The sequence below is a fragment of the Capsicum annuum genome, chromosome 6, assembly GCF_002878395.1.
Source record: "Capsicum annuum cultivar UCD-10X-F1 chromosome 6, UCD10Xv1.1, whole genome shotgun sequence".
NCBI classification, from domain to species: Eukaryota; Viridiplantae; Streptophyta; class Magnoliopsida; order Solanales; family Solanaceae; genus Capsicum; species Capsicum annuum.
The window spans coordinates 204,822,404-204,884,631 of NC_061116.1; the positions used below are offsets into that span (position 1 = coordinate 204,822,404).

At 32.0% G+C, this 62,228-nt stretch overlaps 4 protein-coding genes and 2 non-coding genes across 8 annotated transcripts; 1 reads left to right on the forward strand and 5 right to left on the reverse strand.

The window, feature by feature from the left end:
* Nucleotides 1–1,175: 1,175 nt before the first annotated feature.
* LOC107852684 (SNF1-related protein kinase regulatory subunit gamma-like PV42a) lies at nt 1,176–5,443 on the reverse strand. Its single transcript, XM_016697720.2, has 3 exons — nt 3,739–5,443; nt 2,327–2,681; nt 1,176–1,596 (listed from the first exon to the last, which is right to left on the reverse strand). Exons 1-3 carry the CDS (start codon nt 4,161–4,163, stop codon nt 1,258–1,260), a joined length of 1,119 nt encoding a protein of 372 aa, XP_016553206.1. The 5' UTR covers nt 4,164–5,443; the 3' UTR covers nt 1,176–1,257.
* A 999-nt stretch (nt 5,444–6,442) lies between these two features.
* LOC107852690 lies at nt 6,443–10,582 on the reverse strand. 2 transcript variants are annotated; one of them, XM_016697730.2, is made up of 5 exons: nt 10,261–10,582; nt 9,531–9,627; nt 8,979–9,078; nt 7,812–7,900; nt 6,443–6,994 (listed from the first exon to the last, which is right to left on the reverse strand). In XM_016697730.2, the coding sequence occupies exons 1-5, from the start codon at nt 10,418–10,420 to the stop codon at nt 6,766–6,768; spliced, it is 675 nt and encodes a 224-aa protein (XP_016553216.1). In that variant the 5' UTR covers nt 10,421–10,582; the 3' UTR covers nt 6,443–6,765. The 2 variants fall into 2 exon arrangements, with proteins under 2 accessions (XP_016553216.1, XP_047269753.1); XM_047413797.1 differs by having other exon boundaries at nt 9,531–9,615; nt 10,261–10,569.
* Nucleotides 10,583–37,812: 27,230 nt separating this feature from the next.
* LOC107852687 lies at nt 37,813–43,953 on the forward strand. 2 transcript variants are annotated; one of them, XM_016697724.2, is made up of 5 exons: nt 37,813–38,210; nt 40,067–40,193; nt 41,447–41,640; nt 42,300–42,473; nt 43,624–43,953. In XM_016697724.2, the coding sequence occupies exons 1-5, from the start codon at nt 38,016–38,018 to the stop codon at nt 43,708–43,710; spliced, it is 777 nt and encodes a 258-aa protein (XP_016553210.1). In that variant the 5' UTR covers nt 37,813–38,015; the 3' UTR covers nt 43,711–43,953. The 2 variants fall into 2 exon arrangements, with proteins under 2 accessions (XP_016553210.1, XP_016553211.1); XM_016697725.2 differs by having other exon boundaries at nt 37,834–38,210; nt 41,498–41,640.
* A 1,956-nt stretch (nt 43,954–45,909) lies between these two features.
* On the reverse strand, nt 45,910–46,106 carry LOC124899945. The gene has a single exon (XR_007057499.1). It is a non-coding gene; the product is annotated as a U2 spliceosomal RNA (small nuclear RNA).
* A 1,530-nt stretch (nt 46,107–47,636) lies between these two features.
* On the reverse strand, nt 47,637–47,832 carry LOC124899944. The gene has a single exon (XR_007057498.1). It is a non-coding gene; the product is annotated as a U2 spliceosomal RNA (small nuclear RNA).
* Nucleotides 47,833–51,843: 4,011 nt separating this feature from the next.
* LOC107852685 (protein FAR1-RELATED SEQUENCE 8) lies at nt 51,844–56,228 on the reverse strand. Its single transcript, XM_047413798.1, has 2 exons — nt 56,073–56,228; nt 51,844–54,464 (listed from the first exon to the last, which is right to left on the reverse strand). The coding sequence occupies exon 2, from the start codon at nt 54,188–54,190 to the stop codon at nt 51,977–51,979; it is 2,214 nt and encodes a 737-aa protein (XP_047269754.1). The 5' UTR covers nt 54,191–54,464; nt 56,073–56,228; the 3' UTR covers nt 51,844–51,976.
* Between the last annotated feature and the right edge of the window lie 6,000 nt (nt 56,229–62,228).

Sequence of the window (62,228 nt, forward strand, 5' to 3'; positions counted from 1 at the left end):
ACCGATATTAAACAATCAAACCGAACAAACCTAATGCCCACCCCTATTTAAATAAACTACAATAATACACAAACCAAAAAAAAAAAACTGATGCTGGGAATATTATCCTTATTGGAACAAAATAAATTTGATTAATCCTTAATTAAAATCTAACTGATTCAAGGTTCTACAAAATAACGGCAATCCTTAGTTAAACAAAAACAAAATTGAGGTTTACTTTTGGAGTTTTGGAGTTTAGAGTCAAAAAAGCTATCTTTTTAATCAAAAATTTCAAAAAGGAACACTATTTGACGAGAAATAAAAAAAAGACAAAACACCAAAAAATTTCAAAAAGGAACACTATTTGACGAGAAATAAAAAAAAAGGCAAAAAACCAATGATAGAGCGATTTGCAAATTATCTGGTGTCAAATTACTTGGTTACTAAATAGTACTAAAAATTTATCTTTTAGTTTTAAAAACTACACAGAATGTAAGTTCTTTCCAATATATAATTCTCTCCTACGTGTGATATGCAATTTATCATCATTACTTATCATAACAAGAGCAATTCCCTTGAAACGAAAATAGATTCGTAAGAATATCCAAAGCTTATATCATATGATCGGCACTTGGTAGCACGTGAATCCATATAGAGAAAATTGTCATCACCCAGAGACGAAATAATTGTTCTGCATGATAAGAATAATCCCATCTATAACAAGTAGTGTGTACTGTATGATAATTCCTTCCACAAATATGACCGAAAATATTTTTGACTTACCCCTCCTTATTTTACTGGAAGAGGCTCCAGTTCTTTACTTAATTATTTCTTAACAAATTCCAACATGCAACTTCTTCTCTGCTATATTTACTTAATTTTTGACATGCGTGCACATTCCAAATCCTAGTTGGAGAATTATACAGATATGTTTGTTGTTGACTGAAGAGACAATAAAGTTCACTCGTAGGCGTCTGGGTGGGTCTATCGTAGCAAAGATCCTTCTATTAGGCAAACCATTGCGGAGATTTGGACCAATGAACATGTATTTTGTTCCCTTGGCCCAAATATATACATATAATAATGTAATTTCAACCAATATATAGATAGTATAATTTTCTGTTGAGGAAGCTCCCTTGGGCCGTGCTCCTTCCTGTCAACCACGTAAGACGCAACAAAAGTTTTTGAACTAGTCATTCGATAGAACAGATTGCATTTCATTTACACCAAAACGGCAACCACCAACCAAAACAAAAAGGGTGCAAAACAGTGTACACATTACTGCAGAAAGTCAGTAAGATACCAAAGCCTAATGACTCTTATCATATCAGTAAGGGAGACGACGCCTTCCAGCAAGCCTTGTTCATCCACCACCCAAACGCGATGTACATGGTCCGAAACAACTTTCTCCACCACTTCCCCGAGTGACGATTCTGGATAGCAAGTTACCTGTTCCCTCCATGAAGACCTTAGTCCTGTATGCTCGTGTAATGGAGATCCCCACAGCTTTTTCAAGAAATCAAGGACCTCTAGTTTCAGTAGAGGCTGCATTTGGGATACAGGACATCCTCTCAAGTCTGTTGCAGAAAATGTTCCTACAATCTTCCTCTTCTTCCCCTGCAAATACCATAGTATGAGCTGCTTTTTTACGTTAATTATAAGACGGACTACAGGAGGCTAGCAATATGAAATTTAGTTCCCATAAAATGGGGTCGGGGTAAGGTAAGGGTCTGATACATCTTAAAAAATCAAAACCAATACTAGGAATTTCATGGCAAGGGTCTCTCATGCATCTGAAAAATCAAAACGAATACTATACTCGAACTCTTAGTAAAGAGAGTATCAAAAATCTCACACACACTAGTGTCGAAGGTTAGGAAGATGAATAATCCCCGGGGCTCCATCATACTAGTTATATTTTGCTGTTCTGAATCTCTATAAGACCTATGATTCAAAACAAAAAACAAGATTTTAATTAAGTCCCTAGATTTTGAACCGAAATGACACTTTTAAGGAGTTCGAAATTATTAATTATATGCATTTACTGAATTTCTTACCCTGGTTTTGACACATGCCACTGTTCGACCAAACCGACTCTGGCTCTACTCAAATTCTTAATATAAACTAGTCTATAAAATGAGAATTTTAAAGTTGCATCGTTTTTAATAGAAAAAAGTACACATTCTTTCGATGGGACATACTGAAAATGAAATTGAAGTGTACGCACACAAATTGAATCAGCGGTATAGTAACAAATAACTCAAGTATTTTGTTATTGTTAAGTGTGTGTATATAAAATTTAAACGAGCTGAGTATGATCTGTTATGTCTAATAAGTTTTAACTTACATTCACAAGCTGAGTATGATCTTCTGTTATGTCATTAGCTGATTCCACGATCGGTACTGCATTGAGTGCCGCCATTCTCATGCATTTGATGACATCGATAACTTTAGCCTTGTCAGTCACCCCGAAAACAGTGTCAGTGATTGCTTGCAATTGTTTGTCCGCGACCTTGTGCGACATGATAGCTTTAAGCTCCTGCTGGTCATCCAAAAACCTTAGCAGATCCATTTGTGTTAGCATTCGGTAACATGACGCAGATTCTGTGAGCTCAACACCGGCTACATTTTCTGATCGTCCATCGATTGGTACCATGGCTCGGTGTATGCCTTTGCTAAACACCTCCATGCAATCAAGAACGCTTTCAAATATAAACCAAACAGTTAGTATGATATATTCGTGAAATTAGATCCTCCCTCCGTTCCGTTCCAATTTATATGGTAGTTTGATTCGACACGGAGTTCTAAGAAAAAAAGACTCTTGAAACCTATGGCTGAAACTTATGGTCTAAAAACAAGACATACATATTTGTACGACTATAAATCATTTCATTAAAGGTAAAATTGATATTTTAAAGTCAAACTATTACTAGAGGTAGAAATGTGTCCTTTTTGGGATTGACTAAAAAGGAAGGCTTGCCATATAAATGGGGACGGAGGGAGTAATACAGAGACAGCCTTGGATGTCTAAAATGCATGACAATAGCAGCATAGGATGAATTCAAACTTGGTGATCAACAAAATTCAAGTCTTGGTTGCAATCTGCCAAGATATCAAGAGGTATATCGTATATCCCATTATTTATTTTACGGCAAGTTTTAGGTCATCAAACTATAATTGACTGCTAAATTGACAGCACCCCATCCTCAAGGCGCAGCCAAGTGGATGAAAGGGGGTTCTTTGACGAAAAATTGTACCCCTCATTTTAATTTGTTTGTGTACTCTCATTTAGAGTCTAATTGTTTGTGTTACTTCTTTTTAGTCCGTTCAGAAAAGAACGTTACTTTCATATCTTTACACATTCATGATATGTTTGATAGCGACTCTTTAATTTCAACTTATCACATAAGATGAAAGCAACTTTCCACATAATAGCAACTCTTTAATTCATGGCACGACTAAAAGTTCCATACATTCAATGTATTTTTTTAGTTTAAGATCACCATTCTTTACTTTTTTAATGTCGGTGTACGTCAAAATCAAAATTAGATCAAAAAAATTGAAACGAAAGGAGTATCAGATTTTGAATCCACCTGGTTTCTTTTGCGTTTATTCAATTTTTATATTATTAACAGCTTAGTGAAATCTGACTCAGCTACCAACTAACATAACAAGTGTAAAAACGCTGTGAATTGCCAGTGTATCAAAGTTGATCTCTTGAAAAAAAAATTATCACTATCAAAAACGTCCAATACATACCATGTGGTAGGGCTAAGGGTCCACAAACTAAGACTTTCAAGACAATGTCCAATAATCGATGAGACAGGAACCATCATCTTTTTGTTAAGATCAACATCACCATTCCCATTTCCAGCAATATGTGCCAAAATATCGAGCATAGTAACCATCCCTATATAATGTTTCCTTACAGCACCAGTCTGTTTATCAGATTCCAATATCATAGAACCACCAGCACCAATCCAGTGACCAGGTGGCGCTGCTACTGGAACCGCCACAACCTTGTTAGCCATCAAAGTTTTTATAGTGTCTGATAGGGTGGCTGTATATGGAACCTCAACAAGCCTCCTTTTGTCAATTATTAGATCTTTTACTTGCTTGTCTTTCAGCATTTGATGATGACGATGCTGCTGAGGTTTATTGAGACTTCCTGGTACTGCCTGCATAGTCTTTGTATGTCTACTGTTTTTTATTTTTCAGATTTGGATGTGAAAAAACTGAAAGTGCTCTGATACGAGTTGCATAATAAAGAGGAGCGGAATGATCTGGGTTAATTAATACGTGTCAGTATTAGGGAATGGAAGAGTAAAAGAGTGCCATTTGTTATTTTGTTTGCTACGTCACACACTCTCTGTTCCTATCCGTTTATGATAATATAATGGAATAATATTTTATATTTAACCAAAGTAAAAATGATCAAATATCTCTCTAACTTTTACCTCAAATTTCAATCACATATGGGATCCTATAACTTCCTTAAATAATTTAAAATTGAAATATTTTTCTTTCTAAACGCTGAGGTGGCATGGAAGATGTACTACACTCTCTTTGAGAGAGTGAAGAAATTTTATTTTTTTTACACGATTTTTTCTTCTTTCACCTCTTAATTTTCTCTTTTTTAATTTTTAAAATTTTTATCATATTATTACCTTGTTGAATCAATTCAGATTAAAAATTTCGAACTTTTTTTTATCGAATCAATGATGTTCATTGATATGTAAGTAGATTTTTTTTGAGTTAATTTCTGCATTCTTAACGTCAATTAATTAACCCAATTTTAAATTGACATTGAGAATATTGAATCAATTCAGATTGGACAATTCGAATCAATTTCTGGATTAGAATCATTGTTTAGCTCCCTAAAAATTGATTGACATTGAAAATGTTGAATTCATCAAAAAAAAAATAAAGTCATCGAAATTTTAAATTTTGCTGGCATCGTCACTATCCAGCGGTGTTTCATTGCCAGAAATTGTGCACCAAATTCCATCTTCTCATCTGAAACTTCTCCACTGAGCCTTTTAATATTTTCAAATTTCTGAGAGTTATGAGGTGATTCTACAATTAATTACTTTTGATGTTGATGCGCATCGCAGTTGAAGCACCTAAAGGAGAATTTGGTGTCATTCATGATAGGAATGATCCGGTGGTTGAAAAAGTTTCACCGACGATTGTGAAGCTATTTCGGTAGAAAACTGTAGTGAAAGAAGTCAGTTTTTTTTTTTTTTTTCTAGAAAGCAGTAAAGTATATATTTGATATAAGAAAAAAATTGATTTGCGTCTTAATCAGTGAAAATAACAGAAAGAAAAAATTATCTAAAGAAGAAAGGTATTGCATTAAAACAAGGAAAATGAGGAAGAAACTGAAAAGTTTTTGTGTGGCCATTGAAGCTGCTTATTTGTGCAGGGGAAGGAAGGAGAAGGAGGAAAGAATAAAAGAGAAAAGAAAAAATAATTAATTTATTATATTAAAAAATAACATGGCATGATGTGACAGTGTGTGTAGGTTATTACTTAAAATAAAATCTGAGTATGAGTTTTTAGATGGATATATATTTAGTTTTAAATAGTTTAGGAGGTTATAGGATCCCATAAAATATAAATGTGTAATTAGAATTTGGGGTAAAGATTGGAAGAGTCATTTGGCCTTTTTCTCTTTTTTGAAAATGTTCTTTCCCCGATGTTAAAATTGTTGGAGCAAGAGAACTAACATTACATATGAAGTGCGTAATATTTAAATACTCTTCGCCTGTCACCGAAGAAATTTGACTATTTAAATAAAAGTTGCTCCCTCAATTTTAATGGATCAATATTTTAAAATATATTTTTTTTAATAATATTAACATAAAAAAATTATAAATTGTAATATTTTTTATATAATTTTTAATTATTTAAATTTAAAATATTAAATTATATATTTAAAAATATTGATCCAAGTTTATGAAATTGAGTTCGAAAAGCGAACCGATGAAGTATCACTCTCGAAAACGAAATATGATACGAAACTATATTAAAACGGATGGAACAATGAATCCACCAAGTTTTCAACGTGCACCAACTGCTGGTCCTCACTACTATCCCTCTCGTGATCATAGCTTCTTATAAATTAGGCAATCAAATCAATTGAATGTTTAAATTTAATCTACTTAAACGCAGCCAACGTGTCTCCTCTTAATAAATTGTTACCCTGTTGGCTGCTGTGTCTCGTTAGAGAATTTGCATGGTCCATGCCGATGGATAATGACTGATGAAGAGTTGTGCTTATGCAAGTACAGCCAAACATGGGAGTAAAATTAGAGCTCTTTTTGTATTGGACCGAAATATGTTGTGACTAATGCTGGCCTAACTGATGATCAACTTGTTATTCCGAGTAATTGTATATGAAACTTCCATCATGAAAAGTCATTTAAAGAGATACAGAAAAGAACGGACATATGACTGAATGTAAACGGATCACAAACTGTAACAGTCCAATTATATTTCTATATTTGATATTTCGATGAACAAGCTAGCTTCTATCATCTGCAGTGAAGAGATTAGGAGTAACTTGAATAAGCATCCAAAGCTAGCATTAACAACTTCAGATTGACAACCCATTCAATACAGAAATAAGAATATAACTAAAGATCATCATATTCGAAAACATATACAGCAGTACAAGCAGTTAGGCACCATTTCACTTGACCTGACCAGTTTCTCAGCCCTAGTTAGTGATTCAAAGTCCTACAGACGCACCAGTTAGCAAAGTCGAGGCAAATCTAGGTAAGGCTAAAGCTTTCTTGTCGATTTCCAAGACTTTGATTGATATAACCATCCTCTTAAAAAATGGGACAGCTTGAATTTTGGTTTAGGAATTGAATCCTCGTCTTGAAAATCATCAATCTCTTTGCTTTTCTCTTGCTGGTCAATGTTGGCATTATCTTCAATCTTCATTTCGCTTTTCTCTTGCTGGTCAACGTTGGGATTGTCTTCAGTATTCACTTCATGAGCATTTGAACTGGCAGAAAAAGAGTTAGTCTGCCACTTAGATTCTGTTTTGTGAAAGATGAAAAGTGTGTGCATATAAACGTGAAGTGAATACATACTAAAATTCTGTTATGCAACAGATAAGCAAGTGCAAGCATACAAATATGAAGCGATACATGTATTAGTCCAACACATGTACTCCTAGCAATTGAAACATCAGTTATTTGGCGGTTACCTGGTTGCAACTTAGCTCTTTGACTATCGACATCTCTCTCTCTTTAGTTTGGCAGTGAAGACATAATATATCAGCCTCTTTTCATGGATTATTCTTCCCAAAATTAAGGGATTCTCCACCACTGGATTTCATGGTAATAGGATTTTAGGAGACAAATAACAGACAATGATTTACTAGTATAATACTTCCCAGTTATGAGGTCCCAATATTATATCAGGGAAGAAGTATGGATGGCACTTGCGAATTTCGGATTGAGTTAAGAGGGTCACCAACTCACGGTCACATGAACTTACAACAACCAGAATGGTGAGTCAACCTAAATATTCATCACCATGCAACACTGAAGTTACAGGAATATGTAGGCCTTGATTTTAGCTAATCGGTTCTTATGAAAAAACCACACAACCAAAAGAAAGCATCTAGGGAAAAAAAAGAGAAAGCAACCGGTTTCCTATCTTGACTAATAGTTAAAATTTATCTTAAAATGTCTGATGGCGGGGAAATTGGAGAGTCAAAATAACATACATATGAAGTAGTATCAACTATATGTTCAAGTCAGTTAAATTTGCCATATATAGAAGAGAAAGGTCATAAATCTTAAGAATACCCTTACATGGAGCATTGTTTGGACTGGTCATATTGGCAATCATGTTTTTGTTTAGCTGGCCTGTACTCCAGTGTGACATGCTGTGCAAATTGAATCTGCAAACCCCAAGTGAAAAAAGATAAGGCAAAGTAAAAATGTAGTGGGAAATCATTCTTTAAGTTCATAAGAGCATTTTAATTAAAAAGAGCTTGATTATGAAGCATTCAAATCATCAGTGTATTTAACTGTGTGTGTGACTACATGTGTGTAAAACAAAGAGGCAGATGCTGGGTACAGGATTTTTACTTCTTGTTCTAATAAACCATAACTAGCAGCATTTATCAATTCAGTGCACATACATCGAAAGCAGATTTATATTGATCAAGTATTTATGAGGTTACTATGCCTCAAATCCACATACAATCTCACTAGGAAAATAGCCACCACTGCTCTAATACTATATCATTGAATCGTCTTTACTAATTACACTAGAGAACATTTAACTTTCTACCCTAATTAAAATTCATATGGATAATATACAACCAACCTTAGTTAGGTTACATATTCTAACTTAGTTTTGTCGTATGAACCAGCTAGAGATAGAAACAGAATTTTCAAGCCAGATTTGTAGGTTACCCATTAGATTCTTCATGGGGCTGAAGACAAGAAAAATTGTATCCTGATAGATAAATTCTTTGCTTTGGTCCGGAAAAAGTGTATAGTTCTTCAAGCACTGACTGCATTAGAGTCCTACATGGCTATCCCTTACAGAACTCATCACATAGAATAGTTCCTTTTCGTCGTACAGTAAATTCGAATTGCCAAAACAAGGTGTTAGTCTACTAAACCAATAATATATCGTACATGGATTTGTTACCCTGTGAATTCTGATAATGGAAAAAAGAGCTATAAAGAAGTTAGAGACGAGCTCTATTTAGATTCCCAATCAATAACCATACGATAAGCTATCATACATGGATTTATTACCTTTGTGAATCCTGATAATGGAAAAAAGAGGTATTCAGAGGTTAGAAAGGAGCTCTATTTAGATTCCCAATCAATAACAATACGATAAGCTATCATACATGGATTTGTTACCTTGTGAATTCTGATAATGGAAAAAAGAGGTATAAAGAAGTTAGAAACGAGCTCTATTTAGATTCCCAATCAATAACAATACGATAAGCTACTGACCTGATCACCATCTTTGATACCAAAACAGTAAATAAAAGCTTTGTCATACACCAGTTTTTGACTTCCAAAGCACAAACAGAAGTGGCTCCATACTAGTGACCTGCATCCATAGGAAATACAATTTTACTGCCTACCATATTCCCATCAAAACATTAGATCAAAATTTCCCCAAATTCTGCATTCAACCTGATTGCAGTCTCTGAAATTGACACTGGAAACTTCAAATATCAATGATTAGCAAGCAGCTTAAGTGATGAGAACTTCTATTAAATAACCAACTCCAAAACTTTCTTAACTGTTGCAGCGATAAACTGTAAAATTTGAACTCATTCCCGTTTAACATATTATCACAGAACATCTAAGGAGTTCTTATTCATTTTTCTGTTAATACAGTGCAACTAAAGGATGCCTCCATATGGATTCACAATTAGCAAAGTCTTATCACATAAGCATTTTCCTCCTTTTTTATGCATGTGTAACTGAATCAAATTAAAAGCAATAAGCTCGATTAAAAAAGATAAAGAAATTATTAGCTTTCATCCATAATCATACCAGAGAATCTTTCCTTCATCCTCCCGCGAGAAATTGAAAGCTTCCTCAACTGCTTGTTTAAGGTCAGCTACTGTAGCATTCCTTGCTATATGGATAACTATTCAAAATTCCAGTCAAACAAACCAGCATAGCCATAATTATACCTCAACAGAAACTGAACTGCTACTCCAGTACTCATCTAGCTAATTTTACCAGAACTAATTAGCCACCATACCAGGACAAAATGCAATAAAACTAAACTACTACTCCAACATTCATCTAATTTTACCAGAATTAATTTAATTTATCCATAATACCACGACAAAAATGAAACAAAACAAAACTACTACTCCAATATTCATCTAATTTTACCGGAATTAATTAACCATAATACAAAAACCAAACTAATACTCCAATATTCATCTAATTTTACCAGAATTAATTAGCCATAATACCACGACTAAAATGAAACAAAAACTAAAATACTGCTCCAGTATTCATCTGATTTTACCAGGATTAATTTAGCCATAATACCGCGATAAAAATGAAAAAAAAAAAACTAAACTACTACTCAGTATTCATCTAATTTTACCGGGATTAATCTAAACATAATTACACACAACAAAATGAAACAAAAACTAAACTACTATCCCAATATTCATCTAATTTAACCAGAATCAACTTAGCCATAATACCGCGACGAAAATGAAACAAAAACTACACTACTACACCAGTGTTCATTTTATTTTACCGAATGAAGAGCCATCCAATTTGAGTACGGAGAGATTGAGTAGCTGTTGAGGAAGTTTACGGTAACCTAAGCTCCGAACGAGTCCATTGCTTAACGAAGATGGAGTCCAAGCCTTAGAATTCCCATTTTTTAGCTGAAAGCACGCTATGATCTTCCCCATTATCACCTCACTTTCGAAAATGCTTAGCCTTTTTTGGCTCAAAAAAAGGAAACAGAGAGTGCAAGTGGCATTGAAAACTGAAACTGAGAGGCGTTCGGTTTGTTAAAGACTTAAAAGAGATGACCGTTAGCACTTAGCAGGCTCACGTTTTTTAGTGACGAATTTACTTCACACGCCCTGTCTTTTTCCTTATAAGACCGCGAGGGGGTGGGGTGGGGGCTGGGGAGTGAGTTAGTGGCTGAGTCAAGATTTTTACTCAAAGAATGTATAAATGAATATACGAATTAATTAATGGGGTTCGACATTTATTATATGTATCAAAAAAAATAATTTTAATTATGTATATATACATAATACTTCTATTATTTTTCGTAAAAAGGATCGGATGACCGCTATCCAAGTATAGCTCCACCTATGATAGGGACATGATTAAATTGGATGGCTCTTCATTCGGTAAAATGAAATATCAACTTTTATGGAACATTTTTGATGGCTTCGCCTCAATGAAGAAATGGGATGAGTGGGGGTATGAAAAAGATAAAAAAATGATGTGTTGAAGGGTGAGGGGAAGGGGTGAGGGGAACGAGAAAGGGGCAACGAAGAAGATGATGAAGAAGAAGCTTCTTATTTTTACATATATATATATATATATATATATATATATATAAAGAGAATTTATAAAATTTAGAAGGTGAGCCCCACTTTTTTATATTTAGGCCCAGATTTTTAAAGAATTTACCACGTCAGTAATTTGAGGGTAAAAAATTCACTTTAAAGTTATTAAGGAGTATATAATTACCCGATTAGTTTAGGATCTAAAGTAAATTTTGGTCACAAGTTCAGATCTAAAGTAAATTTTGATCACAGGTTCAAGAGTGATTTGATGTATTTTTTCCAAAGAAATTAATGTATTAATTATTCACCACTAATGTTCCTATCAAATTAATTATTGTCTACCGTATTACTAATTATGATTAGTCGATACTTTCACCATTTATTTTTATTTGCCACATATTTGATGATAAATTAAATTATACTAATTTAATATATTAAATATAATTTAAATATTCAAAAACTATACAAAAATCTCTATTCTTCTCACATTACTATACTTAAAATACATATTAAAATATTGATCAAAATTTTATAAATTAACTCTCGAAAATCAAAATATTACGTGAATGAGCCAAGTATGTATTATTGCCTTAGTTTTTATTTGGTAGGCGTTTGGCCATAAAAACTAAAAAATTTTGAAGTTGGAGTTGGAGTTGGAGTTGAAGTTGAAGTTGAAGTTGAAGTTGAAGTTGAAGTTGGTCATGTATTTTTGAAATATGTTTTTCGACTTTTGAAAAATCTTTTTTAAATTTAATTTTATATCCCAAACTTTTAAAACTATCAAAATTGTCCAACTAATTTATCTACTGATTATACTCATGAATGAAAAGAATTTCACATCAATGATAATGAAACGAGTCCTGAGCTTAAAAATAAAAATATACCTACAAATAATGAAAATATACCAATCTTTTAGCTTAAAAATCTTACTAAACTATTTACTAGCAACATTATTGAGAATCAAAGTAGAAGAAATGTCTTTCAAAAATGTGTCCAGACTTGATTTGTTGTTCATCAAAAATATCTTTCTTTCCGGATTTGCTCCAAAACTCATCTAAACTATTTAAGGGCTTTTTGTGTAATATTCAAAAAAATTAGGATTATATGTAATTAAAAAAAAAACTTAGAATTGGAGTTGAAAAAAAAGTGAAAACAACAAAAAGTTGTTTTCACTTTTTTTCAAAAATATTTTGAAATGTTTTTCGAATATCATGGCCAAACACAATGAATTCCATAAAGTGAAAAAATTTTCCCAAAAAAAGTAAATAATTTCTATGGCCAAATGGCCTCTTAGTAGACCAATCGTGATTTGATGCAACAATGATAGTTGAACCCTTGAAAGTGACAAGAAGGAAAAGGTTAGAATTGTCAATTTTTATGTAAAAAATCGGATAACTTGTGATTAAATTTAGGAAATTTTTCAAAAATAACAGTATTTTGCTATAAAATTTACTTTTCATAACCACATTTTATATAATTACCATTTATAGCCGCTTTATTCAGTTTTACAGATAGTATGTATTCATATAAAATATGAATACAATCCCTATTTAGCCGTTGTATTCTATTCACAACTGTTGTATTCACTTTTACTTAGTGATCTGTATTCATAAAAATATAAATACACTACATATTTAGTATCGCAAAAAACACTATCATTTTTTTTCTTTTTCATTTTCTTATATTTTTTCTTTTGTCGTGTTTTCCTCGTTTTTCTTCTTCTTTTTTTATTTTTTTCAATTTTTATTTTTTATTTTTATTAAATTTTCTCTCTTTTATCTCTAACTTTCATTTCTCTTTCTTCTTTAATTTTTTTTCATTTTTTATACTTATTTCCTTTATCCTTTTTTTGTTTTATTTTATGTTTTTTATATTTTCGAAAAATGTGACTACTCAAGCACAAGTCATGGATGATAATGTAAATACCACAATTATTTATCATATTTGTAGTCACATCGTCATTTATATTTTTGTATTCGTTGATACAACTGCATTTGTATTTATACTTTAAAGTTCATGTTTGTATTTGTATTTTGTAATTCACATTATATTTGTATTTTATAGTTACACTTGTATTTGTATTTGTTAGTTCACACCATCATTTATATTTTATATAATTCGCACTTGTATTTTAAAATTATTTGTATGTGTATTTTATAATTGACTGTATATTATATTGGATTATATTTGTATTGTGGTTTTATTATGTTTGCATATTTAGATTATATTTGTATTTGTATTCTATTTTCGTTGATGTCTTTTTATTTCTGAAGAATTATTTTGTATTTGTATTTGTAAGTTTATTGCATATTGTATTTAGCCGCGATTATGTACAATTTATCATTTATATTTATATACAAACAAGTAAATGCATTAATTGTATTTTCTTGATTCCAAAATATATAAATATGTAATGTATCATTAGATATTAATGTACCATTTTGTATTGGCTTAAGTCATCGCCGGAAATCTAAACGTGTCTCAAAATTTACTTACACCCCGCAACTAAGGCTTGTACCTATCAGGCACGTCAAGTTCTAAAATTAGTACCTATTAGGCACAAAATGTTGATTTCGCAAGGAGAGTTAGGTGCGTGAATCGGAGAAAAAAATAATATTTTACTTTTTTTCAATTAAAAAACTTATACTTCAATTATTTTCTTTTAGTATTATTTTATTAATATAAAAAGAAAAAAGAAAACCAAACACCCCCCTCCTATCGTCTTCTTCATAAGAAAGAAAAGCAAACTCAAGTTTTTACCTTTCTTTATTGTAGTGGAATCTTTCCTTTATAGACCTGAATTGTTTTCACAGATTAGCATTTGCCCCATTGATATCTTTGCCCTTAGTCGTCGTCTTCTTTCCTTCAAAGTTCCATAATTTTTTTTTTCTTAAATTCTTAGCAATTTTACTTCTTTTTAGTTTTCCTATGGCGTGGGTTTTTTGTGTTGTTGTTTGATTATCTAATCGACATTATTTGATTTATTGTGAATCGAAGCTTTGTGAGTCGGGTTAGAGCTAGTTGGTGATTGGTCGGAGAAATTTTCTGAGCAATGCATTTTCCGGCAAGACGTCTCGCTGGAAAATCAGAAGTGGGCGTATGCCTTGGAATAATTCTCATGTTCTTGTTGTCACGGGCAGCCTTAACACGATGAGCGTTTGTTTGCGGTATTGGTCGAAGCAAATTGCTTCTTGGAACACATATTTTGTTTAAAATTTTTGAAAACAAAATGAAAAATGAATCTGAAATTGAATTGAGGGTGAAATGAAGAGCTCGTTGCAGCCATGGGAGTAGGGGGGGGGGGAATAAAAATAGGACCCATTTGGCCATGGATATTTTTTTCCTTTTTTTCGAAAAAAAATTTCGGAGTTGAAAATTATGGTGTTTGGCCATGAAAATTTAGAAAATAATTCCGGAATTAAATTCTGAAAAGGGAAAACAACTTTTTGCTGTTTTCCCTTTTTTTCGCTTCCAATTCTAATTTTCATTATTATTACTTATAACCCAATCTTTAAATTTTTACACAAACCCCTCTTATTAACTAAATTTCGTAATTTTTTTAAAAAGATCAAATTCGATAAAATAATTAATTCAAGTGAAAATAATTAAGAATTTTCATCAATAAATTTTAGAATATATAAAATATATTTATATCTATCAATCATATTTATCAAAATATATTTTTTCTCTATTAAGAATTTATCAAAATATATTTTTTTCTCTATTGAAGTAATATTGTTTATAGTACATATTTATAATATGCTCTTTATGCGCTGTTTCTATAACGTCTTTCTGTGTTTTATGTTTAGACTTGAAAATATTATATTTTGGTTATATTTTATATTTTATCTTTGTTATTTAAGAAATTCTTAATTTTTAAAATACATTTTTCTTTTCTCATATAATTTAAGACTCGGCATATTATTTTGACCTTTTTAGACATATCAAAATATATTTTTTCTCTATTCAATCGATTATGGTTAGATAAACTTATTTAGCTCGTATTTGTGATATTTTTATTCAAATTTTAGAAGAATAACAATCATAATAATTAGTTTGTTGTTAATTATTTTATCAATTGAAGACATATAAATTATTTTCTCAACATCATTTGATTGTATGTTAGTAGGTAAATTAGTAGTTGGGTGATTTTGATAATTTTTAAAAGTTGAGGGTATAAAATCATATTTAAAAAAGATTTTTCAAAAGTGTAAAAAAAATTTTCAAAAAGACATGGTCAAACACAACTCCAACTCCAACTTCATCTTCAACTCCAACTCCAACTCCAACTCCGGAAAAAAAATAATTTTTATGTTCAAACGGCTACATAATTTTTCAATGAAACTCCATGTTTTCCGATAAGCATAGTATGAATTTGAAATTACTTTCTTTGAAATTATTAAAGAATTCAAAGAAAGGAAGTGTGCCATAAAAGATTATATTTGAAATTAATTTTTAAAAATTTGAGTTTTGTGGTTAGGAAAAAGAGAATAAGGGCCCGTTTGGCTATGAAAATTTTTTCTTTTTTTCCGAAAATTTTTTCCGGAGTTGAAAATTGTGGTGTTTGGCTATGAAAATTCGGAAAACAATTTCGAAAAATTTTTCTGAAAAGGGAAAACAAGTTTTAGGTGTTTCCAAATTTTTCAACTCCAATTCCAACTTTTATTATTATTATATATAACCCCAATCTTTTAAATTTTTACATAAAACACTCCTTAAGTATATGAATAATATTACTTTTTCAATATTACGTATATAACAATTTTAAAGAATAAAATAATTATAATTTCAAACTTAATGCTATCATAATTAATATATATCTCTTTTTCTCTCTCATCATTATTTTTATCCCTTATTTAAGACATTATTTTACCATATATATGCTAAAAATATAATGTGTGTACATATTTATTATATATATTATATTGTGTACATATTTATTATACTATTCAAATATAAATAGTTTATATCATATATATGCTAAAAATATAAATTGGTTATACATATTTTTCATAAAAAAATATGTACAATTTAACAAATTTATACCTTAAACTGCAAATGCTACCTTTATATACGAAGTATGTTATTTATAAAGTTTATACCATGTATATATCATATGCACACATGTATAAATATACAAAGTATTAAGAAACATGCTAAGCATATTTATGACATAAATATACAAAGTATGTTATATATGAGGTCTATACCATGTATATATCATATACACACATATATAAATATACAAAGTATATAGAAACATACTAAGCATATTTATATATTTATGGTATATGATATAATATACCATAAATATGCAAAACATGTTTTACATAGAAATAATTTATTCTCACACAGTAAAACCTTTCATGTATAGAAAATTAAAGAAATAAATTAGCGGCACCATAAAATTTAATAACAACTCATCATTTCCTATTTTTAAGGAACAAAAAATAAAGGAAATAAATTAAATAAATTCCTAGAAAAATAATTTTTTTTTGAAATATAATATTTGTTACCTAAAAAATAGGAAGCAGTGATCTATTAATACATTTCTGATTTTAGTTGAGCGATTTTGATAGTTTGTAAAAGTTGAGGCATAAAATCATATTTAAAAAACATTTTTCAAAAGTCAAAAAAAAAATTCAAAAAAGACATGGTCAAACACAACTTCAACTCCAACTCCGGAAAATTTTAGTTTTCATGGCCAAACGGCTACTAAGAAAGGCAAAAAATGAAGAAGAAAATGGGAAAGAAGATGAAGAGGGGGCGGGGGCGGGGAGGGGGGTTAATGATAATTTTTTTATGGATAAATTACATAAAACAACACCTTAAGTATCCTATATTACTTAAAATTTTATCCCACTAAATTAATGACAAAAATCTCTTCTAAATCTCTAAACAAGTTTTTTATCTGATACATAACACACAACTCCTATTTTTAAGCCCTAAATCACGTTGGCATAGTTGCAAATTAAGAAAAATTCCGTTTTCCATAGAAAACATGGCTATTAAATCACTAATCATTAGGTAAGTAATAAAAGTTAGTAATAAATTTATCTGCAATTAACTCTCACTGACAAAATTTCAAAAATAAGAAGGAAAAACCGTTGTATCTGTGTTATGGCCATTGACCACCGGAAAAATTTCACAAACAACCTCTATTGACGTACTTCTTCATAAGTCTGTTGTTGATGTTGCAAAGAGAAAATAAAAAGTTGTGAAAAGAGACCCAAAAAAAGTTGTAGTATATGTGTTATGGTCATTGGCCACCGGAAAAATTTCGCAAACAACCTCCGTTAATGTACTTCTTCATAAGTCTGCTGTTGATGTTGCAAAAAGAAAAAAGTTGCGAAAAGAAGCCCATTACCAAAGATATGATTTTTAAGTATCAGATTGATAAATTTCGTCCATATACATTCTTTTTATGTATCATAATGTACAATGAAACAAACGAAACTGCAAATATTATTTCTGATACATAGAAATTTTTTTGACAGAGATATTACATGCATTCTGATATATAAAACTATTCCTGACAACGGTAATCAATGATTTCTGATACATTCAATATATATTTCTTATTTTGATACATAAATATAAATAAATTAAGTTTTAAATTCGTTTTCTGATACATAGATATTTTTTTGACAGAGATATTACATGCATTCTGATACATAAAACTATTTTTGATAGAGGTAATTAATGATTTTTGATACATTCAATATATATTTCTTATTCTGATACATAAATATAAAGAAATTAAGTTTAAAATTCGTTTTCTGACACATAGAAAGATATGTGTATATATATATATATATGATTGGAGAAGAAATTATATATTGGAGAAGATATATATATTAGAGAAGAAATTAGTTTTGGAAAATTATGATTAATGAAGATTGATTTGATTATTCAAATTTCAAAAAGTTGTTGCGGATTTTATGTAATTAAAGGAAAAAAATCTTAAATTGAGTGTGTTAATTCCTCAATTGTAGGTACTTTTACCGTTTTTTCCTTTTTATCTCCAACTAATTGGTTAGTAATGTATCATAAGCTTATTTATCAGGAGGTTAAATATTGTATCATATCCGGGATATCATGTAATTAATATAAAAGTTGGGAGAGCGGGTAATTAGGTAGCAAAATGTTGGGATTTATGTTGTTTAACCCTTTTTTAATTATTTTTTAATAATTATTTGGGCCCTCAATGCCACGTGTCATCATTTAATTGACCTTTTTTGCCATGTCACGGCAAGTGTAATACACACACTTCCCATTTGTTTCTAATTAACAAAATGTGCCTAATAGGAACAATTTTCTATACAGTAGAAGTGTTCAATATGTACAGCCTTAGTTGAGGGGTCTAAGTGAATTTTCGAAACAAGTTTGAGGGTCTGTCGATGATTTAAGCCTTTTGTATTTGTATGTCAAACTTATCATTTGTATTTGTAAATAAACAAATATCACTTGATACAAATTCAATTACAAACAAATGGTTTTATAAAAAAACTGGATTGTATTTATTTGTATCAATAAATACAACTCGTGTCAATAAATACAAAAAAATATTCGTAGAAAGAAAATCAATTGTTCCTTTTCAATAATTAAAAAATACAAATGATAGTTAACTACAGATAAATACAACAATTCTTTACAAATAAAAATAATGTAGTTTTTTCAGATCTGGCCGGAGTTTTAGCCATGTCGTTTTTCCGATATCACTGATAACCACGTCATTTTCCAAATCTATCTGACCATCTGAAATACGACCTCCTACCACTGCCGACGCACAACCTTCAACCACCACAATAGCTCCGATCACCACCCTCCACCTCCTTCTTCTTCGTTTTTTAATCTTTCTCTCTCTGTTCAAACAACTCACAAACCAATCCCTCTTTTCTCCGTTAAAACTCACACTGAAACCAACACCGGAAGATAAAAAACCCATCCAGTGTTGGTGTACCAACCATAGAAGCAATAACTATGAACGCACGTGTCGTTAGTGTACTTTTTTTCAAAAATGCACCAATTAGAAGTATGCAGGCTATAAAAAGTAATTAAGTAAAACTTAAGCACATGACTAGGCTACAAAAGGTAATTAAGAAAAAATGAAGCTATAAGTGATAATTATGGTCCATTATAAGCTAATTTTGGTACTTTTCCCTTAAATTTATCTAATTGTATAGAATATTTTGCATAACAATGCACAAAATTTAAACTCGCTTCAAATCCGATTTCTAACTCCCTCATCTTAGAGTTCTCGTTAGAGAAGAGGTAAGGCACGAAGTGAAGAGTTCAAGGTTAGGCAAGGCAATCTAAGAGGTTAAGGAAGAGTTGGGGGTAATGTTGTGTGTGCCAGTTGAAGTCATTCTCAAAGCTCCTTCGTTTGTGTCCTAGTTGCCGATCAAGTTAATAAAGACTAAAAAAAGACCAATCACTTGCTTATTCGCCAACTTAGATTTCGGTTGCAGATGCGATTGATTATGTCATTATTCTTGCTTTCGGTGGAAGTGAATGACAAAGATCTAGGCATAAGGCATGCACATTCATGGAGAGGCCAAGTGATGGGTTACGGTTCTGCAATAGGTGAAGAGGTTATCATTATGGTTACAGAAAAAGTTATTAGAGCATTTGCGAGATAGTTTGATCAACCTAAGTACTTCTAAATAGGGTAGTTCTCAGCGACATGACAGTGGTTCTATGGTGTTTACTGGTCGTTGACATGGATTTTTCCTGGGAGTTTCTGGTCCTGTATCTTCCCCATATATAATTGCTACTCATTTTAGTTAATTGCTGCTTCTCCAACAGGCCTTTTCAGGGTATACGACCCTTCTGATATAAAAAGAGTTGTAAATAGATTAACTAAAAACACAATTTGGAGTAACTATTAGGATTTGAATTAGACTGTTATTTATTGCTTACGTTGGATAAATAAAATATTTGTGTTGGCTTGTGCATGCTATTTAGTTTTGACCGCTATCATATACTTTGAATATGTAACCATAGGAGAAAAAGAGGTTTTCACTTCGCATTATTGATATCATTACAGATGCACTGGCTTCTTTCTTTTGGCTCCTTTCCTTAGTAAGTAACTATTTGTATTGCCGATACATTGCGGTTAGACGAGCATGCTGTGATTTATTAAAATGTCTAATGTCATAAGATAAGCACCCATGGTGTACAGAAATTTCAAAATGTGTTCGTGTGACAAGTTCTTTCAGATGACCTCATAGATGTGTCCACTTAGCAGTTCATTCACATCTTGCGGCTGCGTATGTTTATCTGAATCTGTGGATCTGTAGAATGGTATAGTATTCAGGTACACGTAACAGAACAAAGCACGCCTACTTACTAGTAGGAGCGCACTGATACCTATTAATAAACATCTCCCTCATTTAATCAAAAAAGACTTATTCTAAAGTTATTAACCATCTATCAAAAAAGACTTATTCTAAAATTACAACACCAGAACCAGAATGACAAAGGAAAAATTTACAACCTACACTAGAAGTTCGCATCAACATCTCGTGCATTAACATCCGGGATAAACCAACTGCCAGCCGGTGAAATAGTCTCTAACTTGATAAAATCAACTTCTTTGTAGTCATAGATGCCCATATCATGGCCTCCGAAATTGTATTCCCATAGGTAATCTTGATCAGCATAGTAAATAGAACCAGACCTCAATTCAGGAAATTCTGTGGTTGAGAGAACAAAGCTTCTATTTTTGCCAACGAAGAATGCACGATTGCCAATGTCATCCAAGTGTTGAAGCTTCACATTATGATTATTTATGAAATTAACCTTAAAAACACCAAAAGTCTCTGTGGTGTGGTAAATGATATCAGAATCTTCAATATTTGGCACAGCCGTCACTGTCTTGTAATAAGGATCTTCAATATCTGGCACACCGAAAGTACAGGAGAGAGTGTTCTTAATACCGTGGCGCATAAGAATAAAAAGCTCTTGATTTTGGTGGTTGTACGCCAAGTGTATGGTTTGGCAGTAAAGTGGTGAAGCCCAATCTAGTGAAGTGAGATAAAAAGGAGGCCAATCACATATATCTCTCAAAATTTGAGACTACCTCTTAATTGGATCGCTATGGAGATCCCAAGCTTCAAGTTCTTTCTTATATCCGCCGCTGAGGGTGTAAAATAGTTCTTTCCACTCTGGTAAACAATTTGATGGTAATGCATAAAGGGGGAATGGAGAGGAATCCAGCAATTGGGATGATCATCATCTCTTTTTTTTCTGCAGAATCAGAGTTTCTGGGTTTGACCGTAAATGGCCACAGCTATGCAATCATCATCCATAGGAGATGACGAGAGAACCACACCCCAGATGAGGGGAATATCAGGGGTGTCGCGGCCTAAACCTGGGATTTTGCTGCTGAAATCTGAAATAATGTGTTCGACTAAACCAGTTTGGCTATTCCGAATGACGCGCTCAACAGAAGGAATTGCTTCAACCAACAGTCAGAAGGTTGATTTTTTCGCCAGAAAGTGGGTTAAATAGAAAAAGTTGACAATCTTTACCCTCAACTGATTGTTCGAGAAAATGACAGTAAAAATCAGGTGGTGGATCACCACTTTCCACTGCCACCTCTTTCACATCTTTCTCCCACAGACTGTATAATCTGCTGACGGTGCTCTTCGGGAGCCAGTATCAACAAAGGAAGCTGCTTGGTTGGTCTTCTACTTTCTGTACTTGCTGATGTGCGAGTAGAAGGAACACTGGTAGCATAAGTCATTGGTAAAGAACAGCGATTGCCTCTGATTGTTTCCACTGGACGACAAGGGCATGCGATCAATGAAGAGCTCGAATTCAAATTCTTTGAGGGATGAAAACCAATAGATAATCTCGTCAAAGACGAATTCTTCTTTAAGGGGTGGAAAAAGCCAGTAGATTTCGCCTCCTTTGAGAGGGAAAGGGAACAACCAATTGATGTAGCCATACACGAATTCTTTAACACAAGAACCGCCGTAGAATGAAGGAATCTATTACTTTACTTATTAATTAATTTTCAATGCTTAAATATTAAAAAAAAATATATTAATTCTCATCATTTTACTATAAATATATTTAATTAATTTTCAACACTTAAATATTAGAAAAAATCATTAATTTTAATGACTTCTAATGAGAAAAGATATTATTATAAATATCTTTAATTAATTTTTAATACTTAAATATTAAGAAAAAATAGTGAAAAAGACGATTTTGTCTAAAATAAAAACTTTTAATGAAGAGCAAAAAGTCCAAATAATATTTCTAAGACCCTTCATACTTTTAATATATTCTAGATATAGATTATAGATTATAAATTATAGATTATAGATATAGATTGATTATAGATTATAAATATAGATTATTATTTATAGCCGATGTATTTATTTCACATTCGTTATATTCGTTTTTACTCAAAATAGTTTGTCTTCATATAAAACGTAAATACATTAATCACATTTTATATTTTATATTTTTTTTTATTTTTAAAAAATATGACTATATCAAATACAAGTCATGAATGATGACGGAAACATCGTAATCGCGCATTATATTTACCATCATTTTTTAATATTTTTTTTTTTCGTTTTTTCGATTCTTTCTTTCATATTTTTTTCTTTTTCGTATTTTTCTTCTTCTTTTCTTTTATATGTTTGTTATTTCTTTTCTTTTATTTCTTTCTTTTCGTTTTTTTTTTCTTTCTATTTGTAGCTTCTATTTCCTTTTTCTTTTTTTGTTATTTTTATTCTTTTTTTTTTGTACCTTTTTTTTATATATATGTTTTGTGTTTTCGAAAAATATGGCTACTCAAATACAAGTCACGAATAATAAGAAAATATCATAATTATTTATCGTATTTGTATTCAAATTATTATATATTTTTGTATTCATTGTTACAATAATATTTGTATTTGTATTTTATAGTTCACGCTTGTTTTTGTATATATATATTATAGTTCACATTTGTATTTATATTTTATAATTTGCACTTATATTTATGTGTTATAGTTCGCATTTGTATTTGTATTTGTATTTTATAATTTGCACTTGTATTTGTGTGTTATAGTTCGCATTTGTATTTGTATTAGTATTTTATAGTTCACACTTGTATTTATATTTGCTAGTTCGCACTGCTATTTATATTTTATACAATTCACACTTGTATTTTAAGGAATTATTTTGTATCTGTATTTTAGAATTAACTGAACATTGTATTTATATTTTTTTGCTTTATTTTATTTATATTTGTGTATTATTTTATCGATGTACTTATATTTTAAAGAGCTATTTTGTATTTATATTGTAAGTTGAACGCATATTGTATTTATTTGTCTTTAAATTTGTAGTTGACAAGTTAATTTGTATGTTTAAACAATTGTAAAGGAATTTTTTTCTTTCTTTCTCTGAACACTTGTATTTATAAAATGATAAATTATACAAATATAAATGTTATATTTACATCAAATGATATATGTTTATACAACTTGAACCATACACATACAAACTAATACTTGCTTATATACAAATACAAATAATAAATTTGAAATACACATACTAATGATACATTTGCATATTTATATATTTAAGACCCAAATAAATATAATTAATACATATACTTTTCTTGTATAAAATACAAATGATAAATTGTGCATCTTCATTGTCAAACTATTCAACTACAAATAATAATTTTACTTAAAGTGTATAATATAATATAAATAAATATAAAATATAAAAAGTATACAAATATAAAATACAACAACAACAAAGTGAGGAAAAAATACTAAAAAGAAAAAAAAAGGAGAAAAAATGTAAAGAAAAAAAAAGAAAAAGAAAAAAAATGGAAAAGAAAAAACGAAAAAAGAAAGAGAAAATGCAACAACAAAAAACGTAAGGAAAAAACTAAAAAAAGGAGAGTAATAGAAAATAGAGAAAAGGAGTAAATAAATGAAAGAAACTATGAATTGTAAGTAGAGATAATTATAAATGAAAGAAACTATGAATTGTAAGTAGAGATAATTATTAGGTAAGAGGGTTTATGAATTGTAACTAATTAAAGCTTAGGCTAAATAGAATGCGAGTTTAAGTTTTTGTGCACCGTTAGTGCATAAAAAATTCTACACTATCAGCTAACTTGACCTGCTATTGCAGGCTACCCAGTTATTTGCATAAAAATTAAAAAGAAAAAAATTAGGTAACCTGCAATAGCAAATCAAGTTTACCTGATAGTGTAGAAAAATTACAAGCCTATGTTTATTAAGCCATGTAGTTATCCCTAAAATAAGTATTTTTGACATGTTTGCTTCAACCGTGAATTTACTATAGCACCCCTGATAAATTATTATAAGTCATTTATGTATTAAAAAATTAATAATATTTAATTAAAAAAATAAAATAGACATTTATGACATATCTGTTTCACCTGCTTCAACTATGATTTTACTAAAAATCACTCCTAATTAATTATTATAAGTCATTTAAGTATTAAAAATAATAATATTTAATAAAAAGGGTAAAATAGATATAAAAATTCTTGATGTTTTAAATTAATTTGACGTCTTATACGAGGTTAAATTAAAAAACAATTTACAAGCATTTTTATAGTAATCTTACTATGTCACTACTAATTAGTTGTTGTAAGTCATTTAAGACATTTATACTTCGTTGTTTAAATTGTGATTTTACTATGTCATCTCTAATTAATTATTATGGTCATCTAAGCATTGTGCCACTTAAATTATAATAGAAAATAAAAAAACCACAAGGGTTGGTGTGATGGTTCATCATCTCATCCATTAAGCAAGAGGTTGGGGGTTCGATTCCCACCTCTGGCGAATGGAGCAAACTCTGTGGCCAGTTTCCTACCTCTTAGTGCGCTGACCGAAGGAACAGAGGATTAGTCTTACGGCTGCCGGCTGTGGGGATACCTTGGGAAACCAAAATAAAAAATAGAAAAATATTCCTACCTCTTAGTGCGCTGACCGAAGGAACGGAGGATTAGTCTTACGGCTGCCGGCTGTGGGGATACCTTGGGAAACCAAAATAAAAAATAGAAAAATATTACAAATCAATAGTTAAAAATAAAATTATTTTAAAAATATAGTTGACTATCAACGACACAAAACTCTAGACAAGGAGAGTCACATATATTCAAATATTACATAAAAATTATTATAAATTACAATAGTTAACAACTTTAAATATCTAAAGATAATTTAATTTGTTATGTATTTCAAAAAACACGTAAAAATACTATAAATTACAATAATTAATAATTTAAAAAATTTAAAAGATATAAAATATTTGGTTGACTCTCAAAATTATATTGGTGTTACTTAAATTGGAATAAAAAAAAGTATTATAAATCACAATAGCTAAAAACTTAAATTATTTTTAAAATATAATTGACTATCAATGCCCCAAAATTTTGGACAAGAAAAGTAACATATATTATTTGAAAATTACATAAAAAATATTATAAATTACAATAGTTAACTGATTAAATTATCTAAATACATTTTAAAAGTATGATTGATTATCTAAATTCTATTTGTGCCACATAAATTGAGACAAAAAATAACATATATTAAATCCGTGCTAGATCCCGGATGAATTTTAGAATGTATATGCAATCTTTTTTTTTTAAACTTTTGTTTAATTATATCAAGATTGAAAAGATAAATTCTAATACAACATATCAAACAGTGTATAAGAAAAAATGTTAGCATAAATAATACCAGTATTATTAATAAAAACATTATTAATGCAAATATTACTAATACATTCTATTCAAAATTATTTTTATACACTCTAACAAATGACTTTATGTTTTAATGAAAGGAACATATACAAAAGCAAAGTTCGATAAAACATATACATAAGTATGTTTTATCGTGTTCTCAAAGTCAAATAACTTAAATTAATATGATAGATGGTAACTTATATTTTTCTTTTTTATATAATTTTCGAAACACTTAAAATTTAAATTTAAAATATTAATTTAATTTAACTTCAAATAACAAGTTGACAAATAAAAAGGAAGGAGAAATGAAAGCAAAGGATAGTTATGTCGGCTTAGTAGGAGAATACAATGCAATTTGTAATACAGTTATTTTCTATTTTAGACAACAAGTGTCAACTCCACTGTAACAACTTTAATCTCACATTTTATACTTAATATAGCAAATCTTAATCATATAATTAAAGATCTAAACTTCAAAATGCATATACTTTTGTTATTAATATGAGTAAAAAGTTATACATAATTATCTTGTGAGATAATTTGGCTCCTCAAAATATACTATCAAGTAGTTAATATATTTTGCGTATTCATGTTTTATAATTCATAATTCGAATTAACATCAATTTAACTTATCGAACATAATCAAAATATCTTAATATTGGATCTGTGTTAACACGGATTATGCTTCTCTAGTTCTACGAGAGGTGAAACCCAAAAAGATGATTTATAATAGGGGTGTCTTAGGGGTAGGTTTGGCTAAACTCGAACATACTAATGGGTTGAATTGAAAATCCCACCGTCCATCCGTATTAGTGGGAAATATTTTATTTTATACGATGATTAAAAAATTATAGATAAAAATATAATTTTACTAATTCACTTCTTTAAAAAAAAATCTTAAATTTTATAAATCAGTGTAAAAACTTTCATAAAGAATAAATTTCAAGGGTAATTATGGAAAAAATTTAATTACTTCCTCCATTTTTTTAATTGCTCTCTTTTTTTTTATAGTTAAACGATACAAACTTTGATCAACATTTTAAGATATATTTATTAATTAATTGTAAAAATAAAAATTATAATTTATAGTACTTTTCATGTAATTTTTGAATATCTAAGTTTAAAAAAGTAAATTAATCTACTCTAATTTAGTGTCTGTTTGTGATTGCTTATTTCCCCCAAAAATTACTTTTTTTGAACGGGGAAACACTTTTTTTTAAAAGAAGAGTGTTTGGTAAACTCACAAAAGTGTTTTTTAAAAAAAGCATAAATAGTTTTTCAGTTTATGAGAAGAAGCAAAAAAATTCTGTTTTTCAAGAAAAAAAAAAGTAGAAGCAGAAAATTATTTTTTTCATGACAAAAATATCCTTCTCTCTCTCTCTCACACACACACACACACATACACACACACACACACACACACACATATATATATATATATCCCTTATTAATTAACATGTCTTATAAGTTTGATTTTAAAATTTTATACTTCATATTTACATTCTTTATTTTATTTTATGATTTATATATTATTATTTTAATTTCACTCATTTTCTTTAAATGAATTTTAAAATATCATTGATGATAATGACCGAAGAATATATAACTTTTTATTTTTTATTATCAGTGATAACAAATGACCAAGGCCGACTAAAGTCGTTGCTTTAAGCCTCGAATTTTTGGACCCCCTAAATTTTCTAATATGTATATATAGCTTCGTTTATATATAAACGGTGTTTCTAATTTGAGAAAATTCCTTAAAATTAAATTATTCTTGAAAATAAAAAGTATTTTTAATAACTTACTTTTAATTAATTAAATGTCTTGAAGAAAAAAATAATTCTTTAATGGTATAGAATTTCATGTACCCCTCTGTATTATTTTACTTGTTTTTCTTTCTAAATATGTTTGTTTCACATTAGTTGTTCATTTTCACAAATCAAGAGTGTTTTATTACTTCTTTTTTCATATTACACTAGGTATTAAATAATCAAAGGAAATAGTAATTGTTAGATTTCGAGTTTCAAGACATCATTAATAGGGTTAGTTTTGTCAAATAAACTCAAATTAATATTTTAATTGGTGTGCCAAGTCAAAAAAGGTCAAGTAAAATGGAACGAATGAAGTATTAAAATAAGATTAATTTTGAAAGACTACACACATTCTTTACTTAATCTCCAAAACACACCTATTTTGGAACAAAATGAAGAGGATAAAACACTATTTATCTCAATTTATATGTTGTTTCGGATTTTCAAAAAGTTAAAGAATTTATGTTTAAGCACATTTGTTAAGGTCAATAAGTTTGAATCTCAAAAAAGAGAAAAATATCATATAAATTGGAAAAGAGGGTGAAACTAGAAAAATAGACTCCAAGTGATATTATAAATAACATGTTATTATTATTTTGTAACAAAATCTTAGGGCCCTCATTGAAGTTTTGCTTTAGGCCCACCATATTTATTGAGCCGCCCCTGCAAATGACAGATGAATCATGTTACAAGATTAAATAGTATTTTGACAGCACTTGTAATTTTTTTATTGAATATTTAATTTTAAATAAATAATTCCTAAAAAGTGACGTATTTGTTACCTGTGGTGTACATATATGAATATGATGATTGCTTATTCTTAGTAAATTTTGACACAGTAAAAATGTATAAAAAATTAACAAATAATAGATAGAATATTATTTTAAATATTTGTTATCATGTAGTATACATATATGTATGTGGTTGCTTAGTTTTTGTCATTAATATTTTTATATGTAGTGATTTAATTTATGAAATAATTTTATATTCATTTTTGTTTGATGTTTTTAAGTAATATTTAAATTGTTTAAGTAGTGTATCATTATTTAATATCTTTTAATGTATTTATGCATATAAATATTGATTAAAAATTTTATAGTGCGTACCTTTTAATCAAATAAAAAGAAAATTCTAATTAAAAATATTATAAGATATTTAAACTATTTTTTCTGTATAAATTAATTTTAGTAGTAAAAGTCTATTGATATATGTTCTTTTTGGTCATTTGTCTCAAAAAAACACTTCTTGAGAAAGATTATCCCAACACAATCTATTTATTAAAAGAATTTAAAAAAAAAATTGTCAAACACATTTTTTTTAAAAAAAACACTTTTCTGAAAAACTATTTTATAAAAGTGTTGTTCAAATAAGCAGTTTTGTAACAACAACTCAAACGGGTTCTTAGTTTTGAAACTTAATCAAATTGACTCACAAAAATTAGGAGGATCAATTAAGTATAAATAACATAAATATCAACCCTTTTTGGAAGTAATTACACGCTCTCCCACTTTTTAAATTACTTTACTCTCTCTCCCTACTAATATACATAACATAGCCGATATATACATAGTATTCTGTGTATATGTTGGAATTTTTGTAATATATTTAGGGAGTTGAATTTTTTGTAATATTGAAAACATAAATTGTGTATTTGTGTAATTTTTAGATCAATTAAAAAAGAATGGAGGAAGTGATGTTTTCTTGATTAAGTAAGGTGACCAGCTAATATAGGACAACTATTAATAAGATGGCCAACTAATATGGATGGGTAAAGTAATTTATAACTTTAAATTTATGAAATATATTATTTTACGAATATAGCTAAGATAAAGTTTTAAGTAGAAAAATTATTTTAACTTTGAGAATTAACCAAGTCATTACCATGATATATTATGATAAAAGAAGTAAATACAAAAGTATCTGGATAGCCATAGATCAACAGAAAGAATTTCTTCTTTGACCAATTGAGTTCAATGTTTAATATGTATAGATATAAAAATTGTGATAATTGCATATTCTTGGGAGTGTAATTAAAGAATGAATAATCGAGATAAAATAATGATACACATTTGTTTGAACTATATGTCTCATATAATTTTTTCTCACAGTACCTTGTTGGGTTCGATATCGAGAGGGCGTCATGCAGAAATTATTAATTGCAAATTATGAGACGAAAAAGAATTGGCCTATATATTATAAAACCTAATATTTAAAAAACACAAAAACTAATGAGAGAAAATCTCCTCCTAATCGAAACTCTTAAACGACTACATTGCGGATGCTACCGTGTTAATGACTTGAGAAGAGAGATCTTCTATTTATAGAGCTACAAAATCTTTCCTCAAAGAAAGATGTTAGCCACATATGAAAAAGTTTTATATTTTCCTTTCAGGAGAAGTAATAATTATGGTATTATTTTATTTTCCTTCTAAGAAAATTAAAACTTAAATTTGGTAAGAAAATCAGGGCAAAAATCCTAACAAATCTCCTTTTTTTGGCTTGATTTTTTTCACTTGATCCGCCTTCTTCACATCACATGCATGAACTTCGTTCTTGATATAATCTTCATAACTGTTGTTTTTCATGGTTAAAAATAAGATTTAAAATATCATGATTAAAAATGGGTTAAAAAGTTAAGATTTTGTTTTTATTTTTAAAGGTGCAACAACAAGAATGTTGAAAATATGGTTGAAATTTGTTCTTCACATGTAGTTGGACAAAAATCTTCATTATCATCCAATTGATTAGAACCGCCTTGGACTTGTCTTCAACCACGTTTTACCAAACCACTGGATCTTTGAACCGTAGGCTCTGATACCACTTGTTGGGTTCGAAATCAAGAGGGCGTCATGCGGAAGCTATTAATTGCAAACTATGAGACGATAAATCAGACGAAAAAGAAAATAATACTAAAAAAAGCATAAAATTATTATATGTTTTGGCCGATTGACCTACATATTATAAAACCTAATATTTAAAAGATACAAAAACTAATGAGAAAAAAAATCTCCTCCTAACCAAAACTCTTAAACGACTACATTGTGGGTGCTACTGTGTTAATGACTTGAGAAGAGAGATTTTCTATTTATAGAGCTACAAAACCTTCCCTCAAAGAAAGAGGTTAGCCAAATATGAAAAAATTTTATATTTTCCTTGTACCTTCCACACTTAAATACTAATTGAGTTTGTGCAATGATACACATGAATTTTTCTTTCAACAAAGTTGTAAGACCTTTTTCTTTTTTGTAACAATTTTTGTAAATCCTTCATAGTTTGAGTAATTTATACAGAAGGTCTATTCTTCATTTCGTCGTTATCTCACATTAACATTCTTGAGTTGCATTGGAGGATTGTTACTTGAATGTATTTTAAACCTAAAAAGGAAAATCACACTTGGTATCATGACTAAGTTGCAATCCAATAAAGACATAAATAAGGGCAAATTAAAAAGGACGCTCTCAAGAAAACTCCTCACTGTCGTTAAGCCCTAAATTTGCCTACCTTTTCCCGGTGGCTATGTCCACCAGTTCGCCCAGTCAACCGTCCACGATGATTTATCCAACCCAAAATCTTACAAATCAACCACCGAAACTCAACTTTGCAATAATCTTACGCCCCAACCAACTTTTTCAAACCTATTCCTTTAAAGCCCCGTTAGTTATTTACATGATGAACCTAGAGTGATATGAGAAGAAGAGAAAGTAGAATAGATAACTATCAATGAAAAATTACAATATGCAATGATCAGAAAAGTTTCATATAGATGGCTGGACATCCGAGGTTTGCGTCGTTTAATCCTAAACAATATGAATTGAATGGAGAATGTAATATTGGTCTGTTGCGAAATAGGAATGTTTTAATCAAAGGATCCTTCTTAGAGGATTAAGTTAACTACTCCCAAAACTTGATTTTTACATACTATATAAGGGATGGATTTATCTTGTGAGAACATTGAAGGTAGACCCAATATTTAACACAGAAGAGGAGAGGATATCTAGTGAGAACATTGCTTGGAGATCTTTTTCATTGCTATATCCCAGTCTTTTTTTGGAAAGAAAACACTATTCTCTTTAGCAACAATAGTGGGGAAGCCTTTACAAGTGGACTTTGCAACAAGAATCAAACAGAGCCAAATTGTACCATAGTAAAGGTGGAAGTAGATCTTTTAAGTGAATTCCTAAAAGGATAAATATAGGTTTGAGGAAACAATTTGGGGAGATTTGTGAGAAGTAGATCTAGATTAAATATGACTATGTACCCAAATATTGTAAGATATGTATACTTCAGGGACACAATAAGCAACAACGTCACATTATTCATTCGAAATTATATCCAAGAAAGACAGATGAGGAGGAACATCAAGCAAAGGAGAAGGAGGTGATGTCTCCCAAATTACAACTCTCAAAAAGTATAAAAAGGTTGTTGAATCATATATAGAACCCAACAAGATTGGAATCGATCCCACAAAAAATAGGCCAAAATTTTATCGAGAGTTTATCTACGTAGCTGGCAATTAAGTAAATAAAATTGAGGTTTTGTAAGAGTAAATTGTAATAGTAACAATTATTGGTGTGATCAATATGAGACGACCACTAGGATTGTGATCTCCATAACTTCATAACTCCACAGGCTATTCATGCAAGAAGACTATCTCTGTCATGACCTAAAAACAAGGGTCATGATGACACTTGTCGCGGCGTACCTTGACAAGTAATACTATCACCCAAACTACTACAAAAAAGGGAAAATAACAGAAATACCCCAGGGTAAGGCTTCTAAAATGAAGCTGAACCATACAAGTATAGTAATACAGAAAGAAAACACATCCAATAAACAAAGTTAAATCCCAAAACCTTGTGGCAACAATATAAGAACGTATCTAGTACAACTCGAATCCAATAAATACATAAGATGTTTCAAATACAATAAAAAACCCTATCTTTTAAACAAAAGTAAAGACATAGACCATAAGAAAGGTGGTAGAAGACATCCGAACGCTAGAAGGTTAACCACTACCTTGAAAACTCCAAGAATGTCCAAATCAACTAACATAGGGCCTAGACCTGTATCTGCACTAGAAGGGCACAATAGGAGTGAATACGATCCACTTTTACTCAGTAGGTGTCATAGGTCGACCGAGCAAAGTAGAAATAAAGCATACAAAATACATACTAAGGACACGTCACTTGCAATAAAAAATATCTCAAAATGGTAACCCACACCGCTTGCACTAACAGTTCTAATATATCACATACATTGCAACAACACATGAAGGTAGAATACACGTATTCATTATATCACATATAAGTAGAATAAATGAGAACATGTGAAAACAAGATCATCAAGTACAAATAAAAGAAAGTAGGACAAACAGATATATGACAAGTCAATATGACAATACATTCACAACATCAATACAATAAAGTAAAATCAATGTATAAGATGATGATGATGATGCACGAGGTCATCCCACAACCTCTGGGATTGTCTCACAATTTCTGTATACACATACGGAGCTAAATATTTTCGACGTAGGACCCATAGGGGGTTTGTCAATCCATATACAATCCACATATCTCATATCTCCTTTCTGACACATCCCTCGAAAAGGGTTTCATAAGATATTACAATATCTCCTCCCCGGCACATCCCTTGGAGAGAGTTTTAAAAGGTATTTCTTAGGTGTTACCGCAGTGATACCAATGCTTCATGAATGAGTATGATATAAGGATGCAATGCTTACAACCAATCATAATGAGTATTTCCACAACCAACCACATGATGTATTTCCACAACCAACCATAATGATATATTTCCACAACCATATGAGCTAATATTCAATCATTATTTTCACCTTCCATGAATTTTCACATGTTTCATATGCCACAAGTATGGATATATCACAATAAACCAATGGTACCACAATAAGCATTTTCAATAACACAATAGACTTATTCACATATAGTCAAGGCTATCAACAACACACACATATCACATAATATCTCAATTCAACAATTGCATCTCATATAGGCACCCAGAAGATATCAACACATAGATATCCAATTTCACGATTAGTTCTCACCCTTAATATGTATTTTGTACCAACATTTACTATCCAACCCAATCTGAAAGAGTTAAACCATAACCTACCTCGAAAGCTGAAACTGATTCGCAACACTTTAATCAAAATTCCCTACTCCTCACGGATGGTCTCAAAATCACGTAAACATAAAAATATAGAATTTACGCGTCAAAACAAAGTCAATGACGGCCATATTGACTACTTTCGATTTCGAGTCAAAATGGACTCCCGAAATGAGTTTTCAAGAAAGAAGGGTAAAACCATAATTTTACCTCAAAAATATGTTCCTCATATTTTTAGGAGTCTACAGTTGAAAAAACAAGCAAAAACGAGGTCCAAAATGAAGAAAAACTATTTTCAAACCTTACCGGGTAAAACTTTCAAAATTTATTTTAAAATCAAGAATTAGAGTTACTTTAAAGATGAAATCAAGGATAAATTGATAATTATAGGTTTAGAAACATCATTCCACTAAAAGGAGTAGAAATTGAGGTTTAATTTGAAAAATACACATTGAGCCTTCGGAGCCAAATCCCAAATTCCCACTTTGAAATTTAGATTAGAACAAGAATTTAATGTTATATATGGAAGAAATTAGTAGAAATAAGTTTATTGGAGTACCCAAGCTTAGAAATGGAGAAAGTTGCTCAAAACCACAAAACTTTAAACTCCAAGTTTAAAATATGGTGAAAATGACGAAACATGGGTATTTATACCCAGGTCCCGCGATTGCAGACATTAGATCGCAATTTTAGTACCTTGATATCTGGAGGTGTCGTAATTGCAGACATGGATTGTGATTGCGGCCCAAGGCTTGTGATCATAGGTGCAACGGATATGGTGCACCACCTGGGGACTTTGGATCATTCTGACTTGTAATGACCCTTCCGGTCATTTCTTTGTATTACCGCTTATTTTTATTGTTAGATCATTTCCATAGCTGCCCAAGTCATTTATGACTTGCTGAAAATAATAGTTCGACTATCGGGTAGTTCGTTTGATTTTTAGAGTCATTTCTTCGTTAGAAGTTTTCACTGGTTTCAAACGGCCACCGGGCAAAAACTTTAGTAAAACAATCTCGTATGCAAATTTCAAATGCGCCACCAGCTCTGGAATATTGATTTTAGTCTAGGTAGACTTTTGACTCGGGTTCCAAGGCACCCGAGCTTATTTCGACCTATTGATAGGAAAGTTGAAAAATTGAAGATTTGGGTATGGGACCCATATTTGATCGAAACAATATCAAATGTAAAATTTGACTTTGCCATTGCATTCGGAACGTTAAAATTAATGTGTTTACATAGTTCATTTGCGTATATCGAATCCTGAATGAATTTCGAGGCATTGGCCGAAACTTGAAAAATCACCAAGTTTCAGCTGATATCTGGTGCACAAGGGGATGTCGCGATCGCACAAGGAGGTATGTCCATCGCTATATATGCTCCTGCAGTAGAGGATCGCGATAGTACACTCTGTTGTACGATAGTCATACCTGATTTCCTGGTATGGTATAAAAGGACCCCTTAGGCCGTGTTTTGGTCATTTTTCATTAATCTTTGAGACTTAGAAGCCCTAAAAGAGTGTGGTAAATCTAAATTAAATCTTGGGGACGACTTGAAAGCTAGATTAACATTTATTACTCGGAAGATACATTAACATTTATTTTCGTGATTATCATCTGATTTAAGGTAAGAATCCTACATTTTCATGCTTGAATTTCTTGAATATTTGCTTAAAACCCCAAATCACTTAGGACTTGGTTTTAGCCCTAAAATTAGCTTGATTTTCACCCATTTGTGAGGTTTATGATTTCATGAGCTTGATATCATGTTGGATTGGCCTCGAAAATATAATTTTCGTAAGTAGGACCCACATAGAGTTTTTGACATAATTTTTGGATCCAAAACACAATGGTGCAATATGGGCATCGATATTCTCGTATTGATGAGTAGAATATGTTTTTGATAGATTTGCATCTTGAAGAGGCTTCTCAAAATGAAAAAGAGCAAAGGTTTAGCGGTTCAGTGAGTTTTCTTAGGCATTGATAAACACTTCATTTTGAAAGTTCATTTGATTATTTATTTGGACTTGTGTTTGAAGTTAATGTAACTTTATTATAGTTCTTGAATGTTGTTCTTGAACTTATTATTGAAATTTGGGTTGAAACATACAGATTCTTGTACCCGCTGGAATAACATCAGTTTTGCTCTATGAGAATCAATTTAACTAATATTTAATGATATATTGAATTATATTAATTAAAAACTATATGAAAATCTCCATCCTTCTCATATTAATATGGAGTTAATAACTCATATGGTCACTCAATTATGAACTTTTATCCCAGAAAGTCACTCAACTTTGATCTCTACTTCAGAGTCACTCAACTATGGACTTTTATCTCAGAAAATCACTCAACTTTGGTCTTTACCTCAAAAATCACTTAACTATCATATTTTTACTCAAAAAGTCACTCAACCTATTTAATTTTTTTTAAAAAGAAGAATTTACTTTTGTGGAATTTCTATTTAAAAACAAAATTCTAAAAAATAAATGTATCCCTTTAATGACCTTTTTATCCGTATACCCCTAAATAAATATTTCTCCCTCCTCTTTCTCATTTTTCTTCTCCTTCTCACTTTTTTCTCCTAAGTTTTTTCATAACTCGAAATTTATAGTATAATCTAGAAATTATGAATTATAATTATACAAATGAAATTACTATTATATTTTAGCCCTCTTTATTTTTATTTTTTTAAAGACAAAATAAAAATAAAATACAAATATAAAATATGATAGTAATTTCATTTCGTACAATTTTAATTGTCAATTCCTAGATTATAATCTGTTGTTTATGAAAAAAATTATGGAAAGAAAGTGAAAAGAAGAAGAAAAATAAAAAAGAGGAGGGAGAGATATTAATTTAGGGGAATAAGGATAAAACGGTCATTAAAGGAATATTTTTTATTTTTCAGAATTTTATTTTAAAATAGAAATTCCACGTAAGTAAATTCTATTTTTAAAAAAAATAATTAAATTAGGTTGAGTTACTTTCTGAGTAAAAATGTGATAGTTGAGTGACTTTTGAAGTAAAAATTAAAGTTGAGTGATTTTCTGAGATAAAAGTCTATAGCTGAGTGGCGTTTAAGATAAAGATCAAAGTTGATTGACTTTTTGAAATAAAAATTCATAGTTGAGTGACCATTTGAATTTTTAGCTCTATTGATATGCTTAAAATACATCTTATAGTATTGATTAAAGTTTTATAATTTAACTCTCGAAAATCAAAACTTTACGTGAGCGAATGAGCTGAGTATATATTATTGCCTTAATCTTTATTAACTTTAGTAGATCAATAGCGATTTGATTCAACACTGGGCTCGTTTGGTTGGAAAAAAGTTATGCCGGAATAACTTATTTTAGAATTAGTTATTTATTCATATATATGGTATAATTTATTACATCATTATGGTGTAAATTATGAGATAAATAATTTTGATGCTAACTAATATCTCACACCAATCTAAAATAAAAATAATCTTTCATTTTATCCCGAAACTATTTATGTCTTAAACCTCAAATCTCCTCGGTTGAATCCTTGAAGGTGACAAGAAGGAAAAGGTTATCACTATGGTTACAGAAGAAGTTAGTAGTGGGGGAAGGGGCATTTGGCAGTTTATGAAGTGTTTGGACGTGACTTGTGAGAACATTTTGAGAAAATTGCTTTAAAGCAAATGTTTTTGAAATTTTTTTTTACCTAAAAGAAGAAACTGCACCTCCTAAAAAGCTCTCTAGAAAAGCATTTGTTTGGTGAAGTCCTTGTGAAAGAAATTCTTTTATGAACTTTATTTTGCACACAAAAACAACTAAAACTCATTATGATCAATGTGTTTGAAATTAGCAGAATTTAAAGCAGTGTGTTTGAATTACACTATTTTCATTATTTCCTTTTATGTTTATTTTCTCTTCCTTTCTCCTCTAGAATAACTTGTTTAAAAAAAAAAATAATAACAGATCCCACAGATGCTGATGTGTAACGTCCCACCATAAATGTATTGAAAGATACTCAAAAGCGCAACAGTAGGCGCGTGTTTGTTATCCTGTCCATCGCAATCAAAGTTTATACTACCTAGTGTCTATAAAGAAAGGGACCAAAAAAGAGAGTATATACTACTACAAAGCAAAGTAGCCAAACAAGAAAAGAAAAAAATACTGTAGTTACAGCACAAGAAAAAAACTTGGAATCTCAATAACACCTAGCTATATCCCCCTTATCTCTTTGCATATATACATACATACATACTATATTATCAAAACCCTAAACTTTATTCTGATTATACAATGTCTGCAATTGTTTGCGGTAAGAGATCATTCTTTGAAGATTTACAATCGCCGTCGCCGACTTCACCGTCGACGCCTGTTTCAAAGAAGCTCCGGTGTTCATCCACCTCACCTAGACGATTCTCGCCGACGGTGGCGGTGGAGGCAGCTGCCGTCGATCAGCTGAGAGCTTTGTTTCCTGATATAGACAGTCAGGTGTGATCCTCTTACTTTATTTAGCGCTGGAATTTTGTTGTTGTAATTTGTAAAAGTTAGGTAATTGGAGAAATTATGTAAAATGTGTTAATAATACTACTTTTTTTGTTGCAAGTAAATTATTACTTTGAAAGTAGATGAATGTAATGCTCGGTATAGAGTGGGATGAATGTAGATGACTTTGAAAAGTGCTTCAATGCAATAGGAAAGAATTATCATTTTAGGTTACATTTTGGTCAGGCTGGAGGGGTTTGGGGGTTGATTTGCTGCTCTTTAAACGAAAGTATCTTGTCATCTCAAGTTAACAGGCAAGGCGCACGGACAAGTCAGATGAAGACGCGTGGAAGAATGATTGTATCACAATTATAGACTGAAGGATATAGTCGAATCCTATGTCTAATGATAGGACTTTAGGAGAACCATACCCCAAAAGCCAGCTATTAAGGCGGAAAAGCCCAAGCTTATATAAGCTTCACAATAGATCCCTATATAACCAGTGTGGGACCTTTTGCAATAAAATCATAACAAACCACCACCCTCCGCATCCGTTGTTCTCGACGGCTCCACTCTCCTCATCCGTCATTCTCGACGGCTCCACTCTGAGCAGCTTCCACTTTACTTGTGTAGGTAGCTCCTTCCAAAGTAGCCCTTTTTGAGTCAGGTGCCCAGATGCCTCAACGCCTCTGCAATAGACATTGCTAGCCCCGGCCAAACGTCACCACAGAGGGTGATGGTGATGGGTGGCTCTAATGTCATTGATACAACTGGAGGAGAACCACACCTCAAAAACTAGCTATTAAGGTGGGAAGCCCAAGTTATATAAGCCCCACAACAAGTCCCCATATAACTCCAATATAACCGATGTGGGACTTTTTGCCATAGGACCACCGAAGGAATGTGATCGGACAAAGATATTACATCTGGAGGGAAGATAGACGAACGTTAGTTGTTACGCTTTTATCATTAAATGTCATTTAATACTCATTCAATGTAAATTAGGGGGGAATGATCCTCGACCATTGAACCCTGAACTCCCACCCATATAAAAGGAGCCTAACCGTGTAGCCTAACCCTCGTGTAGAAAAGCATCCAACTTTGAAATACAATTATTAATTCATAAGCTGTTACACTTACCTTTCTCTCTTTCAAGATTCGAAGTCATTTTGGAGTAATCTTCATCAAGTACATCTTTGGATTCAGACTACCCATGCTATATTTATATTTCTTGCTTATATTATACTTTAGTTTATTGATATACTTTTGTTTGTAATTTCATCATCATGACTCACCGATCAAATCAATCCACACGTCCTTTAAACCACGTTACAAATTCAATTATACCTTTTTAGGGTAAACAAAAACATTCTTTTCATTATGTATCATCTCAAAGTCGTTTGATACCATTTCATTTCTAAACTACTTTCACAACATTTAAGAATTCAAATATATTAGACTATCCAACATTTAAACTCGAGGTGACACTTCTTTGTCAAACTAACTTTCAACTTTTACGCTAATATTCTTCCTCGCTATTACAATATTTATATTAAATTAGCATCTTAAACTCTGTATCCAACCGAATATTGTGGTATCAAAATGAAATGAGGGGTATTTATTAGTCCTTTCACATAACATTCTTTTCCTACAATATCAAGTTCTTTTGAATCATCAAAAACTTTAATTAAATTTCTTGGTGGTCTTTTCCACAATAAGAATCTCAAAAGATGCAATATATTACTACTTAAAAGGCTCAAAGATTCAATTATTTATGCATTCTGTATTTCTGTTAAAAACACTATAACTACTTTTATTTAACAAGTTTCTGGGTACTAAATGTTTTATTGTATACTTTTCAGCTTCTTGAGAAAGCCTTGGAGGAATGTGGCAATGATTTGGATGCTGCTGTTAAGAAACTGCATGAACTTCATCTTAGTCATGGAGAAGGAAAGTCAGTTACAGAGGCTGATGGAGAGATGAATGATGGTTTGTCTAAATGATATATTTCAAAATATTGAGTTTGCTGATTTAGGAGATGCTAGTTTTTTCTCATGTTCATCACTTCATACGTGCCAAAATGATTCCTAATTCTGTGAAGTTGGAGCAGTTACATATCTACGCAAATGTATTGACTATCTCTGATTACATAGTGTTGCGGAATTGCTCTAGGAAAAGTTCGACTACATCCCTTTCATCAGAAAAGGGGAGATAGTTTGATCAACCTAAGTACTTCTAAATAGGGCAGTTCTCAGCGACATGACAGTGGTTCTATGGTGTTTACTGGTCGTTGACATGGATTTTTCCCGGAATTTTCTGGTCCTGTCCCCATAATTGCTACTCATTTTAGTTAATTGCTGCTTCTCCAACAGGCTTTTTCAGGGTATAGGACCTTTCTGATATAAAAAGAGTTGTAAATAGATTAACTAAAAACACAATTTGGAGTAACAATTAGTATTTGAATTAGACTGCTATATATTGCTTACGGTGGATGAATAAAATATTTGTGCTGGCTTGTGCATGATATTTAGTTTTGACCGCTAAAAATATTTGTGCTGGCTTGTGCATGATATTTAGTTTTGACCACTATCATATACTTTGAATATGTAAACATAGGAGGAAAAGAGGTTTACACTTTGCATTTAAACATTTATTCAAATCTGTAATTGATATCATTACAGATGCACTGGGTTCTTTCTTTTGGCTCCTTTTCTTACCTTAGTAATTATCAAGAAGGAAAAGCTTAGTAAGTAACTATATGTATTGCCGATACATTGCAGTTGTACGAGCATGTTGTGATTTATGAAAATGTCTAATGTCATAAGATAAGCGTCCATGGTGCAAAGAAATTTCAAAATGTGTTTGTGTGGCAAGTTCTTTCAGAGGAACTCATAAATGTGTCCACTTAGCAGTTCAGTCGCATCTTGTCAGTGCGTATGTTTATCTGAATCTGTGGACCTGTAGGAATTAGTGTAGAATGGTATTGGACTATTTAGTATTCAGGTACACATAACTCAGGTGAATCCCTTCTTATTTTAAATTTTTAGCCTTCTCTCTGATAATTACAGGTTCTTGTTGATATACAAAAACCATGCCATTTCTCTTATTTATACTGGATCTTCACTGGATTAACTAAATGGTTGTTACAATTTAGAACTTCATTAACTGAAGACCTCGTTAACCAAGTCTAGATTTTCATCAATTGTGGAGGGAAGGAATCTAATTTGCATGCAAATTTGCAGGTAAAAAGAACACTGCTTCTGTCCTAAATAATCTTCCGGTTGATGGTGCAGAATGGGTGGAGTTGTTTGTAAGGGAAATGATGAGTGCTACAAGCACAGATGATGCCAGGACTCGTGCGACACGAGTGTTGGGGAGCTTAGAGAAATCCATTAGTGATGGGGCAAGGGCAGCAGCAGCTCAAAATTTTCGGAAGGTTGGTATTGTATATTAATGTATATTGTACCCCCAAGGGTGTGGTCTAGTGTTTCAATGAAGTTGGGATGAGCACCATAAGGTCTCAGGTTCAATTCCCAGCAATTCCCAGCAGAGACAAACACTAGGTGTTTTCTTCCCATCTGTTCTAGCCTTAGTAGACAGAGTTACTTGGTACCGGGTACCTGATACTGGTGGGAGGTGGCAGGTATCCCGTGGATTTAGTTGAGGTGTGCGCAAGCTGGCCAGAACACCACGGTTATCAAAAAACAAAATAAAATAAAAAAATATTTAAGTATATTGTAGTCCATGGATTTTGCCGGACAACAACTAATTCCCTGCAAGGAGTTGTGGGATGATATTTGACTTTTGAGTTTGTCCATTGTGCCGATGATATTCACATACTTTTCTGGTACACTCACTAGTTTTCTCAGAGCAGTTATGCTAGGAAACTATTTTGGGCATGCCTAGATTGTCGTCTCTTCAATGCATTCTAAGATTTCTTTCCTTTGTTTTATGACAATCTTTGTGCTACTGTTGTGCTTCACAGTAATAGAACAGCAATTTTACTTTTGTTGCAGATTTACCATTTAGACATTCTAGTTTATTGATCTCTGCCTATCATTTTCCGTTGTAATCCGTGCCTGTTTTTTTTTCCAGGAAAATGTGATGCTGAAGGAGCAAATAGAAATGATTTTTCGAGACAATACCATTCTGAAACGTGCAGTGGCCATCCAACATGAACGTCAAAAGGAGTTCAATGATAAGAACCAGGAAGTGCATCAGCTGAAGCAGTTGCTTGTTCAATATCAAGAGCAGTTGAGAACTCTCGAGGTAAAAGATGCAGCTTCATATATTATTTTTCTTGCCTCAACGCACTATAAATGGACTTGTGCTTTATTTACAACAATAACGAGACATCAGAAGTTATGTTTTTTTACTGATATATTTGTACCATTAATGGTAAGTCTTATTCAGATGTCTTGCATCTGAGGACAGTCTTTTAAGGATAATATGGTAAAATTAAAGATTTGAAAAGATACGAAATATTTCATTTTGAGATGGAGAGATGTAATATTGAAAGGTAAAGACACCAACAGAAATGTATAGCACCCGGAGAAACGGTATCATACACTTCACATGGACTAAGAACAAAGATGGAAGCTAATCACGTTGCTCTTAACAGAAAATTTAGTACCGCTATTAGCTACATGAAACAACCATAGAACAGAGAGATCAACTTTCTTGTAACTAATGGTTAAGTGTTAAACCTCTCAACTGAATGTCGTTTTATCCGGGCACTTCTACATTTGAAACATCGAATTTGAAAAAAAATGCTGAACCATTGAACTACAGAATCTGAGTGCGGACTCTCTTTAGAAAATACATTATTGACTCAATGAAAATAAATAGAGCAGTTCTTTGCCTACTTATGGTAGCTCTGATAACATAGCTTTCATGGGGTAGATTTGGAGAAGAAAAGTTGACGAGGGACTAAAAATTGACTAATCGATTGTATTTTGGTGGTCACTGATTTACGTGATTATTCATTTTAGTTCAGCAGATTTTTTATAGTTGACATTTCTTCTTTCCATTGTCTCTTTACGGTGAGTATTTTATGTTTTAACTTTTGTTGAAAAATACAAGTTTTACCATTCAGAGTATTGCTTTGAGATTTCTTTTACTTATTATAGTTATTATTCCTTACTCATTTTTTCAAGGATAATGGATAAATTTATCCTAGATAAACTCCGGGTAATGCATGTTTACATCATTCCAAACTAGTGGCCATATAGTTTCCAATAAATACAACAAATTAAACTGTTTGCATTAGCATTATTGCTGCTCGCAATGCATGTGTATCATCTAGTGTAATACATAGCAACTATCCTCCCCGTCATAAGTAGACTTCTTCAGGTTTTAAGCGAGCGAGATACAAGTTTCTCCGGTCTTAACCTTGCTGATTACATCGGCATCTTTTCAGGTCAACAATTATTCTTTGAAAATGCATTTGCAGCAGGCTCATCAATGCAATTCTATCCCTGGACACTTCCATCCAGACGTCTTCTAATATAGAAATGAGTTCAAACAAGGAAATGGAACCTAGAAAAAGATCAAGCCGGTTGGTGTCATGTCAGTGGTGATAAAGGATGTCCAAGTAAATTTGTATAATATCTGTTCGTCTCTGAATTACAAGGTTGTGTTGAGTTGAGTCCATAGTGTCGATGGTCTGACACATTAGGTCGTAAAAAAAGTTGTTTCGAGTCCTGTAGCAAAGCTGTTTTAATTTTCAGATGGCTTACTTCTTTGTTTTGATCTAGCGCAATAAGTTACACTACTATGTCTGTAATTGTTTAACCAAATTTTGGAGACCGTGACGTGCAAAATATGAGGGGAAGACATACGGGGAAGTGACGGTAAAGTCGAAAGATTGGAAGACACAAAGGCAGTGTAAGAACTGAGACTGTGTGGTGTCTTAAAAGTTTTTAGGTGGGTATAGTCACTATTTGGCAAAATCTTTCCATCCCTTAGCTGACACTAAAACCATGAACTCCACTTGATTCGATATTACAAAACCTGCCGAGGTTTGAATTGCACTCAACTTTCAGTAATCAAAAGTCGGAAATTGGTTTTGTTAAATAGGGTACAGGTTTTACCTCTACGTGTACCAATTAAGTTTTCCCTCTTATTTTAGTTTTCAGGTTAAAATAAAATGTACTTCCAAGATCATAGCCTAGATTCCCTCTGCACTGGAAGTGGGGAATCTTTGTCTTGGTTCATCTGGCCGGCTCTTTGAAGTTTTCAATGAATTGCCTAGACCTCGAAGCATAATTTTGCCACATCTTTTAAGTTCCATTTGCACTACCTTTGAAACGTACCATAGTTGATGGTAAACTACTGCAATGAATAGTTGATTTTGATGGTAAATTACTGCAATGTAGAGCTAATATAACTTCGGCCAAAGGCATCGATAGATACTAAAATTTGTTATCAAAATTCACTTAGGCACCTAAACTAAGGCCTATTCCTATCAGGATCCTAAACCCCCCACATTTTGTTCCAATTGGACATTTTTTGCCTGCATGGCACTGCACGTGTTGTGCAAACGCAGGGGGCGTGTGAATAGTCGTTTTTCTTTGTAAATTCCAACTAAAAAGATGTCAAGTGGCATGGGGCTCCAAAAATCATTAATAAAGCAAAAAACCATTCCCTCTCTCCCCCACCAGCCGATACCCCCTATTCATCTTCTTCCTCTTTTTTTTTTTTTCTTAAACTTAAATCAATGGCGCCCAAAAATCAATAATAAAATAAAAATTTTTGTAAAAAAAAAAACTCAACCATTTCCTCTTCTCTCCCCCTACCCGATAACCCCTCTTCATCTTCTTCCTCTCTTTTTTTTTTTTTCTCTTAAACTTAAATCAATGGAGCCCAAAAATCGTTAATAAAGCAAAAAAAAAATTGTAAAAAAAAAAATCAATCATTCCCTCTCCCCCCTTACCCGATACCCCCTCTTCATCTTCTCCCTTTTTTCTTTATATATTTTCTTAAACTTAAATCAATGGAACATTACTTTAATTTTCTTTTCAAAAATAAATTTCTTAGGTGATCAATTTTCAACTTTAAATTAATTTCCTTTTCAAAAAATAATTTTTTAATTCCACTGAATTGTTAGGAGCTTCTTGAAGTTTTACGTTGTTTATGTGTTTTTTTTCTGGTGTTTGTGTGGTGTATGATTGGATTTGGAAATAAAATTGGTAACTTTGGGAGAATTCTTCTTTCGGAATGAAATTGTTTCGAGGTTGTTGAAGTTTCATGTTAAAGAAACTTGTTCCATTTGCTTGTTCTTGTTCGAGATTTTTATTCCATTTGCTTCTAAGAAAGATGATAACTTTGTTAAAGATAAAGAAAATAGAGAATAAGGATGGCTGAAGATGAAGATAAGAAAGGGGGGGGGGGGGGGGGAAGGGGGTTGGTTTTTTTTTATTTTTTTAAGATATTATAATTTTTTTTATATTATAATTTAATTAGTGATAAAAAAAAATTTAATTATTTTTAAATTTTAATGTGGAGTTTAGAACATTAGTTTAAATATTTTTGACAATTAAATGTCTATGACCTATAACTACTCTCATAGCAAAACAAAGAGAAACGCAAAACTGGGGAAGCCTTAAGCCTACAACTTGAAGGGTAGCTTATTCAAAAGAAACGGGAATAATCTACCTGAAGGTTAGCTTATTCAAAAGAACCGGGAATAATTGGACTAGTTTTGATGGGGTGCGCCAGGCCCATCCTGTAGTGCAACGCATGGGCGACGCTCGAGGGCCTAGGTAGCAAGCTACCTTGATGGACCCTTCCCCCTCAAAAAATTGAGTTAATATCGTGTGGACCAATGGCCCACATATCAGATATTAAACTGATAAGAACAGATACTACACTTGATCTTAGCCAAAAGGCCGAGAAAGGTATGCTTTGGAAAAGGGTTGGGCCTTTGGTTTTGTACCAGTTCTGTGCTGTCCTCGTATTAGCTTTCTTCTGATGTGGGACAGGACACTACACAAAAGAAAAAAAGGAGAGAGAGGAGAGGGATCCTCTCTCAAGTGTAAAACGTAAACAGTTCATAAGTAGCTTGAAACGCCGAACTTACACCTTTACCATAAATCATTTTCATATGTGAGGCATGTAAAAATAAAGTTCATAATATGAAAGTTGCCCCTAGTTAAAAGATTATCTATAACTAAGATCAAGGGAAAAAGGATTCTTGAACGAGTAGTAATCAGCTATTGCATAGTCAAAATAACAACAAAAAGCTTTTATCTGGAGAGTCTGCAAACAATGACCAGAAATAACCATAGATGATTTGTCCATCTAGTGGTGATATAGTTGTATTATATCTGTTGGTCTCTAAATTATGAGGTTATGTTGATTGAACCCACTGGCTTTGATGGTCTGACATATTAGCATGGGACAATGATAGTTGTAGAAACAAGAATTTTTTTGGGTTAAATTCATATAAAGTTGAAATTAAATGTGTGTTCGTTTAGGTGAAATGGGTATTACCAATAAGTAAAGTCAATTTTATTTACATTCAAGTCATTGATGCCCAAACTCACACCATGTGTCGAGATTGATGATGCCCAAACTCACACCATGTGTCGAGGTGACTCGACATCTCAGTCAAAATTAAGGCCAACAAAGATGACTGCTTTAATCAATCGCAAATAACCTTACCGCATAATACTTGACTACTTGTGATAAGCTTTAATGACTTACGTAAACCAACTATCTACCCCTACAACTACAAATTTGGGGTATTAGATAATTTTTTAAGGACATTCAACAAAAAAGATTGGATAAAACATGGCATTGACTTGCATAATTCTTCCAAAGAGTGGTTAACAACGAAATTATACTCACAAAGATTCATCAATAAAATATTGCTTTTGTTTCTCCAATGGCATTGACTTACATAATTCGTCCACAAAGTGGCAAACAACGAATTATACTCACAAAGATTCATCAATAAAATGTTACCTTTTGTTTTACGTATTTTGATTGCAGTTTCAGTATGGCCTAAAAAGAGTTGCTGTCTTGTTTTTCAGACGCGACTCTTTTCCTGTGCAAAATTAATTAATTCATAGCCTCTGCTTGGAGACACTGCTATATTAGCACAACTAGTTACTATGGCTGTAATCGGTGACAGTGAACGTGCAAACGGATATTGTTTCTGTCTCGTAGATACAACCGAACTTCAACTTTAAAGACAGAATTGCAAACGTATTTAAGTGTCCGAACTAAAGTAAAGCCAAGATAGAATTGCAAACGTCTTGAAATGTCCAAACTAAAGTTGAACAAAGCAATTGTAAACGGGGACCAACCCAACATACAATTGCAAACGCATTGAAGCGTCCAAACATAATCTGAAAAACTCGGATAACACCAGGTAAATAGTTTGGGGCTACTCCTATTTCTACCTCAGAAAAAGTTGGACTAGATTTGGTGGGGTGCTCCAGGCCCATCCTGTAGTGCAACGCATGGGCGACGCTCGAGAGCCCAGGTAGCAAGCTACCTTGATGGACCCTCCCCCTCAAAAAATTGAGTTAATATCGTGTGGACCAATGGCCCACATATCAGATATTAAACTGATAAGAACAGATACTACACTTGATCTTAGCCAAAAGGCCGAGAAAGGTATGCTTCTGAAAGGGGTTGGGCCTTTGCTTTTGTATCAGTTCGCTGCTGTCCTCTTATTAGCTTCTTCCGATGTGGTACAAATACACACTACAAAAACAAAAACAAAAAACATCTTTCAAGTGTAAAAAGAAGCAAAATTTATATCTTTTCCATAAGTTCACTTTCATATCTGAGATATATAAAGATGAAGTTCGAAATCTGAAAGTTACTCATAGTTAAAAGCTTAATGTATAATTAAGGTCAATGGGTAAAGGATCTAGAACAACTACAAAAAAGATGTGGCAGAAGTCGAAAAGAATCAAGATAAATCATTTGTGTAGCTTCTTTACATTACAAGTGTACATTCAGTGTGCCTACATTTATTTGCGTACATTCTTTACATACCTATTTTACCTATTTCATAGCTCTTCTTGAAACGCTAGAGTGTTATGATCTTGCAAACTAACTCTATTCAATATCTCCCCCAATGCTTCTAATGTGAACTTGTATTGTTCATGTGATTTTCTTCCCGGCCTCTTCCAACAACTTCACAGCACACTTGTACACTTGCAACCGTAGTCAAAAACATTGCTATGGGGAATATCCTTTCTCCAGAGTGAAAGAATGTACCGAGGTGGGATCTCCTCATATCCATTCCAACTGAGAACACACAATGCATGCCTGCACAGGAAGCCCTCCAGGTTGAATAAACCACAAGTACAAAGAACCTCGGCAACAGCTGTATTAAATGTAACCTCATAATCTCTTGCTTCATTCACATTCTCAACTTCACGTTCCTTAACAATGTATGTTAAGATTGACCCATCAATATCTACTTGTCTTGTGCTTAAACATGAAAACATTCCTTCTATTTCGATTTGAAATTTCTCAAATATGTGACTGGTGTAGATTTCAGATAGCTGCATTTCAAAATAAAACCTTGATTTCAACAGACAACTTGGATTCCTCGATTCTGAGTCAGCCAGTGCTTCTCTTTGTTAGTTTTCCTTCAGACATTGGTTATAGCTGTCAAGGAACTCTTTCAGGGGAATATGATTAGACAAATACTCATCAAGAGGAGAAGCCTCTCTCTCTCCCTGAGCGTCGCAGAAAACATCCCCGCCAGAAATGTATCCTTTAAATAGACAGGTCCCAGTGTTTACGATCTTCGTGGAGTGTCTGGAGACATTTATGGTCCCTTATTCCATGGCATAGATTATGCCCTCCCAAGCTGCTTCAAACTCATCCCTTCTTGATGATCGGTGAATTGTTCTAACAAATGCTTTCGTGATGACTTCATATCCATGCATCCTACCCAGTTCCTCTGGAACTCTCTTCATGACATGTGTGACAGAGATACAATGAGATGCCCGCGGAAAAGCATCAGGGAAAGCAGTTTGCATAGCTCTAGATTGGTCAATAATGACGGTCTGTCAGCCATGCCCTCAACAACCATATAAATGACTCTACAGTCTCCCCTGCAACCAAACCACAGCCTAGTGGCACAGATTGATTGTCCATGGTGGTTAACTCCAGCAAATGCCACAAGTGGAACCTCATATTTTGAGATCAAACAAGAAGTGTCAAGACTAACCACGTTACCAAAATAACTATATGTGGCCTTAAATCTTGCTTCCAACCAAAACACATTCCGCAGACATCCTTTATCATTAGGTCCATTACATAAAAGAAATCAGGGTTTACCAACTGAAAATCAGTGAAGAAACTGAGAGAATAGCTTGAGCGTCTCCAGGTTTAACAATCAAATGGTTGTTGGACTGGTCAATCGTGCTCCTGAATTCACCCTCATCGATGTTTCATTTTCCCTCATCACCTGGATCAATAATGACAGTTTTGAATAACCTAATATTCTGAACTTCTTGATTATCATTCATCTGCAAGGACCTTTTACTCCCAGAACTGATTTTTTGGGAGATTTATAGAACTTTTCAGTTGATAGATTAATGAGGTCAGGTGGTTGTGTTTCAAGTTCAACTTCAATTATTCTCCAGCTTCTGTTCTCCATCAATCTGAACTTTATCATTGCTGGACAGCCCGTTCTTGTCTCAGGTCTGGTCCGATTTGCTACACTTTTCTTTTTAAAAATACCGCACTGAAGCAGCTTAATTTTCCTCTCTCTCTATGTATATATATATCTCTTTCCCTACTCTACCCCAAATCCATGCACTTTAGCATAACAATTGTAAAATTAGTACACATCCTCATATGTCTCGAACTCCTCAGTCATCAATATCAAATTCCTCAGTTTCATCATCAAAGATGGGTTCGGGAGTGAGTGTAAGACCTTCCATTTGGAGTGTTGCAGAAGCATCAACGTCAAGCTATGTAATATATATTAAGAAGAAGATTGGTCAAGTCAAAATACCTATCTTAGATAATGATATCTATAAGGAAAAAAATCCAGATGTATCTCTCCCTCAACTGAAGATCTAACGAGAGGCCAAGGGCTATTGGGAAACTTTCCTTGTTTCTACTTTTTGTACATAGGCAAAAACCTGAAGAAAACAATTATCTAACATGGTGAAGGATTGAACAGGAAAAGGTAGAGAACAAAGAACTGATTAACTATTAATATTGCTATTACTTAACAGGAGCTACACTATGTGAGCACGGATCAAAAATTTCATTTCTGGTGTTAGTGCTGAATAGATGACAACACACTATCAAAATTACTACTAGCTTAGGTCAATTGGGTATGTGCAGACCAAAATAAAGATCAATTCTTGGACTTAGAAGTGAAAGATTGAGCATCAAACACTGAAGGAGATGGAGAAACCAAAGAACTGGTAGTTGGGTAAAGCAAAATTGAGAAATTTGAACAAATTAATCTGTTATTTTAGACTAGACTAAACTTTCCACCTGACTTTTAGCAAGAAAAGGTCTATATATGACTGTCATACAAGAAGTTGCAATTGAAAATCTTTTTAATAATATAATAGCCATCGAAGTTGGCTTTGTTTTTGGTGGCTTTGTGAAAAGTTCGTGCAATAATTGACGAAAGATTACATTGAAGTAGTTTATGTTGTCAGTTACTGCATTATTTCCTTACTGATACTTAGAATTTCGTTGTATGCTAAGCAGTGTATTTACTAGGTTTATTGTTGTTGTATTACATTCAAGTTGTTAGTAATTGGTGTTTGAACTTGTTTACTTGAGATATTACTCCTACTCATTTCATCTATCCAAGTAAGTCATTTGTTACAGCTGATGTCTATCACACATAAAGAGGAAAGATAGTTGAAAAGTGGATAACTATATAACATACTTTGTTGAAGGTTTGTGGATCACATTTGTATTTTTTCAAAAAAAAATAAAAAAAGAAATCGTGGGTTGAGTTTATTTTCATAAACATTCTAGTTTGACTTTCAAAACTCGAACTTTTTTAAAGCTAAACAGATTGCCTTAAATAGTTTAAAAAAAGTTCAAGAGAACTTCTCCAAAACCAAACAAATGAATGAGGGACTCAACAAGACTAGTACCTTTGCTGCCGCCTGCAGAGTTTCTATTCCTGTTTCTCCTCATTTTGGTGAACTCTACCAGAGATTCTGCAAATATATTTAATGATACTATATATTAAAGGGCAGTCCAGTGCATTAAGCTCCTGCTATTCACGGATCCATAAAAGAATCGGACCACAAAGGTTTATCCTATGCGACCGTACCTTTGCATTTAGAAGCAGTGCATTTTCTATACATCTTATTAAGACCATTAAACCTGTTGAGCGGACTCGGTAGTACCACATTGCAACCCAGTTTCCATCAGGTTAAGCAAAAATGGAACTTAAAGAACTGAACATATCCCACTTTCCTTTTATATACTACAAGGTAACTAAAGAACTGAACAATCATACATGCTAATTCTAATGCTTTAGATTTCATTTGAAAATTTTGGGATCAAAAAGACTCCCGCCAGAAAAGCTGATCGAAAACAGGCAGAAGGCGCTTACACCTAATTAGGCTGGTTATAGATGGCAAAGAAGTAGAGGACGGAATGGAAAACAAAGTGCCATCTAGGGAGAAAAAACATTGCCCTCAAAGGCTCTTAAACTCAATACTGCACTATACATGTTGATGTATGGAAGTCGATAACAAATTATAGTACAAAAAAATTCAAAAGCTACATGCTGTGTTAACTTCAACTTGGTTTTATGATACATGTTTGTCCGCAGCAAGATGAAACTTAATTAAGGACTCCTTAAATGCTTGCTGAGCAACCATATAGTGATCTTGAGAAGTCATCCCTTCGTCAACTACTTGCATGGCACGTCTGTGCAAATGATCAAACCGTTGAACAGGGTTACTAATATCTATGTTGCTCGAGCCAAGTTCTGATGCATACAAGTGTTTAAAATTTTTTCTCCAGCGGGTCAATATATAATGATTTGGGATTTCCTCTATACCATTGTAGTTGAGCACAGATAAAGCATGTCTGCACAAATAGCCTTTGAAGTTGAAACAATTGCACATGCATCGAACTTCTACCCCTAGTTTATCATAAGTAACTTCAAAATCTCTTGCACCCCTTGTTTCTCCCTGAACCCCTCGTTCTTTAACAATATATGTGATGATGGGTCCATTGACATGAATTTGTGCAATACCTGAACAATTAGACATCAACACCATCTCATCTTGGAACTTCAAAAATATTTCTTTCGTATACAATTTAGAGAGTTGTAACTCATAACTGCACCTTGTTCTCAAGTCGGGGCTAAATTCTCTCGACTCAGTATCACAAAGAACTTCCTTCTGATGCATCTTTTGCAATACAAAATCATATATATCAAAAAATTCTCTCAAGTTTGTTTGTTTATGTACAAATCCATCAAAGAAGGGGCGCATGAACTCACCATGCTGATCATCAATAGATATTCCAGCCAAAAATGTATCTTTCATATAAATAGGAACCCATCGTTCTCGATCCTCATACAAACTTTGAAGCCATCCATAGCCTCTACATCCAAATTGTTGGGTCATCTCCTCCCATGCAACTTCAAATTCATCAACTTTAAGAGAGCTATACACTGTATTATACAGTACCTCATGGAATACTTCTGACCCCCCCATTTCCCCTACTGTATCAACAATGCTGTCCAAAATAATTGACAAATTAAGCCTATGTTGAGCCCGAGGAAAAACCTCAGATACTGCATTTTGCAAGGCTTTACAGCGATCTGTGATGATAGTTTGTGGAGGGCGTCCTGACATACACGATAACCATGCTCTCAGTAACCAAACATATGTCTCGAAACTTTCATCAGCAAGCAAACTACAGCCCAACAAAAGAGTCTGATTATGGTGATTTAATCCAAAGAATGCTAGAAGCGGAATGTCATATTTTTTGGACAAGCATGTATTGTCGACCACAACCACATCTCCAAAATAAGCATATGCCGCTCTGGATCTGGATTCAATCCAAAACACATTCTTTAAATACCCTTCATCATTTAAATCCATAATGTAGAAAAAGTTGGGCTTCATAAGCTGCATCCGAGAGAAGAAGCTGTATATGACTTGGGTATCACCTTCTTTGAGATTTAAACGTGTGGAGCCATAAATCTGACTGCTAACTCTTTCATCTGAGTTTCCATAGCCTGGTGTCTCAACAGCAGGAGTTCTGTACAACTTAATTGTACACACTTCCACATCAACCGCTGGCTCTAACTTCCTTTTAACCCCTGCATCCATCTTTTTGTGTGACTTGGAATTTTGCATCCTTTCAGGATCAAAGAGATGGTTATGTTCAAGCTTAACCTCATCCACCCTCCATCTATTGGACTCCACCAATCTCAACCTTATCATCGCCAAGCAACCTGTCCTTGTTTCTTTTCTTCGGCTATTTGCTTCTTTCATTGTCTTGAAACCCTCGCAATTGCAACAGAGAACAGCACCACGCTTCTCTTTACTGTTGCGTTTTGTCCATGAAGACTTCACCCTGATGGCAAAACCAAGCTCCTTCGCATAGCAGTTGTAATAATTATAAGCATCCTCATAAGATTCAAATTCCATGCCGACAGCCAGAGGAGGGCAAGACTTTCCAAGGGATGAGCCAGTGTGACCATCAAGGATTGTTGTATTACCACATCTTGGGTCCTCAAGGCCATCACTATGTAACTCAAGCAACTGGTGACTATTGTCCCTTGGATCCCCGCTTTCAAAATTCAGCACATGCTCGCAGTTTCTCTCAGTTTCATGGCTTTCAAACTCAAGAATTTGCCCAGCAGTGGTTTCAATATTTCGCACTTGGTCACTATCGCTCTCAATGCCATTGCATGTAATATCGAAGACTTCCACACCCACAGCCTCATTATCACCTCCCTCATCCTCAGGAAGTTGTTCGCTGATTCCCAAACCTTCCTCCATCTGAAGCCTTCCAGTAGAGCAAGATGAATGGGAAAAGGTCAGCAACAATTAGATACATGTGTCAAGACTCTAGCCAACTTTCACGTGGAACAGATCTATTCCTTTGACTTGAAATCTAGAACTTCTGCATTTAAAGGAGTCGATCCTTTTTTCTATCTGGTGAAGCATAATCTAGCTAGGGAAGTCGCTATCGTGTTTCCTGCTTTACCAATCCACCATACTTACAACTCAAAATTGGTGTCCTTTATTCTTTCCCTAAGAAGGAATCACCTGTCTGGAAAATAAAAAATAAATAAATAAAGACAAATATTCGTGATAAGATCAGTTCGACAAATCCAGCTAACAAAACAAAGGTGCGGGAATCCTATTCTAAGTACATGCAGAAAGAAAATTAGTCAAAAGTTGGAAGTAATAAAGCAAAAAGAAGAAGGTAAGATGTTCAAGTGTCAAGTATATTTCACCATTTGGTTTAAGTAAGCAGAATCCATGTAAGGTACCCTACTATCTTTGTGACTGTAAATTACTTATTGAAAATAGATACACTAAAAGTTAGCCAATTCCAAATATGTTTGTGATCTTAGATAGTAAATGCAAATAAAAGTATGAATACCAAATAAGCAGAAAGGAGATTACAATGTTGTAATTTTAGAAGTACATACCTGGTAAACCTTGAAACTCTGGATTTTATTCAACAAATAATTTTTTTTACTGTGGCTTGATAGGTATATGTTATTAGCTCATAAGTTCTTCCTTATTTATCGCAAAACAAAATAGTAAAGCAACAAAAGTTAATTACTGGCTCTTTTAGTCGCTGTTAAGTTAATCATGTTACGCAGTATAGACCCCTTAAGGGCCTATTCATGTGTAGAACCTGATTAAGCATGTTTCAACCTCCTCCCTAAATGCTCAATAAGGCAACTATAGGTCAGAGACTAAGGACAACAAAAAAGTCTTCAAATCCATTCAGTGTCAATCAAGAGGACAAATGGTGGGATCATAAGTCCAGTAAACCTACTCACATACTCAAATTCCAACAATAACAACAACAACATTTTACCTAGTGTAATCCTACAAGTCTACACTTGAGCCGAGGGTCTTTCAAAAACAGTTTCTCTACTTCTCCAAGGTAGTGGTAAGGTCTGCATATACTTTACCCTTCCCAAACCTCACATGTTGGATTTTACTGGGTATTGTTGTTGTTGTTGTTGAAATCCCACAAGTGGGGTATGGGAGGATAGAGTATAAGAAAACCTTACCCCTACCTTGTATAGAGACAGAGAGACCGTCTCCGACAGTGGCGGAGCCAGGAATTTGGCGAAGGGATGTGCAAATTTTATTCTCAGCTATGTTAAGAGAGTGCAAAATTAAATATACACTCGTTATGGTTAATATTAACCTCTATTCACCATACAATTTTCCGCCGAAGGGTGTGAATTTGACCGCCCTTCGCTAAAGGTGGCTCCACCCCTGATTTCCGATAGACCCTCACCTTAAATACGGACTGCCACATGCTCAATTTCCAATGAGGGTCAGATTTTTATAGACAAGATAGAAACTAGTCCAGCTCAATCCACATTCACTTGTCTCTAAAAACTCCCGAGCAAAACGAGAAACTCCTGTAACCATCTTCCCCGAGAAAAAAAGTTTGATTACGCTCTTATTATCCGTGAATCAATACGAAAAGTCCACTCATACATAAAGAACTTCAGTCTCCCAATGAGCAATGCTAAACTAAGCAAAAAAACTTTATTTTTCTTTTCCTGATTGAAATTTTACCCTATTTATCTTCTAAAGGGAACGGGTTCCTTATTAATAGGTTTCATCTCAGAAATACAGTCAACCACAATCGTAAGAAATTGAAGAATGAAAACTGTGCACTCACCTTTACAGAGGATAGAGGAAGAACTCGCCGAATAAGAAGGGTAATAATGTCGGTGGAGAACCCGATTGGCAGCGAAACAGAAGCGGCGATAGACTGATGCAGGCGCTTTCAAATGATGATGATTAAAGCCAGACTAGTTTTTCTTTTTATTTGGGGGGAGGGGGGGGGAAAGAAATTAAGCTAGGGGCAAAACTGTCATTGGAAGAAAATTAAAAACAGGTTTATGGTTGACAAAAACAGAAAATTAAAATTACTCCCTCCGTTCCCATTTGATTTGATTTGTCGTTATTTTTTTCGTCCGTCTCAAAAAAATATCATTTTTCTTATGTGATAATTATTTAATGACAATATCATCATTTTATTTCTACTGAGTTCACTTGATAAAAAAAGACAACTAAAAGAAAAAAAAAATTAAAGAGAAGCAATTTAATAAATTTTACAAAATTATCACTTATTTTTAAAATTTTGTACTCGATCAAAAGGCGACAACATCTATAATCTACTAATTTAGTGTACGTGTTTTGCACGTGTGTAACTGACGGAGAGAATTACAATTAAAAGACTATTATGAAGACCATTAGATTTAATAATCTCTTTTTATTTCTTAAATATTATGCTTAATTAAATAAATACACTTAAATTAAGATAGAGAGCAACAAAAATTTACCTATCTGATCAAAGTCCAAACAAATGTGATATTTGATTTCTCTTTTAAGGCCCTTGAAAAGGTTGTTAATCATCTCACATTCGTTAGTCCCACGCCACTCATATTTTCAGACCCTTTGCTTTGAATCCTTAAGGCAACCTCCTTCTCCTCATCTACCATTCTACGTTTTCCATCTTTAGTTGCATTCCCTGTTTTGCTATTTGATATTATCGCATGCAAGAATATTTGTATCAAAATTATATCATCATACATCATAACATATACAAGGCATAGTCTATAAACATAGACAACGATAACAATTAATTAAAAAAAAAAAAGACAAGGAAAAAAGTCACGTTGAATTAATTCAAATAAAAAGAGGAAATAAGTTGAACTAGAAATCAAATAAAAAGGCAAATAAAGGAGATCAAAGAAAAGAGCATGTTGGTGAGAGCTACACGAGGTTCATAGAATTTAAGTAAATATTTATATAAAATAGTATTTTAATTAATTTAAAAATATTATAAATATTAAAAGTTTTTATCTTTAATAAATAAGTAAATAATTATATAAGATATAATTTAATTGATTAGAATTGCACAAAAATAAATCCTAATTTTCTTAGAACTAAGTTTCTGGTAATAATTTTTCATTCGACTTCTAGGAGAAAGATTTATATAAGGGCACAAATTTACTGGACTTTATTTCTTTTATATTAGGAATCTGTATTTAATTCAATTAAGGAAAAAATTGAAAAATTATGAAATTAAAAATCTTAAAACACGGTAGTTTTTTGTTTGGAACTATAAGAAAAGTTTTCTCTTATTGGAATTTTTAGGAAAAAGACATCGTTTTCACCCCAAACTATACCCGAAAAGTCTAAGCCACACCTAAACTATACCAATGACCTATTACACACCTAAACTATAAAAAAGTGAAACAATTACCTCTCCGCGACACTCATTCTAAGGCGCGTTTTTTACACTCGTTTTAGGCGCGTGAAAAGCAGAAAAAAATTAAAAGCTTATTAAAACGCACACGTGTCATTATTCAATTGCATTTTATCAATCAATTATATTTAATAGTTTTTGATTTATATTTATATAAAAAAAAATTCTTTCTTTGCCTTTTGATTTGTTTTTCCTTTTTTACTCTTCATCTCTTACTTCTTTCTTCTTTTCTCATTTCTTCTTTAACTCCATTTCTTATTCCTTACCTTCTTTCAACCTCCATCAATTCATCAATGAATTCACAAATTCACTTACCCTTTTATTTTTTTTCTTTTATTATTACAAGTAGGAAGAAATTTGTTATTAGTGCTATGTCCTTTTGATTGTGTTAGAACCAAATGTGGGTTACTCAATTTTGGCTTCAACTAGAAATACTTAAACTGTTTTTGCTTGGAGCAGTAATGGCTTTTGTTTTGTATTAAGACTTTAAGACATACCTTTACTTAATATAATCCCATCAGTTACCAGAAAAAAATACGAGTCGGATTCGAACTCATAACCCACATTTCAAGATACCCATATTTCAATTTATAATTGATATTTCTCTGTGAATCTGGGTATTATTTAGACGAAATTTACTCAATTTTAATTTAAATTAGATTGTGGGTTTTTCGAATTTAACAAAATTCGATTATGGGTATCTTGAATTTCACAAGTTGGATAGTGGGTTGTTCGGATTTTATAAAATTGAAATATGGGTATCTTGAATTTCATGAGTTGGATTTTGTGTTTCTTGCATTTTACTGAATTGTGTTGTGGGTTTCTGGAATTTTGCAAGTTGAATTTTAAATTTATCGAATTTTATGAAGTTGAGTTATGAGTTTCTTGCATTTACGAATTGAATTGTAAATTAGTTGAATTTTATTGAATTGAGTTGTGGGTTTCTTAAACTTTCAAGAATTGAGTTTTGTGTTTGCATTTTACGGCCTGGGTTATGATTTGCTCGAATTTTATCGAATTAGATTGTGGGTTTCTAGACTTTCACAAAAAATGGCGAAGATTGTGAAATAGTGAAAGGATTGAAGTGATTTTATTTGTCGGATTCGGATTGCTTTGATCTGATCAAATCCGTTTGTTTATCAGTAAATGGGCTTTGCCCAAATTTTAACTAAAAGAAGAAGGATTGAAGGAGATGATATTTTTTAAAATTCACTTTTACGAAAGAAAGAAAAAGGATTTAAATTAAAAAGAAGAATTTATGAAAAAAATAAATTTATTATTTTTTCGGATGATACTGACGTGACGCTAATGTGGCAGCGCGTGTAAAACTCCACACCACATGCAAGTGGTGTAATGCTTGATAGGATGTAAAAAGTATCACTTTTTTAATCACCTTTTTATAGTTTAGGTGTGTAATAGGTCACTAGTATAGTTTAAGTGTGGCTTAGACTTTTCGGGTATAGTTTGGGGTGGAAATGATGCCTTTCTCGAATTTTTATAATATAATATTATTAGTGTTTATTTATAATTGAAATTTCATTTCAGAAATATAGGAAAAAGACATTTTTGTCTATTACAGAGTCTTTTAGTGAAGGGCAAAAAAATCAATCACTTTTCTAAGGGTCTTCACACTTTTAATAGATTATAGATTATAAATATAGATTATATAGAGAAAGAGGGGCGAGGGGGAGGGGGGGAGGGAGAGAGAGAAAAAATCACTTTTTAGGCTATTATTTCAACGGACACAAGGGAAAGATAAAAAATGAATTATTAAATCAACAACGCATGTTTTAGAAGGGAAAAAAATTGATGAGTTGAGTAGATAATTGTACTTGAATATGTGAGTCGTTTTCGTATATTTAATCGAGGAAGAATATTACTTATTAATAGATCCAACAAAGAATACAAACTAAACCAATTAAGAACATAAATCTGGCTAATAACGCAAATTAGATCAATTAAGAATATAAGCAAAATTATCGGCATAACAATTAATATTGTGTTTAAATTATTAATAAGCAAGCAATAATCAACAATGCAAAAAAGTGAGAGTTTTTATGACAAATAAACAAAAGTGAGTTTACGAAGAAAACCTATAGAAGAGAATCTGGAGAAGAGATAAAATTGAAAAAAAAGTATGGTGAAGATGGTAAAAAAACAAAATTAGCATAATTTCTACAGAAGTTGGTAAAAGGTATGTTAAAACCTATTTTACATGGGATAGAAATTGTTGATTGTCATTTTTTGATTTTTTTTTTACCATATTTTGCATGAAAAAGGCTATGCTTAAAACCAAGTTGGGAAGGATAATTTATTTATTTTAATTATAATAGCTTTTTTTGGTTCACGTTTGGGTGTGGTTTTTTTTAATTACTAATTATTTATCCTTAAATTTTTTTTTTTGGGTTTCACAAAGATTGTTTTTTTTTAATTTGGAATTTTTTTAATTGTTTTTTTTTTAATTTCTTGTTATGGTTAGTTTTTTAGATGGTGGAAAAAGAATTCTATTTTTGTGAGGAAATTTGTTTTTTTTTTGTAATATAATCAATATTCAATATTACTAAAATAATAGAAAAAAGGTAAAAAGACTATTTCGTCTAAAGCAAAATCTTTTAATAAAGAGTAAAAAGTTCAAATCACTTTTCTAAGGGCACTTCTAATATATTATAGATATCTATCTATAATTTATATTTATAATATATTAAAAGTGTGAAAACTCTTAGAAAAGTGATTTAAACTTTTTGTCCTTCATTAAAAGACTATTCAACAGACAAAACTATTCGTTTATACTAGGTATTCGAGTACTGGTATGATACAATTTACCAACATGGGTTGTGGTGCAGCGGATGGGGCTGCTCCACCCTTAATCAGAGGTCGAGGGTTCGACCCTGACATGGAGAAAACTCTGTTGGGAGCGCTACTCCTCGAATGGGCCCTACCCGATGCAAATTCGAATTAATCAGGCTCCAATACGGATACCGAACAACCAAAAAAACAAAAAAAAAGTATGACACAATTTGGTAGGAACCCAACTTGCCTTTATTATCACTTTCCATAATTACAATTACTCTATATATAACAACAATAATATTAAATTACATAATGAGTTATTCTCCCTAAGATTTGAGCAATTTACTTTCAGAAACTAATTAGCTGTTTCAATTTTTATGCTTTGACTATTAAATTCGTTATTTAAAATATATAAAATTTTCTGACATTTATAATATTTAACTGCCTTGAATACCTATTTTTTACTTACAATAAAAGTCCTTTTATTTTACACTTCTAAATCAATTTAAATATTTCCTTATATAATAATTTATTTAAAGTTCCAAATGAAACATGTTGTCCATTGTTAAATTTGCAAAATTCTAATCTTTTGATACTGTGATTTTATCCAATAACGATTTCTTTTTGCTTTCTAAGACGTTGAATTTTTTATCTTTTTCTTTTTTTTCACATATATTCGTCGGATATTAAGTAATATTTTTGTTCAACCAGAGCACGTCTTTATAATATGATGTCTTATATTAGCACTTATCAAGCTGATCCATCTCTATGTATTTTAGGTTTTTGTTTTTCTTCAAATCAGTGATTTTTCATCTATGTTATACTTGAAATGGTAAAATTTCCCATCCCTATCAATGTTTAGGTAAAAAAGGTTATGAATTTCATATCTGGAAAAGATGTCATGGATAGATTCATCACATTATAAAAAATTATACATAATCAAGTGTCATATGCATATTAAACAATTTCATTTTATTATTCCGAGTTAAATGCAATATTTTGCGTATGAGGTGTTCATTAGATTTTTTTCCTCCAAGCAATCTTTGGGATACTCTTCATTGTTTCGAATTGCCAAGTTATGGAAGTATGGTATGTTTCATGTTACATTGAAGTCCTTGAATTCCTATATTGGTTGTTTACTTTCATCGAAGGAATGTACTCAACCTCAAAATGATGACCTAGAGTTTAAGGTATGGGAATAAGAGTTTGGAAATTCTAGGTTTAAATTTAGCTACAATTCTTGATGTGAATTCATTGCGGCTGAATATTAAACAAAAGTTCGTATTTCTGTATTATTCTTAAAGGTCTAAACTATCATGTGGAAGTTTTGGGTGTAGTTAGATTTGTAATGATATTTTAGTTTCTTTAAACAAAACATCATTTTATGTTTATAAATAACTTTCGTTATTGAATATCCAACATAACTTTATGGTCTCTAAGATTCAAATTTTCTTTTTCTATCACATTGAATTTATTGATCACGAATAATAAATTTTCGGTATTGAGTAACTTTATTGTTTCTAGGTTTCAAATTATTTTCTCTATTACATTGCTTTTGTTCATCAGAATACTTATTTTGCTTTCTAATGATCACAGATTTTATGGTGAATTGGTGAACAAACGACGCATAATATCTATCTTGTCTTTTTTTGGGGTGTTAAAAAATGACATATTATTTAGACAAACTTGAATTTATTATTTTTTGTATTTAATTCTTTGTGAATATAACTAATTAACTTGAATTTATGGTCAAGCATGAAATTTGTTTGC

Coding starts and splice junctions, on each gene's coding strand:
- LOC107852684 (XM_016697720.2), bottom strand. CDS start 4,163: ATGCAGGCAGTACCAGGAAGTCTCAATAAACCTCAGCAGCATCGTCAT. Junction 2,682..3,738: donor ACCCTTAGCCCTACCACATG/GTATGTATTGGA, acceptor TATATTTGAAAG/CGTTCTTGATTGCATGGAGG. Junction 1,597..2,326: donor ATCATACTCAGCTTGTGAAT/GTAAGTTAAAAC, acceptor TGGTATTTGCAG/GGGAAGAAGAGGAAGATTGT.
- LOC107852690 (XM_016697730.2), bottom strand. CDS start 10,420: ATGGGGAAGATCATAGCGTGCTTTCAGCTAAAAAATGGGAATTCTAAG. Junction 9,628..10,260: donor ATTGGATGGCTCTTCATTCG/GTAAAATAAAAT, acceptor AATTTTGAATAG/TTATCCATATAGCAAGGAAT. Junction 6,995..7,811: donor CAGTCCAAACAATGCTCCAT/GTAAGGGTATTC, acceptor TTTTTCTGCCAG/TTCAAATGCTCATGAAGTGA.
- LOC107852687 (XM_016697724.2), top strand. CDS start 38,016: ATGTCTGCAATTGTTTGCGGTAAGAGATCATTCTTTGAAGATTTACAA. Junction 40,194..41,446: donor TGATGGAGAGATGAATGATG/GTTTGTCTAAAT, acceptor GCAAATTTGCAG/GTAAAAAGAACACTGCTTCT. Junction 41,641..42,299: donor CAGCTCAAAATTTTCGGAAG/GTTGGTATTGTA, acceptor TTTTTTTTCCAG/GAAAATGTGATGCTGAAGGA.
- LOC107852685 (XM_047413798.1), bottom strand. CDS start 54,190: ATGGAGGAAGGTTTGGGAATCAGCGAACAACTTCCTGAGGATGAGGGA.